The sequence below is a fragment of the Lissotriton helveticus genome, chromosome 3_1 (genome assembly GCF_964261635.1).
Source record: "Lissotriton helveticus chromosome 3_1, aLisHel1.1, whole genome shotgun sequence".
In the NCBI taxonomy this organism is placed as follows: Eukaryota; Metazoa; Chordata; class Amphibia; order Caudata; family Salamandridae; genus Lissotriton; species Lissotriton helveticus.
This window is the reverse complement of record NC_136061.1, coordinates 1,800,402,835-1,800,474,923: the sequence shown is the minus strand read 5'-3', so window position 1 is coordinate 1,800,474,923 and position 72,089 is coordinate 1,800,402,835. Positions and strand designations below refer to the sequence as shown.

Below are 72,089 nucleotides of genomic sequence, written 5' to 3'. Positions count from 1 at the left end.
CCATAGGGGATACTATTTTTGAGGCTAGTGGGATGGTTACTCTGTGCATGAAGCTCTGAAATGCCCGCTGTGGGCTTCCTGAACAGTGATGTATGTAGCGTGTCCTCTGCTACGAAGACCCTGACATCCAAGCAATTGACCTCGGTATCGCTGATTTCACCTGAGAATCTAATGTTCAAATTGTTACTGTTGAGGTATCTGATATATTCCTCGACTGACTCTCTAGTGCCTCGCCAGACCAGAAAGAGGTCATCGATATATCGCCTCCACACAATGGTCTTATCGACCCAATGGTCACAGGAGTCCGACCAGGCTGCCTGCTTCTCCCACCAGCCGACGAACAAGTTCGCATAGCTGGGGGCAAAGCAGGCTCCCATCGCTGTCCCCCGTTTTTGTCGATAAATCTGTTCCTGGAAAATAAAAATATTATTGAACAGGCAGAAACATAAAAAGTCAATCAACATCTCACTGTGTTCTCTGTATTCAGGTGGTCTTTGCTTCAAAATCTCACAAATCGCATCAATGCCTTGTTCGTGTGAGATACTTGTATATAGACTGGCTATATCTAAGGTCACCATCAGGAAGTCAGATTCCCATGGACTTCCTTCCAGATATCGCAAAAAATCTTTCGTGTCTCTGATATAGGAAGGCAATTCCTCCACAAAAGGAACGAGATAAAAGTCTATGAACCTCGACATATTCTCCAAAAGACCCCCGAAGGATAAAATTATAGGTCGACCTGGCGGTTTCTCTGGGTCTTTGTGCACCTTTGGCAGGTGATAGAAGGTGGGTATTCTTGGGTTGGGAGCTTGTAGAAATTTAAATTCCTCCATAGACAGCATACCTTTGTTGTACCAATGTAGGATCAGCGCTTCATACTGTGTAATACTCTCCAAGTACTCCTTAGTGTTGAAAGGTACATAGTTGTCCCGATTGCTCAGTTGAAAAAGGGCTTCATTGCAATAGTTGTTGCGAGTTTTTAAAACTACATTCCCACCCTTATCAGAGGGTTTTATTACTATGCTCTTGTCGGTTTCTAGGTCTCTTAAAGCTTTCCATTGGTCATGTGTAAGATTCCATGTAGGTTTGTTGTCACCTACTGTGTTCTCCCTGAGCTTCCGGAGATCCATCATTACTTTTACATGAAAGACATCGATTGTGTCTAATGTTGTTGGTGGGACAAATTTGGAAACTGGTTTGAATGGACTAGCCTCTCTTTTCTGAGAGGTACTGGAAGTTGGACTGGAGTCAATCATATTGGATTTGACTTGATTAGCTGTGGAGCCTTCCACATTGAGATCTTCAAGGATCGCTAACAGCTCCAATTGGCTGTCATCCATTAGGTTACTCCTTGATGGTTGAGGGGTGCCGTGTGAACTGGTGCCTTTTAATTTGAAAAATTTGTACAGCTTGATTTTGCGCACCAATTTGAAAATGTCTATGCATGTCTGTACAAATTCGAAGTTGCTTGTGGGGCAAAAAGTCAGCCCCAACCTTAAGACTGATTGCTCCGAGGGTGTCAATATTTTGGGGGTCAGATTGATAACTGTTAGACTCTCAGCATTGATGTTCTGCGAAGTCGGCATTATTTGTAGACAGTGGGTTTCTTCGGTTTGTTATAGGTGCCTGCCCCTCTTTTTGGGCGCTTGCCCCCCACCTCTCCTTGTGCGTCTGTGGTTGTTTTGGGCGGTCTTCCCTTCCCACCTCTTAACCACGACTGCCTGATGAAGTCAAATTCCTTGTGAAAATGGGGAGGTGTTGGTCCAGTCACTCCTGCCGCTCCTCCTGGTTACCCCTCCTGTTCTGCCCCTGAGACCTCAGATTCTGAGGTATCTTGGGAGACTGTCTACTGCTGCTGCTGTGATCTGTTAATCCACAGATCTCTCCTGGGGGCGTCGTACTTGCGAGCAAACATTAGGATTCTACCTTGCTCATAATCTCGTGCGTCTCTCTCGAATTTTTGTTGTTTGCGTTGTCTAATTTTACCCTCGTAGACCTCCAGTCTTTTTTTCATCTGTGCTCTCAACACATCATGTTCACTCTTCTCCCCTTCTTCTGCGATTTTCGTTTCAAATTTGCTAATGTTGTTCAAAGTTTCCTGTCTGTCTGTCCAGGCAAATGTAACCAGGATTACCAGCATTCCCTTGGAAGAGGCTGCAGTGTATTCAGCCCACTCATCCAAAAGTTTAGGAATCGTAGGCCGGTATAATATAAATTCTGAGCCCCAGGGGCACCCTGTTCACATCAATGTAATGTTGGAGTGAGGTGGCCTCCCACCACTTCCTGGTTTCCCGTTCGTATAGCCTTTCTAGTTGTTGATATTTTGATTTGAGACCTGGCTGGGTTTGGCTTTGAGTCACTGTGTCCCCTGTAAGACGAGATCCAGGTCTAGTCTTAAAAATATCAGAAGCTGCGTCAAGGCGATCCGCCCCGCTGTACATTGGATTCATTTGTAAGTTGGAAATACCTAGTCTGCTGCCCCCCTTGCTATGCTCATGTATGTAGAAATAAGGTTTAGCAAAGTCCCCGTTTATCTATACTATCTACTGGCGGTCACCAGTAGGTAGCTATAGTTAGGACCTATTTTCCATAGGAAATCCGCAACATTCTATTTGAAATAACTTTGGCGCCGGTTGACGAATCTTCACGAACTTTTCAAAACTGGTGGGGCGCTCTAGTCTGCTCCTAACCTGAAACTCTTGCAGTGATTCATGAGGCGGGGGCTGTGAAAAAAGGGGGGGACCCAAATCGTGCTTTCTCCATGCAATTTTCCATAGGTACCGTACATTGCGGTTACAGCCCGAACAGCTGAAGGGAACTACACCAAATTTGGCAAAGTTGTAGTCCTTGGTTTAGACTCGTGCCTTTTGCTTATATGGTGTAAATCTGTTCATGTTGGCAGATACCAGGGTCAGCACCACAAGTCCGTTCCCCAGGAGCAAAGATGATACCCCCTCCTTTCTCAGAAATACAGCCTCCCTGTGCTATAGTCAGCATATACAAATGGGAGCTAATATCTCTAAAAAATGAAGGGACCAAGAAGAACCATCAGAGAAGTCCCAATCACAGGCCAACAAGTAGAAGATCAAATTCAGTAGACTGTGAAGTGCTAAAAAACAAAAGTAATAACAACATTTATATCAGAAATGACAATGATTACCTTTTAAATAGTGATCACATACCAATAAAACGTAGTTCTACCATTTGTGCACTCCACCATACTTACTTGTCTATATCACTGGTAGGTCTTTGTAGGAATGGTCTCCTGAAATAAAAGGGTTGATGCAATCCTCTTTCTGTTTTGAAGATGAAAGTAAAAATGAGGGCATGAGATTTGTTTATAGAATGTTTTCTTCCGTAGGTACACAATGACGGTCCAGGAAAAATAGTCACCCAGAGTCGAGATAAAAAGAAAGATCTAGCCCTCCAGCGCCTGACTGGTAGAAAAAGAACTGCGAGCGGAAAGAAATAGACTCAGACCAAATTGCCCAAGCATACGCGCCGACGCACGTTTGAAGTAAACAGAGTATAATGCCTCACGCGTCCTACATAAAAATATGGCAAGGACTACTCCACACAGCGGAGTATCAACAGGGAAGGCGGGGTGTCCCCCACTGACGTAGGCTACACTCTCTTGGAGATGCGGAAGAAGAACCGCCAGCACGAGTGTCAGCCAAATCAAGAAAACAAAGAAAGACACACATGAAAATGTGCGTGAACTCGCTACTCAAATTCGGCGAGGAAAATGCAGGAAAATAGCGGTGTGACCCACAAATGCTATTAAAGTAGGGGAGGAAAATTCCCTGGATATGAGGAGGAATAGATGCAGGGTTTCACAGCGGGACCTTGCGCTGTCAGGAGAAAGGTAGTGGAAAGTTTCAGCGCAGACACACGCATCAGGAGCCGGCAGGACAAGAAACTCCCAACTGACAATAGTGTAGATTAGGCGGAATACACAATGTCACCAAATACAAAGTCTTCCGCATGTGGGAACAGGAATTTCACAGGAATCCAAAACAAGGAGAGCAGGGCAGAACCACCACAAGTGGAAAGCCATGCACTGAGTCACTGCAGCTGCTGACTTAAATCCCCCCATCATCTGACCAGTCCATAGCAGTATGGGAGAGTGCACAACCCCCTTTTCCCTCTAGGTTTTCTGGGAGATGTAGTTTTAGTATCATACATAAAGCCTGACTTCTGACAGTTCAGTAGTTCCTGAGAAAATTACAATTAAAAGTACATATATATCTATGACCTCGGTGGATCCCGCATCTTTCACGGATTATAAGCGCACCGTCCCGATCACACGCGGAATGCTGATTGGCTGTGAAGTGGTTGTCAACATTCCAAACCAGGTGTTGGCAGCCATTTTGTGCCTTGGTAGAAGCGAGGATCTAGAAATTAGTGGAACAAGTGTTCAAAACGTATAAAGGGGGCAGGTAAGAAATACTTTGACCCTCTAGACCTGCTTAGGGGGTCCCACAAGGACCCCCAGGGTCCAAAAAAGATGTGTGCTGGGTACATGGAACCGCCGTAAAAAAAAAAAATGAAGCGCGGGCTCCTGTGCTTGTTTAAAAATTAGCTACGTGGGAAGGAGAAATCCTGGGGTCTAAAATATTGCATTTGAAATGGGGGTGGAGAAAAAAGGGGGTCCCAAAACGTGTTTCCCCATCCAATTTTTCATAGGAACCATTCATCGCGGCTACAGCCCGAACGGCTGAACGGAATTACACCAAATTTGGCAAAGTGGTAGTCTTTGGTTCAGACTCATGCCTTTTGCTTAAATGGTGTAAATCCGTTCAGTAGTTCCTGAGAAAATAACAATTAAAAGTTCATATATATCTGTGGCTTCGGTAGATCCGCGTATCTTGCGCGCACTCTAAGCGCACCGTCCCGATCACGCGCTAATTGACTGTCAAGTGGTTGTCAACATTCGAAACCAGGAAGTGTTGGCAGCCATTTTGTGCCTTGGTAGAAGCAAGGATCTAGAAAATAGTGGGACAAGTGTTCAAAACGTATAAAGGGGCGTGTAAGAAATATTTTGATCATCTAGACCTACTTAGGGGGTCCCACAAGAACCACTGGGGTAAAAAAAATAATTGGGGGTGGAAAAAAATGGAGAAATGTGCGTTGGGTGCATGCATCCGCTGTAATAAAAATAAAAACAAAAACAAAAACGAAGCGGGGGCTCCGGTTCGTGTTTAAAAATGAGCTACCTGGGAGGGCCAAATCCCAGGATCGAAAATATTACATTTGATGGGGGTCCAGAGGGGCCTTGTAGCCCGGGGACCGGGGATTTTTATATTTTGAGATGGGGGCCGCATGGTCTCCATTCTGGAGCAGTCGAAAGCCTTGGGGAACACCACCCCCAGGAGCGGCTCCTACTGTGTCTTGGGGTGCCTACCCCCGGGACACTGCTGTTTTCTAGGGCAGGGCAGGAATTGCGGTTACCGCTGCGTCATAGCAAGCTTGAGAGCATATTAACAAGTGCCATTTTGCCGCATTTTTTTTAAAAAGCCAAAAATGAGGTAAAAATGATATCGCCCTATTTAGTAGGTGATGCTAAGATGCATTAATGCATGTTAGCAGCCAGTTTGCTAAGGGCTCGCCTCGTATCTCCAATGAGTTGCAATGTAGGTGTTCTCAGTGGCAAGGTAGGGGTTCCTATGAGAACATAAATAGAAAGAGGGAGGTATGACAACAGCAATGTATTTACAAGGCGGCCCTGGATTTGAGTACTGATAGCAAAACTCTAGCTAATTGCGGTTTATGTCGGATCCTAACATCTGTTCTGAAGTAGACTTAAGCATGTTTAATATGCGAGGTGGATTAATATGTTAAGTCCGCAGTCTTACATTAACAAGCTTTTCACTTGCGAACATGAATTATCGATGTATTTCTCGTGATATTGGGGGCATATTTACAAGGACAGTGTTAAAATTATCGTCGCTTTAGCGTTAGGAAAGTGCCGTTAAAGCGGCCATAATGGGCTAAATATTATGCTTTTGAGAATTCGTGAGAATTCCAATATAAGCCCAGGTTTAGAGCAGAACATTTTAACGCTGTCCTTTTAAATATGCCCATTACAGACTCCTAATTTTACTGTAAAAAAAATATCGCCTACTATTAATTTTTATTCTTCCTCGGGATTCCATCCCATGGGATACATCATTGGGGACTGTGGGTGTAGGCCTAATGTCCCTACAGTCTCAGCTCCTTGCATCCTTCGGAAGCCGCCATTACTTTTGCACATGGGCACCTGCTAATATGCAGCTTCCCTTGGGGAATAGCATTCTACTTTGCATTTTAAAAGAGAGAGTAGGTTTTCGTGTTCTCTCTTTCAAAATGCAAACCAAGGAGCATATTACCAAGGAATGGCGTTAAAATTATCACTGATTTAGCTGCAGAAAACTGCCGCTAAAGCGGCGATAATGGGCTTGATAATATGCCCTTGAGAATTCCCATAGAAGCCCATGTTCAGGTCTTAACATGGGATTCTTTTGGAATTCTCTACGGCATATTATCAAGCCTTTATTGCCGCTTTATCGGCAGGAAACTGCAGCTAAAGCGGCGATAATTTTAACGCCGTTCCTTAATTAAATGCCCCCAAGTTTGCTATTGCAGGGCGAGAGCCTCGGCTCTCACTCTTGCATAGCAAACAGCAATGTTGAAAAAATCTTTAGGTAAGATAACAAAGGATTTTGAAGTCCATTATCACTGTTTTAGTTGTAGTTTGGTGCCGTTAAAGCGGCGACAATTTTAACGCCGTTCTTGTAAGTATGCCCCAAAGTTTTGTCATGTCGACAATCACTTCTCCCATTTAAATAGGCACAAAATATTTAGTGAAGTGCATTGTGAATGTTGAAGCAACACTGTTAAATTGTGATCGAGAAAGAATTCGAAGAGTTGTGTACTTCTTTTGCTCGTAATGTACATGGGGCAGATTTACAAGTCCCTTGCGCCACTATTGCATCTGTTTTAACATGGGAAAAGTGACGCGAAAGTGGTGCAAGGGGCTTGTAAATCTGCTACTCAGTGTTCGGTCTTAGTTTGCATTGCTCTCTGTCATGTAGAGGATCCTGGGTAAATATAACATTTCCTGTACAGCCAGTACCTTTCAACCCTACCCCCAAACTGCTTACTGCCTGTTACCATAATAACAGTACTGCCTGTTACCATAATAACCATAATAACAGTACTGCCTGTTACCATAATACCATAATAGCAGTTCCGTAAAAGTCTTTGTTACCCCAGAGCTTTCTGGGATGAGTCTGATCGCCTACCATCTGGGTCACTGTCTCCTCCATTACTTTAACCTAGTGATATGGTTGTGTCTCAATCGTATGTGCCTCAGTTGTTCACCTCCAGACTATGCAGCCTGAAGCCACAGCTGACCATAGACCATGGGGGTTCAAGGTCAAGAGAGCCAAATCAGTTCCAGATTTTGAGGATCACCACTTTTGCTTTAAGGTATCCTGCAAACCTATCATGGATATACCCACCTCCCCAGACACTTCTGATGAGACCATCTCCCAGCGCCTGTCCTCAGCGCTGGGAGGACTCAGGGTAGCCATGCGCGATATAAATACAAATTTATTCATTCATTCATCTCCCTAGCATTCCTATTGAGGAAGTAGTAAAGCGACCCCTTGTGTCTGTGGCCCCTGCTCAGGGCATGCCATCTATGTGCTTCTGGACATGATCTAGCTTCTGCGGTCATTGGATGGTCAGCAGTGGTTCTCTCCTCTCACCAGGCTTCATCTTCCTTCCTCCGTAATGTCCCTCTGTGGTTCTCTAGTCTGAGTGATCCTGCCTGCACTGGACTTTAGTTGCTCTTTTTTGGCTCCTCTTTAATTGAGCTTAAATTCTTTCTAGTTTCTTTTTTGTTCTCCTGAGTGTAGATAAAGGAGGTTCACACGCTGTGCACCAGAGTAGCCCGTATCCAATAACCACTGTTTTTTCTGGCAATGCGCCCGCAACATGGTAAACTTCTCGGTCTCCTGAAAATGATTCAGACATGACTTTCAGGTGATCCTGTGGCATGATGGGGAGTTCCTGCTTATAAATCTAGAGAAGGATTTGGAGGTGGGGGCCGCCTATATTTATAGCTGGACCTTAAACCTGTCTCAATATACGTTGTGTTCTTTGTTAAAAACAGCTACATACATATAGGAATCACATTCTATTAATGACATCAACACCCTAACATTGGTTCTCGACAAATTAAAGGACGAGCGACTTTCACCTTCCTCAAACCAATCCTACTACGTCATCGAGAATTCCCACTTGTCTCCAGAGAATTCCCACTTGTTTCCAGAGAATTGGTTAACTTACCACCAGTGCAGAGGTTTCAATCCCTCGCATACCCAGAACAAGACTCTAGACTTTGTACCATCAGCTATTTGTGTGAAAACACATCACAAACGGTGCATAACAATAACCTTTTCTGTGCGGAATGGAATACATGCTCTCGATGCTGGTACCTATAAGGACCATCAGCTGTGCATCCATTCACCTACTTGTTGGAGCTAATAATTCGGGCCAAATCACAGCTATTGTGCGGCTCCCTATACTGACTACTGGATTTCCACATCTGCTCTAGCATCGTCCCCATTATCACCAAAACATTCAAATGGACCTGGCTCTGTACCAGGAAGTCCAACAATTCAGCAGTATCACTTGCATAACTCGATCAAATTACAGACAAACCCTTACCCAGACCTTTTCATGTGTAGGACCCAAGACGTAGCATGATACACTGCCGGAAACCAGGTTTCCCTTCTCTACTTGTCTTTAAGGAAAGACTAAAGCTTCTCATGCGCACGGGCCAGTGGGAGTCTGCCCTCCACAGGGGCCAGCGGAGTCCACCCTACACAGAAACATTTGTTTTATGAAAATCAGAGCCTCCCTTTTTAGGTCGATCCTAGCATTGGCTGTCTGCAAGACCTGATGTTATTTCTTCTATCAGCTTTTGGCATGTACATGAATCGCCATTTTTTCGGTGTTGTGCCATTTAGAAATATGGGTTTTTTATTGGTGCACTGGGTCTGATTCTCTCGCTTTTGCGTGCTTGGGGCACACCCAGGCAATTATACTCATTGTTTTCTTGAGTTGGCCATCCCAATACGTCCGCAATTCCTTCTGGGCATCCTGATCTGCCTTTTTATTTTCTAGGCTTTTAAAATTTTTCTAAACTTTCAGGCAGTTTCACGGAGCAATGCTTGGTTCGGCACCTGCAAAGTGGCAATTTCTATCCTGTAGCTGTTGAGCTATGCCAAGAGCTCTAACTCAAAAAAATTTGAGACCTTTTGCATTTCTAATGCTTGTTTAACTGTGGAGCGTGGGCCAAATATAGGCCAGGAGTGTGCCCCAGCTTTGTTACAGGCAAGGGCAGGGACAGGCAGGAAGTACTGATCATCGGTCTCTGACCGTGCCAGCGGTAGCCTGGAGTCACCAGCCGCACCGCCGCATACGTGCGCTATCTCGGCTCCCATGGGCAGGCCGACACTTTACGGCCGCTGCGAACTTGAGCATCCCCGGCTTCAGCAATCATGAAAGATGACTGTTGCCTGCTGCCCGCACCGCCCATACTGGGCTTCAGCTGGTTCCCCAGATGCCTCTAGTCTACGGAGTATCTTCCGACGGCTCCTGTGCCGATTCCAGTTCAGAGGTCGCTGCTTCCAGCTACTCTGCGCCATGGCAGAATAACAGCGCCCTGATGCCTGATGTTTCTGGGTGGGCGCGTGCGATCAGGTTGGTTTCCTTCCTCTCAGAAGCATAGAAGGCTTCTTGATCTCCCTACCATCTTTTACACTGTAGATGTTTTGCTTCTTGGAGAGGGTAGTCACCTTGTGGGGTATTAGGTTTGTATGGCATGGTTTGAGGACTTCAGAATGGGAGTACCCAGTACGACAAATAAGTCTTCACCTTTTCTTAATGGGGCACCACAAGGGGTCTCTGATGTCACCACTTCTTTTTTAAAATATACGTTTGTTTATCTTTTCCTGGCCATCTCCAAACATTGAGTTCATTTCATTCATGCACCTATGACACACATCTGTGTGAGGCAAATCCAATGATAGCTCTGTGTCAATGACTCCAAGACATTAATACATCCAATGAGTAAAGCCACCTTCAATTCAATCAAAGCTGAACTAATTGCATTAGGTACAATGAAGAAATGGTTGAACCTTTGCCTCCATCAGCCTTCTTTAGTCTGTATACTCCATTTAATTGGTAATGGTGTGAAATTGCTCCCTCAGATCAAACCAGTCATAAAATCAATCTTTTTTCAGCTATCCTTATTAAACCCATTAATCCTTTTATACCATCCAAAATGTTTCACTTCGTTGCTGGAGCGCCTTAATTATGCAATTTTGCACCTTGAATATGCAAATTCATTGTATGCAAGGCTTTCTCAATATCTCACTCAAAAACTCTAACTTTTCAAGAAAATAGCTTTATGGCATGTGTTTGGACTGAAAAAAGAGAATATCTGTCTGCAGAAATAAGTTAACCACACTAGTTGCTCGAAATGGTTATTGTTAAGTTCATGGTTTTATGTGCCCTTCCCAAATCCCTTATGGGTTATCTCTCAACCTACCTCACCCAGGGGAACATTTGCAGTGAAGATGAGTGGATTCAAAAATGAAGAGGAAAATGGCAACTGCTAAATTGGACTCCATCAGTGGGGCTCATCTGTTAAATTCTGGCCCTGTACTTATGTACAGCAAAATTAACCACCCAAAATCTAGGATATCCATTATAAATGTTCTGATTTGTTTATCTGATATGCGCAGCCATTAGGTAAGCATGCTTGTGAATATGGGGCAGCGTCAAAATCAGTGGGTGTTACGGTGGATGTTCCACCGCAACACCCAATGATGTAAATGTTGGCCCATATTCACAAGGGCAACGTAAATATGGGGCAGCGCCAAAATTAAGACTAGGAAAAACATGGTCTTCAGCAGGCGCAATGAGGAGAAATGTTACATTTCTCCTCGTTTTTGCTGTTTCAATGTGTGTTACCTTGTGCAGCACACATAGAAACAGCAAAAACTATTTGATTGTTTATGTGCAGGAAGGAGTACATAAACAAGCAACAAAAAAACTTTACGTTTTGTAACTACTATGTGTGCTGCATTAAGAAAGCACACAGAGAAGTTTCAAATGCTATGAATGATTGTTTATGTGCAGGAAGGTCTCCCTTATGTGCAGGAGGGCAGACCTTCCTGCACATAAACAATCATTCTCCAAACGCACGCATTCTTGTGAATAGGGAACACCCCAGCGTTTTCAGAATGGAGAAGCGTGGTGGTAGCAATGTTTGCTTAATGCCACGCTTCTCCATTCTGTTGTAAATATGCCCCTTAATCTGTAAAGAAACTAAATACTGAGGCGCAAGAGGTGTGGCCTTAATGTGCATGGTTTCCAGCACTCCACCCCTTCCCAGATGTTAAACTAGCCCCTTCCCGGGACACAATTCAGAGTGGCTGCTAATAAAAGTATGAGTACCCTGAAGCAGTGGAAGGAGCTTCGAGAGTAGGGTAAAAGACCCGGAGAGACACGGGATTTGGGTCTCTGGTTAACCGAAAGACCGGGGCTCCAGCAGGATGAGAAAACCGGGGATTTACCGAGGTCAGGGTGGCCAGGGGTCGACCCAGAGGATGATGCCTACCGTTCTGGAGGGTTTGGGCTGGGTCTTGGCTAAGAAAACTGGCTTTCAATATATGCAAAAAAAATTTTTATTAATTACACTGCGATGTGGATATTTGCAAGGGCAGACTGATACTGGCCAAGGGACACAAATGGACATGTGGGCACCATGATTGAAATTGGAACATCCAGGATATTAGCATGATTTATTGATATGGGGCACTGAAGAAAGTACATTGTAACTGACACCAATATTGTAATGATGGCACTGTGACAAAGACACTAGTTCATGGGGATCCAGGGACACGGAACTACAACGTACGCATGATTACAGATTAAGGCATAAGGGGACGCACGGGTCACTAATGCATGGTCACCAAGATGAGGCCAGGGAGACAGACTGGGAGGCCAAGGACTCTTGGACCATGGACATAGGAATCATCAAGTCTATCATCTCAAATAAACAAGAATGTTCTTTAACTGTCCTTGGCACAAGAGGGTACAATGTTGGCAAATGCTTCTCTTCAGCAACGCCTCCTAGCTTCTATTCTAAAGAAAATAAGGCAGTCTATCCAGCTCCACACAGTGAATGCCTAGCCATACCCTATAAGTGTGTTCCCAGAATGCACCTTCTCAGTCCCCAAGCCCAGCCCTGCTCTTCTTCCAATCCTTCTTTGGGGGTTCTTCATCATTAGAGTGCACTGCTTGCTACCTGCTCAATTACCTTAGAAGCACTGTGCAGGCAACCACACAGAGTGAAACAGGCAAATATAGAGTGAGGGTCTTGACTCACAATATATCATTGTCACTCATTGTCAGCGGGTCCAAGTAGTACTTGATTTATGAAAGAAAATAGGTGCAGGGGGTTAGCACTTTTTTAAAAGCCCACCTCTGGGACCTCCGAATGCTGGAGTTGCCAAATACCAAGAATGATTAGTTTTGATTCTATAATGTTGCTATTTTCTTTACCACCATATATTGCCTTCTTTTTCTTATTTTGTATGTTTTTTATGCCTGTTTTCTTGTATTTCTCTTCCTCCGACTTTCTTACTTTCTACCTTTCTTTTGGTGTGGTTCAAAGTATGTTGATGAAAAATAAGTCTTGGTAGCCAAGAATAAATATAGCTGCCCACCACCCGTACAAGTGAAGCACTGGGTCCAGGGCTCTGGAATGTTGGCTGGTTGGGTGCTTGGATAGTTCTTATTCTTGTGCCTAGTGAAAGTGGACCCATTGCCACACACACTCCCTGAGCTGTTTTCATCCTCATCCAATGTCCCTACATTGTTTAACTGTCATGTCGACTGATCAACTGATGACTCTTCTCTAGGATCGATGTACACTCAATCCAGTGCTGATAGGGTGCAACTCTTTGTGTGCAACAAATCTGTAAACTCACAGGTATGTGCGAATGTGTTTGAAACTCTCTTTAAATGAAACCCATTCAATTATTATCAATGGTTGAAAGTTAAATATGTATAGAAATGCAGCATTTGTCACAACCTTTCTCAAATTCAGTTGACTATTCAGTTGTTATCACTTTTATTGGCCTTTGGTGCATTCCTAACACCATCTGACAGAAATTTTCTGAAACTTTCCAATATTTCTTACTTTACTTCAAAAAGCACCACTCCAACTATGTATCACAGATAATTTTCAAGGTCAAATAACATAATTACTTTAAGAAACACAAAATACATTGTGTTCTTGAAAATCTCATTGTATTGTGCAATTTTTAAACATATTAGCTGGGGAGACACATCCCTGCCCATCTTTGAGAATCGTTTTATGCTGTCGCTGTTCTCTGGGGCCATAGACCTCAAACATCTACCCATAGCTTCAGGCTCTTGAATTCTACAATAAATGTAATAAATAACATAATGGCCTTATTGAAAATCTATTTTTAAATTTTTCTTAAGGTTACAGTGTTCCAAGATGGCCACCACATTGTGTTGAAACAGGGTAACAATATTAAACAAAGTGAAAAAAATATAATGCAAGATAGCCTTATGGTGTCGTACAAGCATTGGCAAAGCATATACCAACAACAACAAATCAAGACAGATTGGCTTTGCTTGTTTGTATGTTATTATACACAAGTCATTCAAATTCAAAGTTCTTGGCTACCTGAAAGTGTACATTTGCTGAATTAGAAAGGATGCTGTTTAATGTAAGTCTAATTACAGCACTCCAAACGGTCACAAGTTGTTCAGTCTGGGCTTAAGTAAAGAGCCCTCAGCACAGAACCTCTATCGATCATAGAGATTGAAATCAAGAGAACAAATAATGTTCCAATAGATAACCAGGATCGAAATAGTCCAAGATGAATTCAAGTAGAGTCCACTTTAGGTTTCTTCAATATTTTTCTTTATTGATATTCAAATTTCATAAAATAGATTTTCCCAGCATATACAGCGCCAACACGTGTTTCGTCCCACACAAGGACTTCATCAAGGCTGGAAATATTAAATAATACAAAATATAATTACAATAACGAATATGGACATATTATAATTAATATGAATTAAGAAATACATATAATCCCACGTGACAACATAAACATTAAAATCCAAATTTTGTGTGATACTAAATTGCCATTTCATATTTAAAATATTATACACCCAATGGAGATTCATCTAGAGAAATTCACAGAGACCAAAAAAACTAGCTCCCACACCAAAATATAAAAGACATTATTTACACTGAAAATTCCTATAACGATACATAATGATTATATACACAGAGGGTCTATAGAGGGTAGATCTAGGAAGATAAAATTCAAGTTTTTTCATTAGAGATCAGATATCTGTAGTTGATATTGAGGCAATATGTCAAGGAGAATACTTGAGCGGAAGGGACATTATATCAGAGTGATACCATATTCACAGAATTTGGACAAAATAAGATTGCAATTTATGTCCTGTACACCAAAAATATGAACAATAAACAGAGTCGATACCCCATGTTGTGTGAAATAAATGGCCAGTCAGTAACATGCATAATTACTAGAGCAGCAGTTTTATCGATATGCGGTTAGTGGATTACATAGTCATTAGAATGTAAAGAACTCACCAATAAGATTCATACATCAGGATTGACGGCAACCCTATTCAGGAAGTCAACCAACGTCTTGACAAAATGTTGAGATATTGGCATAGTCCTGGGGTACTGTCTGATGCAGAAACCAAATACTTGTACAACCCCAATCCTATGGCAGCTTACATATACATCCTACCCAAGGTACATAAGAGTGCTACTAGGCCCCCGGGAAGACCTATAATATCAGGCATTGGAAGTGTAATGGAACATATCTCAGAATACATTGATATTACACTTCAACCCGTTGTACAAAATCTCCCGTCTTTTATAGAAGACACAAAGGATCTTCTTAACAAACTGGAGAACCTGACATGGATGGATGATGCTTTTCTGGTAACATTAGATGTTAATGCCTTATATACGAGCATTCCAGTGAACAAAGGCATGGAGGGCTTAACTTATTTCCTGTCCAAACGTGATGCCACTCTATACCACCATACTGAAATGGTTCTTGAATGTACCCGTTTTGCCCTAAACAATAACTTTTTTATCCATAACAATGTATGGTATCATCAACACTCAGGTGTTGCAATGGGGGCTAAATTTTCACCGTCCTTCGCTAACATATATATGGTATTCTTTGAAGAATTCCATATATGGAGACATGGTCCTCCCGAATTGTCTAACCACATCATATTTTGGTGTCGGTTTATAGATGACATCTTTTTAATATGGGGAGGAAATGAGACCTCGCTTAATGAATTTGTAATGTATCTAAACAACAATACATACAATCTTGGTTTTACCTCTAACTACAGCCAGAACAGTGTAGACTTCCTAGATACTACCCTATATGTTAATAATGGAAGATTAGAGAGTAAACTATTCTGGAAGAGCACAGCCTGCAACTCTGTTTTGCATGCTAGCAGTGCCCACCCGACATCCCAGATAACAGCCATCCCATTTGGAGAAATGACAGGAATACGCCAAAACTGTAGTTCGGAAAATTATTTCCAGACGGAGATAATTAACCTAAAGGAACGTTTTTCTGTAAGAGGATATGACAAAACAATACTAGACAAAGCACATAATCGTATCAACAGAATATCTAGATCAGAAACTCTAAAACGCAAGAAAAAACAGACCAAGAATGCAGAAGGAAAAATATCCTTCATCACGCAATTTAACTCACATAGCAATCAGGTCTTCAGGACGTTAAACAAACATTAGGAGATCCTTAGAATGGATCCAGATCTTGAAACATACCTCACGAATAAACCCAAAATCACCTACAGGAGAGGAAGAACCCTTAGAAACATTATAAGTCCCTCCATAGTTAACAACAACATTAAAAGCACTTCCGCTAATCTGTGGTTTCCTAATAAACCTAAGTTTTTTTTTAAATGTACTCAATGCTGTGTGTGTCAATTTGCGGATGACTAAAAGAAGACTTTCAAGTATAATACCCAACAGACCCACCACATTAATCAATTCATAAATTGTAACACCAAATTTACAGTGTATTGCATTGTATGTCAATGTGGTCAGATTTATGTTGGAAGTTCCACTGGACCTCCTAAGGAAAGAATACAAGAACATGTTCGAGCAATCCGCAACTGTAACAAGCTATCCTTTGGCAATGCATTATAACATGGCACATAAGGAATCGGAAATACTTGTGAATAAATTTCACGGTATTGCAGAAGTCAAAGCTAACCCTGGAGGAGGTGATAGAGTGGCGGCACTGCGAAAACTGGAATCACAGTGGCTAATCAAATTGAGAGCAGTAGATAGGGGATTAAACATTGATCGAGAGCTACATGTATTCCTCAAGGACTAATATCTGTATTTACATCCAACCCCATCCTGCACTCAGATTGTGATTCTAGAACCACAACAGTACACACTCTTTTTATATCATTTTTCCTTTACCAATAGATTAGGTATTACATGATTAGCCAATGTAGTTATCTGCGATACATGGCTAATTCATATTGCCTCATTGTTTGTATATAAAGAGAAAGTGATCGTTGTGCTTCTTATTCTCATACAGTATAGTAACTCCAAGATGGCTGACATTGCTTTTTTAAGGAGATACGAAATGTTTTATTATAATTGCCTCAAGGACCCATGTGTTCTAGGGTCTAATTTTGAGTGTCCAACAACCCCCGTCTAACTTTGTTGAGCACTTAAATGTACACCGTAAGACAGTATGATTTACTTATTATCCACACTACCAGGATATCTACATTCTAAGATAGCCGCTGACTTTGCTCTGCTCATGGGTCGCATTTTCAAACAGTCCGTTCTCTACCTTTATGGCTAGAGACGGTGACTTCCGTAACACATGGCGGCCGTGGATGCAAATTGGAGAGTATATATAATGCCGTCCTCTTCAATACACTGTTTGTCGTTTCGGGCTACGGATTGTGCGAGAAGCGGGATTGTCATTGTGCTGGTAAGAGTGACAATGAAATCTTATACAATTGACGTTCAGTCGGTTAAGGTTATCGATAGTAATGTTTATGTTCTTGGTTAATTCGCCTCTTCAATATATGCCCAGTATAGACAGCAACTTATCAGGGTTGCGAAAATGAACATTTACTGAATAGCGGTTGGTCGTTGGTTCATATACCTAATCTGATTGCAACGTGGGATTGACACCTTTGAGCCCGTCTTGTACTTACTTAGTGAGTGTTTGGCCATAGGATCCATGGGTCACGCTTGCTGTTTTTCAACCGATATAAATGTTGATGTCCTCGGCTAACTTTTTTCTTATAATATATGCCCCTTATAGACAGCAACCTATCAGGGTTGCGAACATTAATATGCATTGAATAGCGATTGATTGTTGGTGTATATACTTAACCTGATTGCAACTTGGGACTGACATCTTTGATCTCGTCGGGCACTTACTTGGTAAGTGGTTGGTCACACGACCTATGGGTCACACTTGTTGTTTATCATACAGATGCCCCCACTAGTTTCTCAGGTTGATACATTGTGATAGTGTCTTCATATTTTTAATCTATATATTGCCCAATGTCTTTTGAGATGTTTTTTATATTTTATTAAAAGTCAGTTTAGACATCTGCCACATCCCTATCAAATACACATTTGATACACCCCATTTTGAGCTTCAGTTTCTTCAATATGTTGTAATGTCATCTCATGAACCCTGTGTATCATAGTTAATGGTTGCACTGCTTATCTGGCTTACATATTGTTCTTGCTACACTTCGAAATGATAGTGTATGCTGATTCATACAACATTTTTTGCCATAACTTTATTAGTTGGTTACGCTGCCGTACTTGAATTGAAGTTACCGCTATTACTACATTGAGAAGTACTCTGATTCGCATGCAGATCTTTACTCACCATGCAACTTTACGGGTGAGTTTTATACACTGGTATGACGTTATCCCTTACCAACATTTAAATTAAGGTACTTGTTATCGAGGATGCCATAACTGACATCATATAACCACTATGGTATCACAAGCAATCTAATGACACTGGAATTATTTTATCACAATGTTATGTTTCTTATAGAGGCATTGGACATCATTTTCTTTATTTACTTATCTTTTCGTATAATTCTTCTTGTCATGTCTCATTTAGTTTGGTTACGATGCCATATCTGAATTTATGTTGACGCTATTACTATAATGAAATATATTCTAATGATTTGTATGCAGAATTTTATTAATCTTTGAAACTTATTGGTGAGTTCTTTACATTCTTATGACTATGTCATTCACCAACCGCATATCGATAAAACTGCTGCTCTAGTAATTATGCATGTTACTGACTGGCCATTTATTTCACACAACATGGGGTATCGACTCTGTTTATTGTTCATATTTTTGGTGTACAGGACATAAATTGCGATCTTATTTTGTCCAAATTCTGTGAATATGGTATCACTCTGATATAATGTCCCTTCCGCTCAAGTAATTCTCCTTGACATATTGCCTCAATATAAACTACAGATATCTGATCTCTAATGAAAAAACTTGAATTTTATCTTTCTAGATCTACCCTCTATAGACTGCAGCTTATTTCTATTGACCTGGTTAACATACAAGATATCGCTCCACCATACCTATGGTGGGTGAATCCCTTTCTTTGTAAATTGTGTATATAATCATTATGTATCGTTATAGGAATTTTCAGTGTAAATAATGTCTTTTATATTTTGGTGTGGGAGCTAGTTTTTTTGGTCTTTGTGAATTTCTCTAGATGAATCTCCATTGGGTGTATAATATTTTAAATATGAAATGGGAATTTAGTATCACACAAGATTTGTTGAGTTTGGATTTTAATGTTTATGTTGTCACGTGGGATTATATGTATTTCTTAATTTGTATTAATTATAATATGTCCATATTCGTTATTGTAATCATATTTTGTATTATTTAGTATTTCCAGCCTTGATGAAGTCCTTGTGTGGGACGAAACACGTGTTGGTGCTGTATATGCAGGGAACATCTATTTTATGAAATTTGAATATCAATAAAGAAAAATATTGAAGAAACCTGAAGTGGGCTCTACTTGAATTCATCTTGGACTATTTGGATCCTGGTTATCTATTGGAACATTATTTGTTCTCTTGATTTCAATCTCTATGATAGATAGAGCTTCTGTGCTGAGGGCTCTTTACTTAAGCCCAGACTGAACAACTTGTGACCGTTTGGAGTGCTGTAATTAGAATCTCAAACCCCCAATAGTCTTTGTGGCATTCACTTCTTGTGTATGCATATAGCACCTTGAGGTAGTAGGTGCCTTGAGTTTCTTTAGCACCCTCCGTGTATTCAATCATGTTTTGTTGCTCTACATACATCGCGTATTATGTGCATTATATTGTATTAGAAAGAATTGTGCGGACGCTTCCTTCGGGAACTACCTAAACTCTGTTTGCACTGTTTAATGTAAGTGGTTATCTGATCTTGGAAAACCTTTTGGATTAATAAGTATTATAGTTTCTCATTATTTGTACTACCAGTTCTTGACTTAAGTAGTGTTCTGTTCTAGCCTGTCCATCATCGAATTGAAATAGTTTCATATGCTGTAACAGATACTTATTACTTTTTGACTTTGGGATCTATAATTAAATGTACAGTAGCATTAACACAATAAAAAAACATGACGGTGTATTTGAAATGAAGAAATTATGTCCAGAGAAGTGTGCTTATGTTAACATTAGTCACTAAAGGACTCAAATACAAAATGGCAACTCTGCTGGCAGTTAAATTTCAGCAAAAAGTTATATTTTCATTCTGGTTGTACCCTACACACAGACGATTCATACACCAGTGACCTTATTGTAAGTAATTGGGTGAGAACCCACTTCAAAGAATAATTACAATTCTTATTAAGGACTACCAATAATGTCAATAACTAAACCCTGTATTTACCCCCTGGTTGTTTGGCAGAAAGCAGTCAGGCTTAATTTAGAGGCAATGTTTGAAATATCTATGCAGCACTCATTCATTTCAAAACTATATTCGGTTATTAAGACAAAATAACCATAAAAGTACAATCATGATTAAGAAGATTCTTACAATTCAGTCAATTACAGTACACAAAGAGTATTTCCACATAATTCAGATTACAATAGATCTTCATGATTTAAAAACATTTTTAGGGAATGAGGAAATAAATACGACACTTAAAATACTATCAAGCTTCTGTATGGTTAAAAACGCAGGGCGACAGCGATTAATTCCCATAGTCTTCAGGAGTGGAATAACCCACGTTCGTCTAGGTACAGAATAAAATTTACAAAAGAATAATATATGTATATCTGTTTGTACTGACAATTCATCGCAGGGACATTTTATCAAATTTTCGACCAATCATTCATTACTGGGAAACTAAGTAACCGAAACAACAAGTTCAATCTAAAACGAATTAATAAAAACCTTTCATGGTCACTCATTGGTAAGCTCAAATAAGGTTGTACGTTTCCAGAAAACACAATTTGTTCGTGAGCTACTACAGTTATTTTCTTCATTTCAATCGTAGTTCTATTCTCGTGCAGATAAGTCATACACTTTTATTTTAAGGATTTTCTAGAAATGTTACATAAAGAAGATGGTTCTGTGAAATAATACCCCATACCCAACGCAGTGAGGAATTTCCTCACATAACACAGCCATCTAAGTTTATCACTCTTCTCTAGCCCAACCACATTGTTCATTATTGTGCGGTTTAAATTACATTCGTCAACTGTCCATATTCTGTGCCATAGTAGAATTGGTGCCGTTTTTATAGTGTCTTCCAGGTAAGGCTCCCCTAATTCTACATGACAAACATATGTTGAAACACTCTGTGAAACTGCTAGTAGGTATTTCATAAAGAGATTTTCAACGACCTGCAGTGAGCTCACGTTGGCATGTCCCCATAAACCTGCGCCATGTGTTACAATCGCTACACAAGTAGCTTTGTATATGGTTAGCATTTCCTTGATTGGTCTCTTCCTAATTTTACGGCTAAAATTCTTTAAGGCCATAATTGATTTGCAGAACAGCAATCTCCTAGTACTTATAGTTGTATTCCATAGGCCCTTGCAATCAATTAAAACTCCTAGGTAACAAAATGTTGGGGTAACATCAACAGCAATAGAGCCAATATACAGTGCCCTTCTCCTATTTTTTGGTCCTGATCCACAAGACATGGTGAAGGTCTTAGAACAATTAATACGCAAATCTAACCTTGTCATGAAATCGCAGAATGAGGTAACCAACCTCTGCATAGCCTGTGGTGTTCTGGCCATGAGGACGGCATCATCGGCATATAGCAGGGTTGGTATTGGCCTTTCCCCTACCATTGGAAGGTCCCTACACTCAGTCAGTAGAGTCCTCTCCACATCGTTAATATAGAGTGTGAAGAGAAATGGAGCTAGGACACAGCCTTGGCGTACCCCTCTTTAAATTCCAAAAGATTCAGTGCATTCCCCATTTTTCCCAAATCTAACTTTTGCAGATGCTCCAGCATAAAGTTCCTGAAGAAGGTTTATGATAGAGCGATCTACACCCATGTTACCCATAACCAGCCAAAGTTTACTATGCGAGCCAAAGTCGAATGCAGAGGTAAGATCTACAAATGTTAAAAATATTCGACCCTCCTTGGCTTTGGTATACTTTTCAGTTAAAATATGCAAGTTCAGGCATTGCTAAATTGTCCCTAGCCCTTTCCTGAAGCCATAGTGTAAGTCGCTTATAATTTTATTCTCGTCGGCCCATGTTTGAAGTCTATTTAAAATTACTCTTCCTAGGATCTTGACAGTGGAGTCCAATAGTGATATTGGGCGATAGCACTTACAACTGTCTCGATCACCCTTTTTAAAAATTGGTACTATCAGAGATTGGCACCACGAAGAAAGTAAGCCCTCATGTAGAGTTGCGTTAAAAAGGCGTGCAAGAATCGGGGCCCATAATTTCCTATTGTTTTTGTACAGATCGACCGGAACCCCATCGGGGCCCGGTGCTTTTCCTCCCAGGGATGCATTAATACATTCATGAACCTCTGCTACAGTAATTTCAGGGGATAAAATGCTACGGGGGTAAATGGAAGCTTCTATCTGGGTATTCTCAATCGCACCATCCTTGTTATCATATTCATCAGAGTATGTTCCTTAAAAGTATTCAAACCACCTTCTTTCTGTTATTGCCACCTCTAGCGAGTCTGTTTTATTATACTTTAAAAGCGGTGCATTTACAACTTTCCAAAAGAATGCGGGGTCTTTGCTCAGTGAAGGCTTCCCATGCCTCTTTTTTTAGAGCGTTTTTCCTATCTTTAAGAGTTTGCTTATAGATGTTCCTGCATTCTCTAATTAGACCACTATCCTTTACGGTAGCATGTAATGCTAGCTTTAAATTTGAATATGCCTTTGTGCATACGGAATCAAACCAGCCCTTTTCCACCCAACATCTACCTTTAGTATCAACCCATAGCAACTTCCTAATCTGTTCAACAATCACCAGGAAGTTCTTAATTACATCAGAGTCTGAGGTATTTTCATCTGTACATGCATAAAATTGCGGCAGCATTCCCTCTAGCAGTTTTTGCAGGAAATCTTCTGGGGCAATTTTAGTCCATTTTAAGGAATAACCATTTTTTCTACCCATAGAAATGTTATCAATTATTGTTTTGGGCTTAACTTTACCACCGATTTCATTAATTTTCACTCTCAGGGTTAAACTTAAGGGAAAGTGATCACTAAGTGAGATATCAAGGATAGCAAAGTCCTGTATCATGCCCCCATGTCTAGCAGTCATGATAATATAATTAATTACTGTATTTGCCCCTCTTCCATTGAAGGTAGGGAGAAAGGGGGCCTCAGGACTGCTCTAGTCATTCACAAAACCCAAGTCATTTCCAAATATTATTTCGTTTAGATGGTCCCCACATTTAGTATGATCAAAGTGACTGAACATAATATCTTTATCAAGATTTACTCCACATGTCCCTTTCTCTCCTTTAGTACATAAGGAACAATTAAAATCTCCAGCCCATATACCACATGCGTCCTTGAATCTCCCATCCATCACAGTTTTAACATCATTTCCTAGTTTTCTAAAAACATTGTCAACGTCTGCTCCTTCAACGTTGTTATAAAAATGTATCAAGACTAAAACCTTCACTTTATCAACTGCAATCCGAATAATGTGATAATGCATATTGTTAAGGACTACTTCAATTTTTGTGCATTCTAACATGTTGGAAACATAGGTGCACAAGCCTCCTTTAGCCCTACCGTGGCGTGAACCAATTGCTGGCGAAAAATAAGTTCTATAACCATTGATATGAACTTGTTCTACTGCCCATGTCTCCTGTAGACTAACAACATCGTAGGTATTCAGCAGTTTGACCCAATTTTCGTTTTCCAGTTTGGATCTTAGCCCTGCATTGTTCCAACCCATAAATTACCAAGTACCCTCATTTATTTGGCTAGCCGCTGTATCTATTTCGCTATTGTGCTCAAGGATAATCCCTGAGGGAATTTCATTGTATTGTCCATTACGACACACAAGTTCCCGCTCCTTGCTCATGGGTTCCACTATGTCTATCTCATCATTTACAATAGTGGTTCCCATCCCACAGTCCTCATACTCTAGCCTGTCGCAGGAGATACAATTAGTAGTTCTAGAGTCAGTGAGCAGTCAGTCAATATCCTCTAGCCCTTGCAGAGTATGATACTGATTTGATAATGGTATATCAACATTAAAGTTGTCTCTATGTCTGGTCCTATACTCCCCTTGCTGCCATGAGTTAAAATTGATCATTCTTGGCTTCATTGCTGGGTACAAATGGGTCAAATCCACAGTTTTAATCCCACCAACATCATAGTCAGGGTTCCAATTGCATATAAATCTTACCACGTGTCTATCTCTAAAATTAATAATTATGCAGTCTCCAGGAAGATCTTTATACCTGTGGCAAATCCAACTTACTCTACGGACATGCATAATCTCCGCTTGGATATATCCTGGTAGGGGTCTATTGCTGTCTAACCAGTGTATCACCTTATTTTTTAGTTCTGCATGGGTTTCCCCTCTTTCATTTCTTAACTCTGGCACTCCCATCATGACAACAGTATAGGGGTTGACTGCGGGGGTAGATCTACACGTGGGTGTTTGGTCTTTTCTGTTATACTAACAGTCTTCTCCGCTTTTTTATCATTCTTGTCCTTATCGTCTTCCCTCCTTGTTGGTCCCTTACCATCCTCCCTCTCTGACCCTTCTTGTCCAATATTCTTACGGGCTTGTACTTGAGAACCTAAAGCTGGGGTGTGTTGGACAGGGCGATTATCGCCCTTTACTGCCAATGGCGTTGATTTGCCAGCTGTCTTGACAGCGCCATTAGCAATATTTGTAGATGTTATAGGGTTAGATATGACCACTGGCTTGGCATAGGTGTTCATTTGTTTCAATGTTTCTGTATTAGCCAAGCCCATCTTTTCCAAGTTCCCCACTTTATCTACTAGTACCCTTAATCTTTCCACTATTGGCAGAATAGGTGACTTCATTAACTGTTCGAATTGTTTCATAAGGTCCATCGGACTTATGGGTAATGTGTCTTGTTGGGCCCTACACCTCTCCTCCTTATTCTGCTGTTCAGCACTATTGGACTGTATATTATTTTTTACCCCCCTTCTGTTTTGCTGGGATAAGTATCAATTTCTTCTGTCTCCCTCTCATTTTGTTCCCAGACAGCAGTTTTCTACTAGGCGCCAAATTGCTTTTATAGGCTTTCCCTCTTGATTTTGGTGAGGGTATCACACTTGGTATCTTATCTGCTAAGTCAATGTTATCAATATTTTTTTTATTTTTTTTTTCGGAGTTTTATATAGCGCGAACTAGAACCGAACCGAATCAGTTATCAGAGCGCTTTACATAGCACCAGTTACGTTACATGAGGACACACTTTCATTTTTTTTTTTTAGGCACGTGGAGATTAAGTGATTTGCCCAGAATCACAGGGGGTTTTTGGCGTCGTTACCGAGACTCGAACCCACGTCCCCAGGTCCGAGGTCGAGCGCCTTAGCCGTTAGGCCAACCCCGCTCCCCATTACATATATATATATATATTACAAGTATCTATCCCTTCTGCGTCATCCGACACATTAATCGTAGTAGGTGATTCCTCAATTGGCCTCATATTAGGTGTTAATGACAATCTACTTTGCCGACATGCAAAGTCGATAGGAGGACTTTGATTTGCGGAAATAACACAGTTTACATCTTTTTCAGGAAGATCTACATATGAATCCATTAACATGGAGTCCTGGAAAGACGCCGTTATAATCGGGGTGTTTACATGTGTATTATTTCCTTGTGTAGATTGTGTAAGGAGACACATACTTGGGGGCAATGAGAGTCGCCTCTCGGTGCTCTCTATTGCATTAGCAACAACCACAATAGTTTTTTGCAACATCTTATCTATTGCAGTTAAAGTTGGTAATGGGGTTGTTCCTAGTGCTTTTTTCCTCGATGTAGAGCGAGTTGACATTGGTGTATTTTTGCCCATGGTTTTCCTTATAAAGTGCGACTATGCAAGGCAATACTTGTTCACACTATATTTGCCACCAGATGGTAGACCGCAATGTACCTTAAGCAAATGTTTAAAAATAAATCCAAGGGGAATGGCCCAGCCCAGCCTCGTCTGGCCCCGGACGGCCACAGACAGCCCGCCCTTTGCCCGGGCTTAGCCCGGCGTCGCCCGCACGCGTCCCGCGACGCGGAAGGAGCTCTGTTCTTTTCTGCACCTTCAGGGTGCGTCAGTAGGCGGAGTCAGGCCGCAAAGGGTTGTGGGGGCTGTAGTCCCCCCACTCGGCGGCCGCGTGGTGTTCCTGTCGCGGCGGCAAGGGGGACCAACAGCCGGTGGTGAAACAAGCACTGGTAGTGCTGTGGCCGGTAATGCTTCTAAACACAGGGATTCTGCTGCCCACGGTGAGTTTTTGCTCGAAAGAGAAGTCGCCCGCTCCCCAGATGGAACTCTGTTCTTTTCTGTGCCTTCCGGGCGCATCAGTAGGCGGAAGAGGGCGGAGTCAGGCCGCAAAGGCTTGTGGGAGCCGATAGTTCCCCTCGCGCGGCGGCCACGTGGTGTTCCTGTTGCGGCGGCAGGGAGACCAACAGCCAGTGGTGAAACAAGCGCTGGTAGTGCTGTGGCCGGTGATGCCTCCAAACCCAGGGATTCTGCTGCCCACGGTGAGTTTTTGCTCGAAAGAGAAGTCGTCTAAAATGCTATGTAAAAATAGCGCCAAAAGAGCAAAGTGGCAGCTGCAGGTATCTGGTTGCACTGGACTGGGATAAAGTTCAGGCTGACCGCAATGGAGCATGGGCCAGATTCAGGAACAGGTTCCTCCCACCTTCTGACTTTGTTGGGAAGAAGGTATGAGCGTGGGGAGGGGCTGCTTCCACCGATCTGGTGGCCCAAGTGCATAACTTAGCCCTGACATACCTGGCACTTATTGGCCTTGATAGTCAAGCCAACCCATTGCATGGCCTGGAGAACTTCCCAGAGGTGGTGCAGGTAGTCATCTCAGCTGAAGCTGAAAAAAAGCCAGGCCATTTAAGTAGGTTGCACTGATGTTTTCTAGCCCAGCCAGGACCCGGTTGTCCAACTTCTGAAAGGTTGCAGGGGCATTCTTTAGTCAAAGTTCAAAAGTTTATTATGATTTGGCTCTCACTGAGGGCCACATAAAAGGACATACATATTAGCATAACAATAAACATAAAAGCGTCAGACGATAACAGGACTAGATACAAATTATCTGCAAGTAGTGCAACCATCAATATCTCCCGTAAATTCATTAATAAATATCTAAAAACTCTTTAAAATATTTAAAAATTCTGAAACAGAACATTTCGTTAGGGGGACAATAAAGAGCATGGAAAAACATTTTTACATTCACAATTCCCAATTGTAAACAAATTGGTTTTATCCATTTTTGCCACATAGCGCGTAATACCGGACATATAAACAAAACATGATTGAGATCTTGAATAGCATTATTACATAAATTGCATAGAGGAGAAACTCCATACCATTTTGCTAAGAGTGGATTAAGAGGAAGTAAATTATGACGTAAAAGGTACCATAATCTACGAACTCCGTGAGGTATATTCCAATTCAGATATTGTTGGCCTAATTTTGGTGTATAGGTTTTAACCAGGGCTTCCTTTTCTTTGTACTTCTGTTGGGCAAGTATATCCGATTTATAACAAAGTTCCCAGGACATACTTTTTAACTGTAACTTTAACTCTAATGGAGAAAGTAGGAATAACGTGCTTTCATCCAGTTCAAGCAACAAAACCGCTTTTCGAAAATTCTTTACAAGCTGCGAGAACTCATTAAAGTTGCCCAGTAATTCCTTTTTTAAAATTGCTCGTAAGGTGCCCGGTTTACCTCTGGCCAAACAGGCTACCCATCTTACTAGGGCAGCCAACCCCTGAGCCCAACAGCTTCGGAGTCCGAATTCCAGCCTGCATGAAGCTGTAGAGCAGGCAGAATTGAATGAGGAGATTTTCCTTAGTACCTTTCCTTCCATTTTCTGCATGAAACCCCATTGTTTCATGTCCACCAATTCCATTCCATAAAGGAGGGTTGCAGGAATTTTTGCTCTAAATACCTCCAAGCATAAAGAGAAGTGCCTCTTCCCTGTAGCTCTATACAAAGAACATAGTCCCCTTCCATGTGCCATTGCTTTTCGTGAGCTATGTTCAATGTGTAGTTTCTCACTGAGATTAGCAGAGATTAGTTTACCTAAAAACATGTAGGATTTAACAACCTCAAGTTTTTCTCCGCTAATTGACCAGTTATAGCTACTAGATCTGCACTTCTTCTTTCCAAAGATGCACATGATTTTACTTTTAGAGCTATTAATCTTCATAAAATGTGCATCGGCGAATTGATTCAATGCATGAAGACGGTTAGAGAGACCTTTCGGGGTCAGATCTAAAACCAGTATGTCGTCCGCATACATTAGAATCGATATAGCTGTCCCTCCAATTTTCGGAGCTATTCCCTCACAAACTGCAACAGTAGTTGGTAAATCAGCCATATACAAGGAGAACAATGTGGGTGCCAAAATACAGCCTTGTTTTAGTCCGTTCCGGGAAGGGATCGATTGGGAAAGACCCCTTTCACCGCCTTGTAACACCTTACACCATGTATTCACATGTAATGACTTAATTAAATTCAATAAATGTCCCGGCATACCCAATGCCGTCAACTTTCTCCACAACGTTGGGCGATCCACCTTGTCAAACGCTGTGGAGAAATCTATAAAAGCTACGTATACGCCACCACCCCGCACACGAGCATATTTATCCGTAATTACCTGTAACGATGTTAAATTATCTAACGTTCCATGCTCTTTTCGAAATCCTGTCTGTTCCATAGGTATAATATTATTTAGATTTGCCCAATCTGTTATTAACCCTAATAAAAGTTTAGCAAAAATTTTCCCTATTGAGTCTAATAAAGCTATTAGACGATAATTAGAGGGATTATCCCGATCACCTTTTTTAAAAATTGGGATTAGGATACTTCCCCGCCAAGATTCGGGGACTGTTTGTGTCCTAAAACACGCCAGAAATATTGGAAGGAGAATCCTACTCCAGGAAATTACATCTTGCTTGATTAAAGACATGGGTAATTCATCAGGTCCCATAGCCCCGGAAGAGCGCATGCTCTTTATTACGGAAGCTATGGAATCCGCGGTGGGGAGTTCCATATTAAAATCACTATTAAACCCTGGATCCCATGCGTCCTCTCCTGCCCCATTTGGCGCATATAAGGTGAATACAAATTGGGACCAGGCATCTTCCGTAATAACTATAGGGGTGGACGTTATTATAGATCCACATCCTTGCCTTATTATGGACCAAAACTCTCTAGAATCTTTACGAGTTGATGCCTCTCTTAACTTGATCCATAAAATGTCTTCTTTTCCTCTTTTTAACTTGGATTTCAATCTTACCCTCCTTCTTTTTAGTAGAGCTAACTGAGCCTCATTTTCCCTTGATCTATTCAAGTATTGCTCCCTGACAAGTTTATTAATCTCATTGTTTAACCTCAATAATGGACTAGGAGAAAAATATTTCTTTTTATGATTTCCAGTGATTCTAGCCATAGCAGTGACTTTTTTAATGAGACAATCAAGAAACAAGAATTCCCTACCTTGCCAGTATTCGAGCTCCATTAGTAATTGGGTAAGAATGTTTTGTACATTCTTAATGTTAATAACTCCCCAATAACATCTATCTTTATTACAGTTAATAGAAAAACCTCTATGCTTTAGGGACCAGAGGCTAGTTTCAGGGGGAGTTAATGAGACAGTTAAGTTGATGAATTTATGATCGCTCAGGGGGGTATGCAAGATTACTAAATCTTTAACAAAAGGGAACGTATCGAAGTCTGTTATTACATAATCCAATATAGATTCTCCCCTAGTAGAACCATGTGTATAATTAGCCGGGGAATCAGAAGGCATTCTGCCATTTATGATAATTCCCTCCACGGAACTAAGTTCCCCGAGTAAAGTCCTGCCTCTTTTATTAGTTTTTATTTTAATAGGCAGGAGAGCTTGAGGTATATTATAAGCTTCTTCCTTTACTTTGTTTCTAAACATGTCTAATGAAGTATTAGACACTTTACAGTTTAAGTCCCCCACCAAGAATAAGTATGGGGGGTGATCCACCTCTATTAGTTGCTTTACATGGGAAAACATACGTTTTAAAACTATCGTAAATTTATCTTCTGGGGGAATATAGGCATTTAATATTATAAGCGAGGACCGTTGAGCGATGTGGTCCAAGTTGGATATGGTTATGGATTGGAATAGATTACTCTCATCTTTGTGATGTGAGAATTGCCATTGAAGTGCATTTGATAGCAAACAGGCTATTCCACCTTTAGCATGGCCTTTTTTAGATGGAGTCGCAGGGGCCTCTAGGACGAAGTAATCATTCCCACCATATGGGAGAGTTTTACACCATGTTTCCTGTATACATACCACATCTGCATTCAAGGAAAGAAGAAAATCAAATTTCTCAGGGCAATTAGACAAACCAGCGACATTCCAAGAGACAATTTTTAAACCAGTGTTAAAGATGCGAAACTGTTTGTTGGTTTACCAAGGAGGAGTTTGAAAGAACTCCGGGTAACCAGTTCCACATCAGATTGTCTTCCTTTAGAGGATTATCAGTGTTATCAGGTAATGGGAGTACCTGGGAAACCATTCGTTTACCTCTGGAAAGCCAAATCTTTAGATCGTTTTTACCCATAGAAAAATCATCCTGTCCAGATGGCAACTTTGTGTTTCTTTCAATAGAGGATAAACACAAACTGTTATTAAGAATGGGTAACACGTCAATTCCTCTACATTGAAAGGCTTCGGCTTGCTGAAGGACTAAGTTAGCAATTATTTTTGACTAAGTTAGCAATTATTTTTGTCCAAAGCATTCTTTAGTCCAAAGGGCATTACTATAAACTGAAAGTGGTACTCCAGGGTGGAGAATGCTGACATGTCTTTGGCTCACTCAGTTTTGGTGTCCTGTTAATACTCTGATGTCAATAAAAAGGTGCTGAGGTATTTGGGGGCCCCCAGCTGATCAATTAGCTCATCCGCTCTGGGTATAGGGTGAGTATCAGTCTTGTTTGAGGCCCCTGTAATTCACGCAAAACCTAATTTCTGGGGCAGTGCTTATTCTTCCAGCCTTGGATGCCAGTACCACTAGACTGGACCAGAGACTACAGGGGGGCTCAATCACCCCCGAATCCAACATCTTGACATCTCATTTTTGATGCTGGCCCTCGCATTGTGAGACAGCCTGCAGATTTTATTCTTGACAGGCATGCGGCCCCTGTGATCATGTCAATGGCACACCAATCAATGAGTCTTGGGATGAGTGAGAAGAGAGAGGCGAGCTGCCCTAACAAATAGCAACCATCTGGCTGTTGTTCTGGGGTCAGGAAAGGGGAGAAGACAGCTCCTTCAACTGACCCATCTTGCTCCTTGGAAGTTAGGAGGTCTGGGAAGGTGGGCTCACTCTCCTCCCTCCTGACCATTGTCTGTCACCAAGAGCAATGACACTATGAACCTCCGAAATGGCACTTGCGGTGTTTCACAAGCAGGACCCTTGAGGGGTTCCTGGATGTCTTGAGATACACCAGGTAGGTGATCTCCCTTTTACACTTATTGACCCCATCTGGGAAATTGTGCTTACAAATGTTTTTTTTTAAAAATCACCCAGGGCTTGCCTACCATACCACAAAATGATTGGGATAGTTCATTCAGAATCTAGATAGACTGTAATTTGATTCTAACTAAGTTGAAATTGTGCTGTAAAATTTACTATTTGGTGTTGTATTTTTGTATAACAATTCCGAAATAAGAATCCCCACTAATGGGAGTCTTATTTGAGAAAGGTATTTACAACCCTTCTTTTTCAAATGTAGCTATCTGACACTGCATTCGATTTTCCTGCCGCACATCTTCCTCCAGATGAGTCTGCTCCCCATGCCACAATCTGGACCATTATGATGATGGAGAAAAAAGGCATGAGGTATTAGAGATGTATGAGTAGTTCATGTCCTGAAGCACGTAACTTTCCTGTCCTAGTCTGCTCAGTGACTCTGCGTGAAGATTTGACATTCCAGGAATCTGGAGGAATGAGAGAATAGAAAAACGAATGCCACTATTATGGGAAAGCTTTACATTTCAGTACACTTCTCCATCTCATTTCTCAAGCAGCCTTCTAAAGTTCTAAGCTCTCTTCAGATGTTAAAGGAAACATGCCCACGCACGGCCAGATATGCCCTGCTTACAATTACAATATAACATTTTGTGGGAATTTATTGCGCAGATCTACATTGTAGAATCGATCCCTGATCCATAGCATAGCTCAGCAGGTGCGGCCTTTAGTACCAGTGTCATCCCAAATCCTTGGCTACATATCACATTCTCACTCCACGTGGCTCCTTGTTAGTTTTGATTGGGCCTTATAAAATATAAGTGCATGGCTGGGCAGCTTAGTAAAGTATTCTGAATGTGCATATTGGTAAAAACATGGCATTTTCCCACATTGGAATATGCTGTACATTAATATCTTAAAACAAGAAGAATATGACCTGGAAAACGCAGACTTGGATATTTATTTAATCCTATACACACTATGAGATATTTCCCAAGAAAGTAAAAGCATCATAAGTAAGGAGTATAAAATCACAGAAAAATAAATTGTAATGAATAAAAAAAAAATCTATCTAAATTACCACATTTTCCTCATGGAACCCAATCTGGGGTCTAGCAGCTTTTTGTCTCCTCTTCACAGGTAAATCTCCATTTCCTCTCTGTTGTTTTCCTCCCTGCCCCCCCTTGGTTACTTCACTGATGCAGGTAAAACTCAGATTGTGATTCTCGAAAAAAATTAGCTTTTCCAGTCAGTACAGAATACCTCTGACCTCGGAGATCCAGAAAACTTGTATACGTAGAAGTTTCCTGGACACGCTTTGATGAGGATGGACCCAAAATGGGTGCAGTCACCAGATACTTTGTTTAGCTGAACAGGAACGGTGCGTATACCTGCTCCCAAGGCTGGGTGAGCGCCCGCCAAAGTGAAGGGCTCTGCAGAACCACATCGTAAGCCCCCAATGCACCCTTCCTTCATTCTCACACCTGCGCTACCCATGTACCGGTACCAGCCGTACAAAGAGCGGTCAGAGAGGAACCTTCCAGATGAGCTCACATTCGACATTCGGTTTTCCCCATTCAGCTCTTGGTAATGAGAACAGGGGTCCGTGCACTTCAGGTTTCCATCAACGTTGAGGCAGTCCATGAAATCATCACATGGGTAAACATTACATGGTGCCTTCCGGTCTTCTGAGCACACATAAGTGCCTCCCACATTTACACAAATTGAGGGAGGGGAGCACTTGTTCAGTGAAGGGTCCGTGCATTCATTCAGATCTACACAGCTCTCCTTGCCTTGCTCGTCATCCCAGGTGTACCCTGAGGGGCAGCACCCAGTATCCGCACAAGCAGATATCTCATTGCATTCGAATCCATTACCAGCGAAACCTGTCATGCACACACAGGTCACAAAATTCCAATTCGGTTGACAAATGGCGTCTAAGGCGCAGTCGCTGCAGGCTCGTGCATCTGTGGGAAACAACAGAGAAGGGACACAAAAATAATTCTAAATTTCATTGGCCCCCAAAAGACCTGTCTTTAGATTACTTTTTATAGCTCTTTATGATTGTATATCACATTCACAACACCCCACAAAATCTCAACGTGCAGCCAAAAGAACAGCAAAAGAAATGGCCACTGAAGTGCAAGGGTTAGCAGAAAATGTATCACACAGAGAAGTGAGATAATTCCGAAAAGAGTCCGGCTACACAAACTGCACTGCAGCTCCACTTATGCCACCACTCAACACCAATTAGTGGGTTTAGGTTCTCGTGGATTGAAGTTTATCCACAACGAGGGGATGGACCACAAGAGTTGACACATGTTTTTTGTGACCCTGTTATGTAGGGATCTGTGAAAGAGTATAAGCTTGAAGCATGGGTTTATTTATGTAAGTAAAAACTGTTACAAAGATAAAAAAGTATGCCATCCGCCAAACTCTGACTAAGCTCTATATCCAGACCGATAGCTCCAGTGTGTAGTACAAATTAAAAGACTGCCTTAGTCACAGACCCAGCTACAGTTTGCATTAACCAGACGCTAACCAGTTGATTGAACAATTGACAGTGTTATATGTTCTTGTAAGTAACCGTAAGAGAAAAATTGCATTTACGTACTTGGATCAGCACCAGTATAATACTTCTCCAGTACACTTTCTCATCTTGAGTAGAGAAACATACTGACAATAAATGTAACAACTCCCCTACACGCCTGGCTCTTGGGGGTTTCAAACATGCGTCAATTGGATCTTGAATTGAGTAGAAAGTAAAATATCAAAGATCTTAACCAAAATTACCATTGTGTTCCTAAGTGGAGCACAAACTAAAAATAATGGCAAATAAAATATGTAATATTACAAACACGCTATAATAATGTAAAATACTTCGTAAAATATGGTAGATTCTATGTTAAATAACTGTGCCCTAAGGCTGTTGCGTCATCTAAATGAAATACAATTTTTTAATTGTTATTAAAACATATAATAATCTTGCTCAAATGAATAAATGACGATCAATATGTTTTTTTCAAATTCTATTATTCATCATTTAAAAAAACATTTCACAAATGTTATTGTTTCACATTCGTGTTGTCCAATCATGGAAATTCGATTTTGTTTTCCATCCTCCTTGAAAACAAACAAAAGCATTTCGAGTCGGTAAAAAGACCCTTTGTCAGGGGTCACTATAATCAAAGAAATGAAAATACTTGACTCTAATGATCAGTACATTGTGTTAAGTTCATCATATGAATCACACTATGAAAGGGACTTAGTGAAGGATAAGACGTGAAGATAGAAAGAGAAGTGAAGTTGATGACGGTGCGATAGATAACTGTATCATCTGTGAGATAAGTAATCATAACATGCGTGTATTAGGGTACTTCAATTCCCAGCATGCAGCTCGAAGACGATTAGTGAAACCATGCATATGGACACCAATAAGCACAACCAATTCAAAGCAGTGTTTTGTTTAGCAGAGGTGCACATTGAGGGCTAGATGTAGGTAATTCTATTTTACCACTTCTTAAATACCGAATTTTACCGATTCGGTATTTAAGAAGTGGTAAAATAGAGGGGGGGTATGTAGGTGTTTCAGAAACGGTAAAAATCGTTAAGATTCGGTATTTAACGATTCTGTAAATACCGATTCGGTAATGCCCATTGATTCCTATGGGCTTTGAAGCCCATAGGAATCAATGGGCATTACCGAATCGGTATTTACCGATTCGGTAAATACCGATTTCAGCAAGGGTGCAGGGGGTGTCACTTTGACACCCTCTAGCACCCCAAAGACGGGCATGTGTGCCATGTGGCACACAGACATGCCCTAAGGGCATGTCTGTCTGTCACATGGCTAGGTGTGCATGCACACATGTGCATGCACACCTGGATTTGGTATTTTACCACCTAATTGGATTGGGTGGTAAAATACCGATTCTGTAAGGCTTTAGGGACACTGAAGAGTCCCACCTACATCTGGCCGTTACCGAATCGGTAAAAATACCGATTCAGTATTTTACAGAATCGGTAAATTTACAGATTCAGTAAATTTACAGAATCTGTAAAAATGGCCCCCTACATACCAAATACCCATTTACCGGTCGGTAAATGGCCTCCTACATCTGGCCCTTAGTGTTTAAATTACTGTGACAGGTTCTAACCTCTAAACAGACTTCATCAGTCTGTGGTCCAAATGATGGTTCTGGATATTTCAACTGCAGTAAAAGAACAAACATTTGCGATGCAATAGGTCTCGCATTTACGCGAGTTTAAGCTATTGACATTGTAAATGACAATACAATTTATTTATGTTTCAAAAACGAAAACAAATAAAAGGCATTGTCATTTACAATTCCAATAGCACAAACTTGCGTAAATGCGAGACCTGTTGCATTGCAAATTTAAAAATACAAAACTACTTCAGACACAAGAAGCAGCACCCACTGCCAAAGGTGAAGCAGAGACTTCCACAGAGAAGGCCACCTGGACCTCGTCCCCACCCCGTGAGCTGGTCAACCTCTCCCAACACGAAAGCCAATGAAATGGATCCACACCCTATGGCAACCCCAAGCGTCAGACACCACTTCCAGGGTTCACAGCAAGGAGCCCCCCACCACAGTGCCAGCTGCTAAGTACTGAGCTCCACCACATGCAACATCTCCATGCCCTTGTTGTGCACGAGTGACACTCCAACGCATAAATGTCGCTAGAGACACCCAAACGCGAGCAGACGAAAGCAGCCATGTGCATGCAATGAGACAAACACAAGCCCCCTTTGTGACCCGCAGTGGACACCCAGCCCTGCCCTTCTTGATTCTAGGCATGGGGTTCCCAGCGCGAACACACAAGTGGCACTGACACAAAATGCAGAACTGCCTGTCTTGAGTCCCACACACAGACTCAAGAAGCAACACAATGAAAAGGGGGGGCCCTCGGCCCCCCCGCACGCATGGCGGCGCGGCGACCTGTTCCCCCCTTTCCCCTTTGGTGTCTCTCGGTGGTGGGGGCGGGCCCTTGTGGGCGCGACCCACCACCGATTGGCCGGCGGCCTCCCTGACCCGGATACCAGGTAGAAGGTCCGGGTCAGGGGGGGCGGGCTACAGGAGGGGCGGGCCGGGAGGGCGTTGCCCCCCCGCCTGGCCCCTTGGGAATAAAGAGGTGGGGAGCGCCCAGGAGACCCCCTTGTACCTGGACGCTCCCTCACAGCACGGTGTGCCCCGCGCTCGGGGCTTCTTTGTTTTTAAACATCTTGTTTTTGTATTTCAGGAAAACAGACGGAAGAAATACAAGCGGGAGAGAGCGGGTTGCTGGGATCCTGGTTGTTGGAGGATCGACGCTGAGGATCGCTGGAACTTGTAAATTTGTGCTTTCTTTCGCAGGCTTTGGACGTACGGGGGTTCTGGAGCCGCGCTGATCGCTGACCCAGCCGCGTGGGGCTTGCCGCATTGGGAAAGCGGAGAGACGTCGAGGATCATCGCTTCACTGGTTGCCGTTCATCAAGTGCACAGAGCGGCTTGGAGAGCGTTGTAAGGGGCGGCTTGAGGCTCCGTAAGGTATTGTGCGGGGCGGGGGGCTTCAGAAACGAGTGCATCGGTGCCGACCTAATTTAGAACAGCCGGGTGCAAATACGCTGCTGTTATATACCTGAGCGGCTGGGCAATAGCTTACTTAAACTTCCCGACGGACTTACGGGTGATTTTAAGGTGGATTAGTATTGTAAGCATTGGATATTGACGCTCAGTTAAAAAAGCAGTTTTTGGCACGCACTCGAATAAACGGCAAATCAGGCCGGGGAGGGCTAATTTAAATAAGCGGAATAAGATTTGAAGCTAATCTAGCACGTTCTGCTGAGGGAAGCGAAGCAGGGTCAACCAGGGCAGCACCTGGATGGGAGACCCCGTGTGAAAGTGTACAATTGTAGGAAAAACGAGGTAACATTTCTGAAACGGATTTCACGACTGTATTACATTAATTATTAGGTAATTGGTGTTCATGACATTGCACAAAGTGTACAATTGTAGAAAAAACGAGGTGACATTCCTTAAAATGTTTTTACGACTGTGTTGCATTAATTATTAAGTAATTTGTTGTTCATGACGTTGCACAAAGTGTACAGTGGAGGGGAATAAGTGCAGTTACTTGTTCAGAATTGTCCTGGCCTTTGAAGGAGTGTTATTTTGAACGTGGCTGATACAATGTGTTTTTAGTGGCACACAGCAACAGTGAGGTTAACAGGGGGGGTTCAATCGTCCTCTGTATTCAAACTGGGTTTTCCTAAATCTGCTCCTGCTTTTATTACACGGTGTTAATACATTTCTCAATTTCAGGCAATTTTAACGACACTATTGGTGCAATTTACTCGCAGACAGGACATAAGGGCATTCAGCGCGCAACGTGGTGTGGGGCGTGACCGCAGACCATTATCGCCGGCGAGGACGCAGGACTGGTCGGTAAGAGGGGTACGGGGGGCTGGCATTCATCGCTCCTGGTGGCCGCCGGGTGGGTCTACATTAGGTTTACTCACCCCTTACATAAGCGGACAAGCCGCTAGTGTTGCGGTCGCCGTTGCATGGTGCTGAAAGCCCCCTGGTGACCCTCCATCTGTAAGGTACACAAAGTTGGCCTGTCGTGTTATTAGGAGAGTAGGCAGCTGGTTGTTGGGGTTTTGTCATGCCAGGTCCGCGGGGTGGTAAAGGTGGGTCCAAGATGGAGGCTATGATGCGGGCCATGATGCGTGAGATGGGTGAAATTAAACAGCGGCTAGGGAAGGTAGATGAGCTGGAAGCACGGTTTAATGAGAGGCATGATGATGCCCCTGGCCCATCGGGTAGGCCTATCCGCCAGAGGGCGGCATCATTGCCAAGGGGGGATTTTGTTACCCCACCTAGGAAGTCTAAGCCCAAGAAACCCAGGTATGCTGCACCCGCCCCAGGGCCAGTAGAGCCGGTACCTGCCGTGCCGCTGGCGGTCATCCCACCCCCTATTATACCTATGCCTATACCTCCAGCCCCCGTGGTGCCGGTGCCTGTCGTACCGCCAGGAGACGCAGGGTCTGCTCCCCCACCGGTGGCCACAATCCCGGCTACAGGTTTGCCACAACCGGCACCCGCCTTGCCTACTGCGCCAGTACCATTGGGCATAACCCCAGTGGTACCTATTGTCCCAGGTGGGAATTTAGATTCAATGCCCCCTGATGTGTTGTCTCAGATAACGGCCTTGATGCCGTGGCTCCAAAAAGGGGGAGCTTTCCCAACTTCAGCAGATCATGCAGCAGAGGCGGCGAGGTTTGTAGAAAAGATTAAATCAGCAGCGGTCGCCGACAGTGTTGCAGTGCCAGTATCTTCTCCCCTTGCAGGTCCCAGTCTTCCCCAGCCGGATGGAGCTAATGGGCAGCCGGTCCCGGTGCCCGCACATGGTAAGGAAGTGGCATTGCCGCTCTTGGGGGACGGTGCTCTACCTTCCAGGAGTGAGAATTTGGCTCAACATGTGTCGCTAGCTGTGAAGGAGATGATTTGGGCAGATAAATATGTGTATATTTATTCTTTGTTATTGGATAATAGGGAAATGGAGCATGCGAAAACACTGAAGGAGTGGATGCACCCAAGTGAATGGAGGGTGCAGTGTGCTAGATTTAGGGTTGAGGAAACACTGCTCAACTGGATTAAGGCTTGGGCTGTATTCACGGCTATTAAGGCTGAACGACCTCCAGATTTACAGGCGCCATTGGCATGCTACCAGAGCAGGATTGTGGGGTGGAGTGAACAGTATTCTGGGGATGCGTGGAAAGGGTATGATTTGAACTTCAGGAAAGCATTAGAATTTAATAGATCACTAGCATGGGACACAGTGGACTCCATGTCATGGCATAAGCAGTTCTCGGATAATGCACCCCCCCCTCAGTTTTCCGGTTCGGTCAAGGTGTTCTCCGCGAGACCCCAACAGCCCTTTCGGCACCCCCAAACGAGTGAGGTACCTGGGAGGTTTAGGGCCGGTGGGGCAGAGAAAAAGGGGGTGTGCTGGGACTTTAATAGGCGCACCTGCACAAGGGGTGCTTGTAAGTTTAGACACGCATGTTCCTCCTGTGGTCACCCCTCACATCCAGAAACAGCCTGCAGGTCCAAGCATGGGAACACGGGTCAGAGGGGAAGGGGAAAGCCACTGTAAGACAAACAAGTTAGGCACCCCCACGCCAGTGGATGTGTTAGCAATGATACCATGGTTGAACAGATACCCGGACCACACATCGGCCACCCTACTCAAAGAAGGTTTCTCTAAGGGTTTTAGGATCCCTGCGGCAGGATACACAGGCAGCGCACACTGTAAGAACCAATTGTCAGTAAAACACAATCCGGCTGTTGTGGCCGCCAAGATTGAGAAGGAGTAATCTTTAGGCAGGATAGCTGGCCCTTTCACTGAGGTGCCGGTACCCAATTTTGTGTGTTCACCATTAGGAGTTGTCCCCAAAAAAGAGAAGGGGCAATTCAGATTGATCCACAACCTGTCAGCACCTAAGGGCACGTCACTGAATGATGCCATTGACGAGGGTATTTGTAGTGTTAAGTACGCCTCTTTTGATCAGGCTGTTAACCTATTACAGGCCACGGGGCCCGGGGCGTTGATGGCGAAATCAGACATAGAATCAGCCTTCCGTCTCCTCCCGGTACACCCAGCGGATCAACATCTCCTAGGCTTCACGTTCGGGGATGTGTTCTACATGGATAAATGCATGCCCATGGGTTGTTCCATATCATGTGCTTACTTTGAGATGTTTAGCTCTTTTCTTGAATGGGTCATGAGACAAGCGACGGGCCACCAACAGGTCATGCATTATTTGGATGATTTCCTCTTCCTGGGTACGGCGGGATCTCAGGAGTGTGCATGGGCATTGCAGGAATTTTGCGTGCTTATGCGGGCTTTTGGTGTACCGCTAGCGCCCGGGAAGACTGTTGGCCCGACCACCTGCTTGGAATTCCTCGGTATTGAGATTGATTCAGTTGAGGGATGTTTTAGATTGCCCAGGGACAAAGTGGACAAATTCAAAACAGCACTACATTTATGCCTACACAAAGATAAGGTCACCCTGCAGCAATTACAGGAGGTGGTAGGGCAATTGAATTTTGCGCTGAGGATCATCCCCATGGCTCGCCCTTTCTCTCGCTCCATCGCCCAAGCAATGAAGGGTCTAAGAGAGAAACATCACCGCACTAGGCTGCCGTCTGAGATTCGCCAGGATATGCTTATATGGATGGCATTCCTGGAGGACTTTAACGGCAGGGTGGTATGGCCCGGCCCTCCCACAACATCAGCAGAGTTGGGCCTGTGGACGGATGCCGCCGGTAGTGTGGGCTTTGGCGCCATACTAGGGAACAAGTGGGTCGCTCAACGGTGGCCGGAGGTATGGAGAACATGGGGTCTGACCACCAATATTGGCTTCCTGGAACTCTTCCCAATATGGGTGGCATTGATGGTCTGGCCTGAACATCTATGTAATCAATCAGTGGTGTTTTGGTCAGACAACATGACAGTAGTGGAATGTATAAACCAGCAGGGAGCACGATGTCCTTTCATACTTCGTCTGATAAAAGAAATTGTGTTACAGTGCCTAAGATGGAATGTCGTTTTTAAGGCCAAACATGTCCCTGGTGTTCTGAACAATGCAGCTGACTCCCTCTCTCGCTTCAAAATGCAGGTTTTCAGGGAACATCTTCCTACAGCAGACCCCTCGCCAGCGCACTTCCCAGCAGTACTTTGGCAGATTGGTGCCCCAGATTACAGGACCTCGTGGTCGCTAGCCTAGCCCCCAGGACCAAGACGGCTTATGAAGGGGCGTTTTTGTCTTACTGTACTTTCTTGGGGCAGCAATGGGAGGTGCTATGGGCGCAGGAGGATGGCTTTGCGGCCTATTTAGAATGGATGCATAGGGAGGGACGCTCAGTGGCAGCTGCAAACAGGCATAGGGCAGCGGTATCATTCTTTGCTCAAGCTAGGGGCTTGCGTGATCCCACTAATACCTTTATGGTGCGTAAGGCTTTGAGGGGTTGGCGCCGTATACAGGGGCATCATAAAGATAAGAGAAAGCCCATAGAGTTGGCACGGCTGACAGCTTTACTGGGCGCGCTGGACACTGTTTGTAGCTCGGAGTGGGAGGTACTTCTTTTTAAAGCAGCATTCTCCTTGGCATTCTATGGGGCACTGAGAATTAGCGAACTTGTGGCAGGTTCCAAGTCAGACCTACAGGGCGGCTTGCAAAGGGCTGGTGTAAGGATAAAGGAGGACACCATGTGGGTGACCATTCAGAAGTCAAAGACCGACCAGGAGTCAAGGGGTCACACCATAGTCCTCCAACGGGCCCCCGCCAACCCTTGCTGCCCGGTGAAGCACGTGGAATTATTGCACGGGCTGCTGGTAGGCACAGCGGGCAGGGCACTGCTCTGTCACGCCGACGGTAACCCCTTGACCAGGTATCAGTTCAGGAGGGTATTGGAGATGGTGGTCAGAAAAACAGGTCTTGACTAACCCTGGGCGAAGAACTACGCTCCGTTCGCGGAGCTTGCGGAGTTTCGGCAGCTCCGCGTTCCGCGGAGAACGCGTAGCTGTCGATTACTCCGCGATCCGGTGCGTAGCGTAGTTCTCGCGCGCTGAATAACATTATCGCGTGCGCGGCAATGGCTTACCTTCGTTCTGCGTTCGTTTTTTCCTGGTCGCGTGTGCCACCATGTTTGGAAACACTCTCGCACAGTCCCGTAACTTAGCGCGCTAGCTATCTCGAGCATGCAGGCAGCGCCCCGAACACGCGCACCGCGCTCCCGAAGACGAAAAACGGCGCGCGAACGGGTCTGGAAAGCTACTACGCATGTCCGCGGAGCTACGTGTAGCTCGCGGAGTGCAAGTGCGTCTTCGCGTAGCGTCGCGGAGTGCGGCTACGCGAACTACGCCCAGGGTTAGTCTTGACCCTAAAGAGTTTGGTTCTCATTCCTTTAGGATTGGTGCAGCAACTGAGGCGGTAGCAGGGGGCCTCCCCGTGGAGAGAGTGAAGAAAATTGGGAGATGGTCCTCAGAATGCTACAAACGTTATGTACGGATTGACATGTTGTGATTACATGGTGCTCACGCTTGGTTTGTTTCCGCTTTCTTACAGTTTCTCAGACCTGTTACGCAGGGGAGGAATTTGTCGTCGGGCACCAACAACATACATCAGCGCGGAGCTACAGCCAGGAAACAATGAGGAAAAGTGTTTGGATTGTGGGTCACACCTATGTGAGACGAGCCGAATGTGTTTTTCTTTCAGGTGACCGGGGGAAAAGGGCTGCACAACTGGGGTTTGACATCATGTTCTTCGGGAGAGGGGGGTTATGTCTCAACCAGTTTAGGGGCTTCTTCCAAGGGCTTTTAGCGCGCCGGCAATCTCCCCCGTCAGTGGTGATACTTCACCTGGGGGAGAATGATTTGGCCACACTGGGGAGGCGCATTCTGATTGAGGAGATTATCTCAACTGCGGGGTGGATGGCCAGGACCTGCCCGGGTTGCACGGTAGTATGGTCGCAACTCATACCCCGATTACAGTGGCGGGGGGGGGATTCGGTCAGGGCGTTGAATCACTCGGTAAAGAGGATCAACACACGGTTGGACAAGTTGTTTCGAGCCCCCCTGTTGCAGTCAATACCTCATGGGTGTATCTGGGGCGACAGGTATTACTTGGGGGATGGAGTTCACTTGAATGAAGCAGGGAATGTCTTGTGGTCTGACAATATCTGGGCCTGGTTGGAGGGATTTGCAAATAGGAGCGTTCCTTAGGTAGGGTCTAGAGGGGGGAGGCCAGGGGGGAGGCCAGATCGTCGGTTAACAATGCTGGCCTGTGGCGGTAAGGTCATTATCGGTGAGCACATATTTGAGGTCTGAGGGGGCGGGCATCGTCCTATGGAGGTTCCCGCCCAGGGGGAGGGGCCTGCGGGCCACTCCTAGAACTCCAGGGGCAAGGTAATTGATGCTGCAAAGGAGCGCGGGTAGGAGTAGTTCACGCTTTCCTTAGGCTGGTAGCCACCCCGCGCGCTTATACTCATGACGTCACCGGATGGCGCAGAGTAAGGGCCCTCCTTTAGTGGGTAAATGGAGTTCAGGGCGTAGACCGGGCAATTCCCGGGGTACCACTGCGCATGCGCACGTCTCTAGGGGAGGCGCAGCTTGTAGGACCTGACACCGGTAGTGACCTTGCCATATGGCCAGAAATGTACAAAAATCAAGATGAGGATGTTAGACTCGGTTAGGAAACAACATGTATTAGAGTTTTGTTAAGGTCAGCCTCTCAAACTTGTTGACAAAAATTTTTATCTAATGTCCTGCTGATTTTTGTATAATTGTTGACCATGCAATTAAAACCTTTTTTAATTTCATATCTTAATAAATACGGCCGGGCGACTAGCGCCCGCCTTCCAAAAAGTAAAGAAGTCTCGTGTCCACGTTTCTGGGTGTTGGGTGCCGGTTTGGGGGGGGGCGGCAGCTAGTCGCTGACCATGTGAAAAGGGGGGGCCCTCGGCCCCCCCGCACGCATGGCAGCGCGGCGACCGTTTCCCCCCTTTCCCCTTTGGTGTCTCTCGGTGGTGGGGGCAGGCCCTTGTGGGCACGACCCACCACCGATTGGCCGGCGGCCTCCCTGACCCGGATACCAGGTAGAAGGTCCGGGTCAGGGGGGGCGGGCTACAGGAGGGGCAGGCCGGGGGGGCGTTGCCCCCCCGCCTGGCCCCTTGGGAATAAAGAGGTGGGGAGCGCCCAGGAGACCCCCTTGTACCTGGACACTCCCTCACAGCACGGTGTGCCCCGCGCTCGGGGCTTCTTTGTTTTCCCACCCACCATCCCTTGGAACAAAAAGTCTTGTGGCATTTATTATGTCTGGTTTCATTGTAATTTTGCGAGGGTACTGTCCACATGTCTTACATGGTAGTAGAACTGGATCTGTTCGGTATATTTTGATGATGCGTTTTTTGTTTAGGAATTTTTTCCCTTTTAGCAAACTGTGTGTGAAGTACTTTTGCTTTGATGCCAAGTGTCTTTAGGCCTTTTTTCCCTTTGTAGATGTACGGTGATGCTGTTATTTATTAGCCAGTGTAGCTGTCCTTTAGAATTTTTTCCCATAGGTCGTCGTATTTATTAGGTATGGGGCATGCGGTAAGGTCATTATCGGTGAGCACATATTTGAGGTCTGAGGGGGCGGGCATCATCCTATGGAGGTTCCCGCCCAGGGGGAGGGGCCTGCGGGCCACTCCTAGAACTCCAGGGGCAAGGTAATTGATGCTGCAAAGGAGCGCGGGTAGGAGTAGTTCACGCTTTCCTTAGGCTGGTAGCCACCCCGCGCGCGCATACTCATGACGTCACCGGATGGCGCAGAGTAAGGGCCCTCCTTTAGTGGGTAAATGGAGTTCAGGGCGTAGACCGGGCAATTCCCGGGGTACCACTGCGCATGCGCACGTCTCTAGGGGAGGCGCAGCTTGTAGGACCTGACACCGGTAGTGACCTTGCCATATGGCCAGAAATGTACAAAAATCAAGATGAGGATGTTAGACTCGGTTAGGAAACAACATGTATTAGAGTTTTGTTAAGGTCAGCCTCTCAAACTTGTTGACAAAAATTTGTATCTAATGTCCTGCTGATTTTTGTATAATTGTTGACCATGCAATTAAAACCTTTTTTAATTTCATATCTTAATAAATACGGCCGGGCGACTAGCGCCGGCCTTCCAAAAAGTAAAGAAGTCTCGTGTCCACGTTTCTGGGTGTTGGGTGCCGGTTTGGGGGGGGGCGGCAGCTAGTCGCTGACCATTTGCTCTTGCCCTTTCAGCACAAAAAAAAATACATTTGTCCTGCATAACCAACTTCCACCGCAGCCCCCTTGCAGGGTTAACATAATTGTCCTGGTCGCAGACACATGCATGCAATAAAAACAAGCAGCAGGCAAGCAGCAGGCGGGATTACTCTCGCTATACAGTTTACTTTAGGTCTTGAGACAGCGCATGCACTGTCTAGGCTCGACCTAGTGAAGCAAATAGTCGCGTCCGAAATGCAGCAATGCCAGCATCACCATTTGTGAAAAATGTACATAGGCAACAAACACACCAATACAGTTTTGCAGGCCTCAGGCACGTAAAACATCCAATGCCTCTTCTAATAATGTATACAAAAAACATCCTCCTCCGGATCCCGCGCCACCCATGGACATCCGATATGGAGGCATGCTTAACCACGAGGAAGTGCATCCCACTGCACTCATCAAAGTGCACTGTGAGGAACAAGCGAAGACTACCCCATTCCACACTGGACAACACATCCTACGTGGTGAACTGTCCCACATGCATAACACCAGCAAACAAAGCGAGACATGAAGGACAACCCAGCATCAGCCAAAGAGCAGCACATTCAGGTCACTTATTCCACCATGAAGCAGCCACGTCTCTACCCTGCAGCACCCATGAGGAAAGAAGATGATAGAAATAAAAGAACTAGGCCAGTACAGACCAGTACTCACCATCACCAGGACAGCGCCAACCCCTGGACATACACCCGGGGCAGGGTTGGATTGGGTTCAAAAATCGGCCTGGGCACGCAAAAAAAAAAATGTGGCCCACATTTGCATATTGCCTTACTGCAAAACACTGCTTTGGTGAAATTTACCAAAAAGAGTGGGAGGGTGGGCTGGCGGGGGAGAAATGCACAGATTAGTTTACACTGATGAAATACACCTGAAAACAAGTGAGGCCACTTCTGCTCAGGCCCCCTGCCCCACTCTATCAGCATACATTAATGGGCTGGCCCAGAGAGAGAAAGGGAGTGACCCCTCCGTCCACCTGCCTCCAGAAAGGCCGCTCAGGCACCCACTGGCCACTGGTGGTATCCGTACAATGCAGAAACCGCCCAAATCGGCCCCAAGGCTGCTCAAAAAAGCAGCCCACAGCTGGAGCTCTGACCCCGGCCCCTCGGGCATTGCCCGAGTGCCCGCGTTACCAATCCGATGATGACCTGGGGGGAGGAGGGTGCGATAATGCACGGAGAACTAAATGCGGGTAGGGGAAGAGGGGTGCGAAAACCCATGGACAACAGAGTGCAGGCAGGGGGAGGTGGGTGCAAAATGACATCTGCTTTATGGAAAGTAAAAAATATCATCGCGCTTTGCGGCCGAATGAAAAAAGTAAGAAATATCATTGCGCTTCGCGGCCGAATGAAACAAGTGAAAAAAGTTAAAGGGCACCCCAAATACAACAAGTAGTTCCTAAACATGACATACCTACAGTTGCAGCGCAATGAAACTATAGTTAGTCGGTGCTGCTTCCGATAAAAATGGAAGTGATGAATCGGAGCAGCAACCAATCGGGAGGCCAGAAATCAGAGTGACACATAAATAACCCAATTTGAAGCAGCAGGCAAGCAGCAGGTGGTATTACTCTCGCTATACTGTTTACTTTATGTCTTGCGACAGGGCATGCGCTGTCTAGACCAAACCTAAAAAGTGGTTGCTAATCGTTAGAGTGAATCTCTAAAGGTGGAGTTTTCTGATGTCGAAATCTACGTTCACAATCAGCAGCTACTTTTTGTGTGCCTAGGTTTCAGCTAGCAAGAATGGGTGGGAGATCCTTTTCCCACCTAGGACCCACCCTCTGGAATGCACTCCCTCCCCACATCCGTAAGGAGGAGAACTACGCAATGTTCAGGAGAAGCATTAAGACCTGGTTGTTTGAGAAATAAATCCTGCTTACTTCATTTCATTACACCTATCTTGTTTTGTGTCCTCGGCGCCGGGAAACCCTTTTGGGGTAGCTGCGCGCCTTATAAATGTATAAAATAAAATAAAATAAAATAAATGTTAATCTTAGTGTTGTGATGCATACCAATCAGCAATTAGCTGTAGAGTTCACCAGCATCCTTGTTGTTTAAAAGTTAATAATCTGTTTTGCTACTGAAGGGCAAAATTTGCGTTTATTACTTGTTTGTATGATTCCTGAACTTAAAAAATGTATATGAAAGGTATCACTTAACAGTCTGTGAGAACAAATGGTTGACGCAGCAGCCTTAGGGCATAGTCGTGGACACAGTCCTAGGACAACAGTTGTAGTTTCTTCCTAAATTACTTATGGTTAGGCTAGCGTGTAGCCTTTTCCACAATGTGCACAGGTAGCACATACCATCCAGGTTTCTCACTGAGTGCATTACTACCCATTCTCATTAACAGATTCTATTCTAAAGCCACACTATTAGCAAAATCTGTTGGTATATTTTGATCCCTTGGAACATTTAAGAGCTCTTACATAGTTTTAAAAAAAACGTGATTAATAGCTGTAATAAGAATAAACAACATAATGTTTGCACATTAGTTAGTTTGATGTTTCCATCTCCTTCCACAACATTTAGGGGCCGATTACGATAGCGGATTTCCCGCATCCACCGGGCCGGCGGAAGCCACCGCCGGCCCGGAGGATGCGGGAAATCCGCCGGGAAGCCTTGCAAGACCCACCGCCATATTAGGATGGCTAGTGGGTCTTACTATCTGTCCGCCGCTTTTCCGCCGTGGGCGGCGGTGGAAAAGCATTAACATGGCTGGCGGTGTCTATCAGACACCGCCAGCCATATTAGGATGACTGCGGAAAGATGCCTTTACACGGCGGCATTTCCGCCGTGTAAAGGCATACGGATTTGTGTTTGGGGGCCGTTGCGGGCCCCCAGGGGTGAAGGGGGGGTGGGGGGTGCACATGGGGGGTACCTATGGTACCCCCCTGCATTTGCCTGCACAAAGCGGCAGGCACCACGAGGTGCCTGCCGCTTTGTGCATGCAAATGCACAACTTACTTTTTTATCATTGCGGCGGGTGCTGCTTCAAGCAGCACCCGCCGCAATGATAAAAATACAGGATGTGACCGCCAGGGTGGCGGTCACATCCTAATTTGCACGGAGGGACCGCCGCTGCCCCTGCGGACGGTCCCTCCTTCTCCATGGTGGCGGACGGACTCAGGTCCGTCCGCCATCATAATCGGCCCCTTAATGCATGCCTGCTCTTTCACTCCAATTTTAAACTGAGGCGCTGATCATTCCTCATCATACCACGGCTCCTGAGTTCCCCAACCCACGAGAAACCCCTCCTGATAAATCAATGAAGGGTTCGATAAAACATTGTTATCCTTGTTTAACTTTTTACAATTATACCTCTTAGGCCTCTTCCTCCAGACCCTTTTTAGTCTGCGCTCTCTGTACAAACTTGTGAGTTTACTGGTGCACGGAATCACTGGTTCAGTGGCGTATAGAAACTTGAGGGGGCCTCCCTGCAAAGTAATGGCTGGCCCCCCTCCAGACTCAGTCAAGACCTAACAGGCCAGGGTACTGTACTGATGCGCAGTAGCGTCCGGCACAATCATGCAATATTGGTGGGGCGGGACAGGGTGGGTGTCGGGTACGTCGACATATGATGCAAGAAGTAAAATGAAATTAAAAAATAAATAAAACCGTTTACCTTGGGCTCCCAGCACTGCCGAGTTGGTGATGCGGCAAGGCCAAGGTAAGTGAATTCATTTATGTTTTAATTTGACTTCTACCTTCCTATGTTGACTTACCCGACACCCACCCTGCCCGGCCCACTGCCTCATCGATCTTACTTGTGCTGACCGCCACTGGCTGAGGGGGCATCATTGAGTCCCTGCACCACAGGGCTGCACGCGGGGCTATGTTCCGCTACTGCACCAGCTGTGGTATAATCTGCCCCCCGTAGTCAACCCTGTTGAACTTTAGTGGGTAGTAAATTATTGTTAAATATAAGAATGTGCAGATTTTGATGCCTAAAGCACCCAAACCTGCATGGTATTGCTCATTGTTAGGGCGATCCCTTAATAGATCTTTTTTAGGTCTCGCCTACACAGCGCCCATGTGCTGCTTAGGAGGATACCTTTAGTAATCGATTCAGTTTTTGGCCCAAAAACGTGCACGCTTTGCATTGCTTTCAATGGCAACGCGTGCACATTTGGCGATTCCCTTGCGGGAACAAGCTTTGAAACCATCTGTTTGTAATTAACAGATGGTTCCTGCTCGCTCCCGCAAGGGAAACAGGTGCAGGTCTCCTCCTCTCTCCCCTCCCCCTGCTGCCTCCTTCACTTTCAGCGCAAGGCGCACACATGTTTTTCAAGTCACAGCTCAGTTCTGACCCTTGGAACTGATGCAGAAATTGTTCAAGGCACTACTAGTCATGCTATTTCGTCCGTCTGCTGCTAGCGCACACTAGAAACACGACAGAAAAATGAGATGACATACAAATGAGGTTGCAACGCACAGCGCCAGTCATTGTTGTCATGATTTGTAGCCTGCCAGAGCCATGAGTCTGCTCTGCACTATCACACCGCATTGTTCCTTCTTCTATAAATCAAACACTGATGTGTGGTGTTCGATGACCTGGCTGGTGATGTTTTGCTGTGTACATATTGTGTAGTTTGGCTTATTTTAGAACATTACACACCGCTTTTAACGGAGGATAACACCAGAACCTGAGCTTCTATGGGAATTCACAAAGGCATATTATCAAATCCATTATCGCTGCTTTAGCAGCAGTTTCCTGCCGATAAAAAGCGGCGATAATGTATCGCTCTTTCTTGATAATATGGCCCGTGGTCAAAGCCCAGCTCTCAGGTTCTTGAGCCGGGTGGAGAATTACCTCCTGCTCAGGTGCATTGATGCCCGGGTAGGTCAAACCGCAATGCTTTGACACCACAGACATCATTGTTAAGGATCAGCTTCCCCCAGTTATTCACCAGCCCCTCACTCACTCCTAACTCGGGTCGTGGCTGTCAGAGCCACGTGCGATGAGGTGGGATACACACTGAGTGAGGTTGCTTAGCAACAGATTTGGCCATCCTGGAAATCTTCTCATCATGATACAGCTGTTTTTATGAGTTTGTGTGGCATGTGTTGCATCCAAAGATGTGGTGGAAGTACTGTGTCCCAGCTCGTAGGCAACGCAGCTTGATCTCCTGAGTGGAATGAGTGGGATCACATATTTCTGGTCAATTTATGATGCGAGAACGCATTTCATCCTAACAAAAAAAATGTATGAAATGCACAACTGTTCTGAACAACAGCCTCTCATGTCTTGGTGTTACTCCTGCACTACATTTTTACTGCGAAAAGTGGCATAATCCCACATACCGAGATAAATTAGGCTGGCGTTAGTTGACTTTTGCATAGGCATACTTTTTTACTGGATTTTCATGATGTAGATTTATGAACCTGGAGGCCACCAGGATCACTGTGAGGAGACAGGACTACTCTGAGTAGGTTGAGGCGAGGAACTTTACATTGCCTCATAAAAAAATGTTTTTTCTAGCATTGTGTACACTGGAAATTACACTGAGGGCCAAGCATATAAAATGATTTGCAGAATATCACACAGTTCAATTTGTTGGCAACCCTGCAAATGAACACAGGGGTACACCATGCGAACAAATGAGTCACTAATGCAAACCCACAATAATCAGACACAAGCATTGGCATAGCCAATAGGTCTCGCCTTTGGGACCTTACAAGTGTTTAGTTATCAAGCACAATATCCTTGGTGCAGCAACATCAACTGTTGCATGGCTAAACAGTTATAAGGCCCCAAAGGCGAGACCTATTGGCTATGCCAATGCTTGTTATTACTACCCTGAAACAAAACAGGCAATATAGGCCTTCAAGTGAAAGTTAGAGGACTTAGGATGCACCTACTTCTCTTCGGAGGAAATACATGAAGGGTATCATAACCTTGATTAACAGTTAGGAAGGTGCCAGTAGGCTGCTTTCTCCTTCTGCTAGTAACCTAAGCAGTACAAAATACTCTAGGCATACGCTAGATTTGTCTAGCAGGCGGTGGCTGGGACCACAGAGATAGAGATTCTCCTTTTTTCCAAGTTTTTAGCATGTCTGTCAGCTGGTTTGTCTCATCTGGAGCTCCTAAGAAATGTCAAAGGAACTCAACGCAGGGAGTTGTGAGTTAGAATTCAGCCTGTATCCCTGTGCATCATAGAAAAGCAAATGGACTGCTTCCCTTACGTGTCATCGCCCATTATTCCAGACGAGTTACACCAACTGCAGCACCATTTCTCAGCGTGCCACAACTGAAGACATGAAAGGCAGCCATATAGGAATTGTGTGTCACATGGCCATGAATCAGTACTGCTTAGATCTTCTCAACCAGCTGTGAGAAAATCCAGCACTCTTCTGTGCAGCCACCACCAACCATAGCAGCATCACTCAGAGGTGATCACTGAGGAGGCTGAGAGGAACTGTAGGCTCATGCTCAGCCCTTAAAAGGCTGACAGAGCAAGCATCAGAGGAGTCGAGTGGCAGCCCTCTGACTGAAAGAAACTACGAGTTATAACCAGTGAACTGAATTAAAAAGACCATGCCCTATTGCAAGACTACAGGAGTAATCTGCAACGGAGTCTAATCATGCGAGAACCAGACCTGGGAAGGGAACCTCATGGACCATAAGGGGGGGCAGAGTTAATAGCGGGAGGAAGTGTGCCGACCCAAGCTAGTGCGAGGACACTAAATAATTGTGTACATTTTTCAATGCACAGTGTTTAGTTTTAGTGTGCATTAAAGTAGTTTTCTTCTTGAAAGCCAAGCACTAAGTTATTCAATCAACTATTATACTAATTTATCTTTGCTGAGTGCTGAGCTCGCTACCACTGAGAGTCAATTGTTAAGGGGTTGAGCCTGGCCCAGTTTGCAGAACAATCTAGGAAAGACCCCAGGTATCCGGAAACAAATAAAACAAACCCAATGGTGGAGGCTGGGTATCTCCTGCTTGCTCTGTGACCTCTCGACCAAGGTCTGATCAATCTCATTACTGATTGTTAGTAAAAAGCCTCCATAAAAAATGTCATTGTGACCAACACATTCTCCTTTTATTTTACTTTTTCTCCTCATTTTGTTTGCTAAATTGTACCATTTCTATTCTTTCTAACTGATTTTAGTTTTCCTAAGCAGACATAGACATCTATCACCTTTTACCTGATTCACTGAACACAAACAGCTTGAGTATGTTAAATGAACACATAGACATTTGTAATTCTTACTGACTGAGTGGGAAATCAATGTAAGATTTGTAATTATGAATCACATTTTCTGAGAACATCCATATGCCTACATGCACCCAAATGAAAATGCAAAATTAATAACAGAAAAAAACAGTCATGACAGTAATCAAACCACAATTCTAAGCGAGGATACACAGTAAAAGATGCAGGAAAATAAGATAGGGCAGAAAGAGAGAACAATCATTGGCAAAGAAAATAGGTCTCGCCTTTGGGATGTATGCACATACCTACCAAATAACCATGGTGATTTATTTCCTTTTTATTTACCAAACAGAGTTGGATCCTCTTTCTTTTCAAGCAGGTGGGGGGGGGGGGGGAGAAAGGGTGACGGAAGTAACATGGAGGGTGGAACGGAAGAAGCTACACAGGGCCAAGAGTATGGAAAGCAACCCAGAGGATGTACACGGGCACTGAGAAAAGCAAAGATATGCGGGGAGAAAAGCAAATGGGCAAGAGAGCAATATGAAGCAGGTGGGAGAAGCACACAGACAAGAAAGCAATGCTCAAGGAAGATGCACACATGGCTGAGAGTATCACGAGGGGGTTTAAGGAGTAGCCAACGGGTGAGAGCGAGCACCGAAGAGGGGGCAAGATAAGCATATTGGGGAGCCTACTGAAAAACATGCAGTTTTGTGGACTGTTCATGACAAAAAGGAAACAATGGGTGCCTAAAAGTGAGCAGTGGAAAGACACAAATAAATTGACAATACTCCACGTGAGGGACAGACACAAGATGGACAAGGCAAGCCATCAAATAAGAATCAAGTAAATGAGTGTGACAGTAAAGCCAACCAATTGTAAGCAATGGGATGGCTGAAAGCACCTCTTTCCCAAACAGACAGCTGTGTTGTTTGGTTGGCACAACCTAAAAATTAACTGAACCCACAGTAAAGGATAGAGTTACTGGTGAAAGAAGAGGCTTTTGATCACTAATGAATGCTCCCATTAAACTAGCTATAATCACATACTGCTGACAAACTACTGTTAGAGGAAAGACGAACCTAAAGGAAAATAGGAAGATGCTTTCAATCCTTCTACGAAAACAGAAAGAAAATAGACTTAACCCCAGTACGTTGCCAAAAGACAGGACAATCTTAATGCATATAGACAGTAGACAGTCTGGACCAGGGTTTTATACTGCCTTCTTTCCAAGCTAGTGATACATACTTGAGGAGATTTCTGAAAAATAAAAAAAATGAACATTTAACAATACATATCACAGGGGTAGACATGCTTTGAATTCTAAACAGTATTAACATTGTAGCAACAGGAAGGAATTAGTTACTTACCTGTACACTATAGTTCTCCAGTATTATCTTTCATAGATTCACATGCTTGTATCTTCCCCGTCGTCATGGTGGGAGTCTCACGGTAACAGAATGACCAAGCAGTATCATAGAGAAGAAAAACTGCATAGAAAATCCCCATAGGGACTGTATTATTTGGTAACCAGACCATATCTTTGTTTGGACCAAAAGCCAGCCAATCAGCATTGCTGCCCTGCCCTCACACTCCCCAGCAGAAGCTTCCTGCCTCAGATTTCCGTCCCCGAGTGAGAGACATGGATAAATACCGAGAAACAGGATCTGCCTGAGAAACGGGGAGGCGGGCGGGCGCATGTGAATCTATGAAAGATAATACTGGAGAACTATAGTGTACAGGTAAGTAACTAATTCCTTCTCCAGTATTACATCTTTCATAGATTCACATGCTTGTATCAGAGTAGTAAGCAGTGCTCACCAAAATTAGTAGCGTTTCCAGGACAGAACTAAAAAAGGAAGCTCTGCCGTAAGACAAAGGTATAACAATACACATCATAATATAAGAAATACGATAAATGCATGTTGACACATAAATCAAAGCATTGCATAGACAACAGAATATACCATTATGTCATACCTTACTGAAAAAGACGTTTCAGAACAGCTTGTCCCACTGCCGTGTCCTCCTTCCACGCAGTGTCCAGACAGTAGTGTCTCGTAAATGAGTGCACGCTCTTCCACGTTGCCGCTCTGCAGATGTCAGGCAGCGCCACTCCTGCAAACAAGGCCATCGAAGTTGCCATCTTCCTTGTGGAATGTGCATGTACCTTAGAATCTAGCGGCTTCCCCGCTTTTGCATGACATTTCAGGATAGCTGCGGATATCCATCTGGCAATACTCAGTCTTGACAAAGGAAGACCCTTCCTTTGCCCTTCAAAAGCAATGAACAATTGCTTGGACTTGCGGAACGTTTTTGTCCTTTCAATGTAGAACTTTAGGCATCTGGAAATGTCTAAAGAATGTAAGGCTCTTTCTGCCTCCGATGAAGGATTGCTGAAAAAAGTAGGCAAAATAATGGGTTCATTGAGGTGAAAAGATGTTGCCACCTTGGGAATAAAGGTAGGATTTGTCCTTAGGATAACCCTGTCTTGGCGAAATTGTAAGAAGGGTTCCTCCACTGAAAAGGCCTGGATTTCACTAACCCTCCTTGCTGATGTTAAGGCGAGAAGGAGGGCCGTTTTCCATGACAGGAACTGCAAATCTGACTTGTGAATAGGCTCGAAAGGAGGCCTCATAAGCTGTGATAGTACTGTGTTGAGGTGCCACGGCACAGGAGGGCGTTGGATGGGTGGATAAACCCGAAAAAGTCCCTTGATAAACTCCTTTATTATCCTGGAGGACCAGAGAGATGGCTCATTTGGCTTCCGCCTGAAGCGCGATATTGCTGCCAAGTGTACCTTGACCGAGGCATGCGACAGACCTGCCTTAGATAGTGACAGCAGGTAAGGGAGGATACCTTCAGGTGGTACTTCAAACGGATGCAAGTTTTGTCTGCTGCACCAATGGCAGAAACGTGTCCATTTCGCTGCATATGTTTTGTTTGTTGATACAGCTCTAGCCTGTGAGAGAACATGTCTGCATTCCTGTGAAATGTCTAGATTTTGAAACTCCCGCTCGTGAGGTTCCATGCTGACAATTTTAGAGATTGTAGATTCGGATGCAGAATTTGCCCTTCTTGCATGGAGATGAGGTCTTGAAATGTCGGGAGCTGGATTTTCTCGCCCCTCGACAAAAGAAGTAGGTCTGGAAACCACGCCTGTCTCGGCCAGGCTGGTGCTATCAGTATGATCCGGCACGGTTCCAATCTCATTTTGCGCAGTATTCGCGGTATCAACGGGAAGGGAGGGAACGTGTATGCAAACCTTCCTGTCCAATCCATGAGGAATGCATTTCCCTTGGAGCCCTGTTGATGGTATCTGGACGCGAATTGAACGCACTTTGAGTTGTTTTGCGTTGCGAACAAATCTAATGTGGGAGTGCCCCACCTTTGAAACAAGAGGCGAACCTGAGTGTGGTGTAGTTCCCACTCGTGCATCGCCTTGGTAGTACGGCTCAGGGCGTCCGCCCGTGTGTTGAGGACTCCCTGAATATGCTGAACCTGAATTGCAATTCCATTGGTTATGAGCCATTTCCAGATTCTTTGCGCCAATGTCGACAGTTGTTTGGATCTCGTACCGCCCTGCTTTAGTAGGTAAAACATGGTAGTGGTGCTGTCCGTTTGGATCAGTACTGACGATTGGCGTATTCTGGGAAGAAATGCTTGAAGACCTAGGAACACCGCTTTGAGCTCCAACATGTTTATGTGAAGCTGAGCTTCCCAGTCTGACCAAAGGCCCTGAATTTCCAGCTCCTGAAGATGCGCACCCCATCCTTTCAGCGAAGCGTCCGTTGTCATCACGAAGTCGTGATCTAGAGGAATGAAGCTCAAGCCTTGATCCAAGTTCTTTCGAATCTTCCACCATGACATTGCCACCTTCATATGGCTCGTGATGGTAATGCGATCCTCGAAGGTACCTTTGGCCTGGGCCCACTGTTCGTCCAGTTGTTCCTGCAACGGCCTCATTCGAAGCCGACAGTTTGGCACCAGAGGGATGCAGGATGACATCATCCCCAACATGGATTTGTATATCCTCACGGAAGTGGACCTTTTTGCTTGAAGAGCTGCCGTTAGCCTCATGATCTTTCCCATTCGTTCTTCGGAAGGGTAGGCTTTCCCTGCACTGGTGCATATCCATGCCCCCAGGAACTGGATGCCCTTGGCCGGAGTCAGCGAGGATTTCTCTAAGTTGGTCTTCAGGCCCAATCGCTGAAACAGCCGGATGCAGCTCTGAAGAGATGTTGCTGCCTCCCTGAAGGATGGACCTGTCACCAGCCAGTCGTCCAGATATGGGTAAATGTAATGCCCTTGCAGTCTTAAATGGGCTGCCACCGGGGCCATGCATTTGGTGAATACCCTCGGGGCTGACTTGAGTCCGAATGGCAGGACCTTGAACTGGAAGTGGCGACTCTCCACAACAAATCTGAGATACTTCCTGTGCTTCCGAAGAATTGGAATATGGAAGTACGCATCCATGAGATCTAAGGAGGCCATGAAGTCGTTTTGTTTTATCAGTAGAAGAATTTCTTGTAACGATAACATTCTGAAGGGTATCTTTTTTATGTATCGATTTAGATCCCTTAAGTCCAATACCTGCCTCCATTTCCGGGTTTGTTTCTTTTTGATGAGGAAGAAATGCGAGTAAAAGCCTTTCCCTCTGAGATGTTGCGGCACTTCCTCTATGGCTCCCTTTTGCAGAAGCGAGAGAACTTCCTTCTGCATTTCCTGGCGATGTTTGCTGAGCCTGAGTACTGGGGGTTGATCCGGAGGTATCTCCACAAATTCCAGAATGTGGCCCCTGCTTATGACATCTAAAACCCATTTGTCCGATGTAATGGACATCCAGTTGTTGTAAAATTGAGACAGATAGTGGTCTTTGTCGTGGATCCGTTGTGTGGGGAGCGCCGGCCTGAAATCATTGACGTCTATTAGACTGCTGAGGTTTCCCCCTGGCGTTAGATTTGCCTCTGGACTGTTGTTGGTAAGAGGAGTTGGAGGACCTGAATTGGTTGTTAGTGTTATACTGTCGATATCCCTGCTGATTGTACGGCTGATATCGGTTGGATTGAAAAGAGGATCTTTGATTAAATTGACCTCTTGAACCTCTCCTCCGAAAGGACTGAAACCTTCCTTGCTGAAGCGATCCCAGCGCTCGAGCTGTATCCGTGTCCGATTTTATGCCTTGCAACGCCTCATCGATATGCTTTCCAAATAAGTTTTCACCGTCAAAAGGCATATCAACTATTTTTGCCTGTACCTCAGGACGAAAAGACGTCGCCTTGAGCCAGCCCTGTCTGCGAAGCGAAACTGCTCCAGCCATCTGCCTGAAGGCCATGGACGAAATATCCATGGCGATGTCGATAGATTCGGCAGCAGATTTAGAGCCTTCCTTAAGTATGGCTGCCGCTTCCTCCTTTTTGTCCTCTGGAAGAGCAGAAAGTATGGGTGCAATATCAGACCACATTTGCCTGTTGTATCGTCCAAGCAGTGCCATAGCATTTGCCGCTTTAATGGTAGAGGCAGCCATGACTGCAAACCTCTTACCTGCTCCATCCATTCTCCTTCCCTCCTTGTCAGGTGGCACTAGGGAAGTAGCCACCGGGTTCTTAAAATTTCTTTGTGCCGCCTGCGTCACAACTGATTCAGGCCTGGGGTGCCCAATGAGGCAGGCTTTTGTGGACTCTGGGGCTCTGTATTTCTTGTCAATGCGGGGAACTGAGACCGCAATAGACGCAGGTGTTTTCAAGATCTTCAGACCCTCCTCCCAGATGTGAGGGATAATTGGAATAGAGCGAAGCGACCTCTTGTTTTCATCTTTGAAGTCATACAAGAAACAATCCGTTTGTTGTACCTCAACATCCAGATTGAATCTTTTGGCCGCCCTTTCCATGAGATCATGAAAACCTCCGATATCTTGAGGAGGGGAGGTAGATTTGAGTGGTTCAGGCGATGCAGTCGATGGTAAAATGTATTCGTCCCATTCCTGTCCTGAAGCATCCTGAACGAGTTCTCCTTCTTCAGGCTGCTCCTCCTCGTCGGATTCCGTAAGGTCGTCCCTTATAGTAACAACCTGCGGCGATCTCACCCCCTGTTCTTGTTGAGCAGGTGCTGCAGGTGTCTGAGAGAAAGGCGTCTGCCTAGCTGGTTGCGAGGAATTCGCCTCTGGGAAGCGACGGTAGTAGTCATTCAACATCAACCTAAGATCAGAGACAAGGTTGAGGGGTATAGACATCGTCTCCTGATGATCTTCCTCCCTCGAGTCCTCATGCTGCTCCTCCTCTTCTTCATCATAATCACCAGATTCCTGAAATGACTCATATCTGGAAGATTGTGGTCTGTCCTTGAAGGAATAAACCTCCTCTTCATCCGTGTCTTGGCTCTTTATCTGCAGCTGAGAAGGACTGTAGGCGGCACCTGAGGACTCCTCGCCATCTGAGTCCTGCTCTAGCAATGAGGACGGCGGCAAAGGTGAAATCTTTGTCCACGAGGTGAACTCTGCAGCTTCACTGATGGTCGATGAACCCCTTGTAGACTGAAAAGACCGGATCGAGATCATGGTCTTCGACTGCGGTGATTTGAATGCTTTTGCGGAAGAAAGCACGATTTTCGTCGACGGAACCGTCGTCGACGGGCCTTTCGTCGACGGAACCATCGTCGGTGGGACTTTCGTCGACGGAACCACCGTCGTCGGAACCATCGTCGACGAGACCTTCGTCGACGGGACCATCGTCGACGGGACCATCGTCGACGGGACCATCGTCGACGGGACCTTCGTCGACGGGACCTTCGTCGACGGGACCTTCGTCGACGGGACCTTCGTCGACGGGGCCCCCGTAGACATCTTCGACGTCGAACCTGTCGTCAACGGAGTCGTCGTGGTCGTCGTCGACGGCCTGTTCGTCGACATTGAGATTTTACTCGTCGATGTTGTAATCGTAGACGTCGCAGTCGTCGACGTAGCTTTAGACCTTATCGTCGACGAAGCCACAGTCGTCGACGAAGTCGTCGTTGACGGAGCCGAAGTCTTCTCCACAGATCTTGGAGCAGAAGCCAGCGAGCTGGTAGAGGGTGCAGACCCAGGTTCCTTAAGACTGGACTGTCTCACCACAGGAGTAATAGGAAGAGATGAGGTTGATTTCTCCTTAGTTTTACTCTTTTTAGACTCCACTCTCTCCACAGAAACAGAAGCCTTTCTTTTCTTGGGAGTTGAATGAGAAGATCCCTCCTCAGAATCTGAGCCTGATGTGGCCTTCTTCTTCTGAAGCCATAACAGTAGTCTAGCCTCTCTGTCTCTTTTAGTTTTGTCAGAAAATTTTCTACAAAACTTACAGTCTTTCACCAGGTGTTTAGGGTGGAGACAGTAAAGGCAGTCCTCATGTGGGTCCTCAGAGAACAGTCTGGCCTTCCCACAGGACCTGCATGGCCTGAACAGCCTCTTTTTAGAGCCGTCAGCCATTATAAGAGAAATAAGTACACACAGTACCTTAATGTAGAAGACAGGAAACAAGATTCCAAAAGGTCAAAAGTTCACTCAGGAACAGAAGAAAACTGAGCAGAGCTCAGGGAGACTCCTTATCACACGAAGGCGGTTGGAAATCTGAGGCAGGAAGCTTCTGCTGGGGAGTGTGAGGGCAGGGCAGCAATGCTGATTGGCTGCCTTTTGGTCCAAACAAAGATATGGTCTGGTTACCAAATAATACAGTCCCTATGGGGATTTTCTATGCAGTTTTTCTTCTCTATGATACTGCTTGGTCATTCTGTTACCGTGAGACTCCCACCATGACGACGGGGAAGATACAAGCATGTGAATCTATGAAAGATGTAATACTGGAGAATCACATTGGTGAATCTTAACATAGGGCCTTAATATGACTTTGTCGGCCTCAGACTGGGGCCCCCACGCCACCACCCCACTCTGAGACTGCCAAAGCCATTAAAAACTGACCACCAGAGTATGACTTTTTAAGTCTCTGGCAGGCTGTTCTTTGGCGGTCCCACGGCAGTGCCTTTGAAGCCTCAAAGGCTGTACCTGCAGGGCATGGACTGTTAAGTCCATGCCTTGCAGGAACTGGGGGTGCATGAAGTCAGGTAGGCACAGTATGAGCCCCCTGCATGCACTGACTGGTGCAGAGGCAAAATGGGGGCTTGTAGGCCCTCCTTTGTTTCCGTACAGCCACACTTTTCATGGCGGTCACACCACCACGAAAAGTGTGGCAGTGGGCAAACTCATTATATGTATGGCAGGGCTGCAGCAGCCCTGCCAAGCATATTGCAGCCCCAAGAGTGCTGTGCAACCCCCAGAGATCTCCGACAGTCCGTGGACCAACAGACTCGTAATGAGGCCCTTTGTCTCAAATGTACAGCCTGCTAATAATTAATAAAAAATGATCTGAAGTTCTTCTACATAGGGGGCCTGATACATTGTAATCATAGCTTCATTCACTGACATAGTTGAATATAAAGAGTAGTATTCTGTAAAGCTTTTATAGATGAAGATGAACAGAGTTTACCACTGAGCTGATTACGAGTCTGGCGGCACACGGGCTGCCAAACTCAAAGGGGGCCGGGCGCTAGCTTTATTACAACAAGGGCACTCGTGCCACCCTATGACCACTACAACTGCCAGTGATCAAAGATCCCTGGTGGTAGTGCCACAGTCTTGAGGCTGCAATATTCTTGGGGGGCGTCTAGCCTGTCAAAGATTATTACGAGTTTCCTCACTGCCACACTTTTCATGGTGTTGCGACCGCCATGAAAAGTGTGGTGGTGAGGAAGCAAAGGAGGCCCTACAGGGCACCATGGGGTGTATGCAGGTGGACACATGTTGTGCCCCCCTCTGTGCATGCACCCCAGTACCTGCATAGCACGGACTTCAGTATTCCATGCCATGTGCTGATTTTGATGTTCCCAATGTGGTGCCTATTTCATAGGCACTGCTGTGGGAACGCCAAAGAACCTCTCGCCAGACAGGAGAAAACTCTGAATCTGGCTAGCGGTTCAAACACGGATTTGGTGGAGCGGGAGTGGGCCCGTCCCGCTCCCTTACTGCCGCTCATAATAACTAATTATTTAACGTTGATTTGTTATTTACTATTATTATCTATCTCAAAGGATTTAATATTAACAATCATGGTGGTTATTATTTGCATCATGGTCGTCATATTTTACATGACAAAGGTTAATCATCTTTGAGATAAGGAGGTAGGGAGCCAGAATACAGTAGAAATTGCTATAAGAGGCGGGCCGGCCAAACCCATCAGCCTGTTTTTTTTGTTCGGCGTGCAGCTTCTCAAAGAGCAGGCTGTTGTATCAGGTAAGTGGGGGCGAGGTCCTGCTCTAGCAGGTCCCTGGGCCCTGGGGAGGAGGCCCTGCAGGAGCGGGCTCATGCATTGGGTGTTTCCCCCACCTTGTGGCTAGTTCTCTAATTTTTTTTGTGGCCCGGCTCTAGCGGGCTCTGGCGGTAGAGGGCTCCTCGGTGTGTGTTCGGCCCTGCCCTAGCGGGCTCACCTGTTGTTTGGCCATTTCAATTCCCCGACACGTCTCCGGGTCTTGGCTAGCACGTCAGTGGGGCGGCCGGAGGTTTTTCCGGCCTCCGGTCTTCTTGTCTCCTGCTCGCACGGTGGGTTGCCTGGCATGATGTGCTTGCTGCCCTCCCTCCTCCCTTCCAGCACTCTGAGATGTCCCCTTAATTACTCTTTCTGTGTTGGGGCCCCTAAGCCTCTCTATCCCTTATTGTGCCTCATGGGAATGGGCTCTGGGTGGGGCTCGCCGGCGGCTTCGGGCCTCTGAGCCCACGCTGCGGGCGGTTTGCGGGATCTGCCTCTGCCTCTCTCTGATGCACATTCTGTGGCGCCCTGGGTCCTCTGGCCTCCTGTGGGCTGGGTGCTCTGCGACTGTGGGTGCATGGCGCCATGGCGTTTCAAGCGGCAGCGTGTGGTATAGATGGGGTCTTGCAGCCCTGGGCCCCACTATGGAATTTCCTAGATCCCGGCTATTTTGCTGTTTGCTGGAGTTTGTGTGCCGGTTGGACTCCCTGTGTGGAGCCCATTTTCTGGCATTGCTGCTTGACTCGGGTCCGCGCTGTAGTTTTTTCCTCTTCCCATTTGAGTCGGGTCTCTTCCAGGATTCGGCTTACGCCTCCAGCCCCGCCCTTCCTCCTCCCACTTCTCTACGGGGGGTTGGCAGCCTGCCTACTCGGGCTTCCCTCCTTCCACTGAAGTGGCCGCTGTCTGTCCCCAGGGCGAGTGCTTTGCCCCTTGGGTGTGGAGCATCTGGTTACTGTGTTGTGCAACTGTGGACACCAGCGCGCTGTCAGTTGCGGCGGTATGTCTCTGTTTGCCTAGCGACTTTCATTGGTTGTTGTTTGGGTTCTTTCTCACTGTGGGTGCAGTTTCCCCCATTTTGTTCTAGTGTTTATAGACCTACATTGAAATTATGGTTTTCAGCTGGCAGTGAATGTTCCCCTTCTTAACCTAGTGTTGTTGGTCCTGCTTCCAGACGCTGTGCATGTTGGGAGGTCTATGCTATATCTCAGAGGTTGGTCTTGTCACTCTGTTCTAGGTTCGTGTACTGCCTCTGCTGTGAGTGTACTATTGCCTCATGTAATGTAACTTTTGCTTTTGTGATGTGCTCACTTCTAGTTTTCCGCTCATGTATCACTACTGTTCCTGTTGTGGAGAGCTCTGACAACTTCGGGTGAAGTCCGCGCTGTATAAAAACGTATTAAATATATAAATAAATATAAAGTCACTCTGGCCTGGTGGTTAGGGTCTCTGACTCTTGCGCCATTGCTTATGTGTTCAGATCCAAGTGTTACACTGCTTGTGTGTTCTGTGTCGAGAATGACGGCTATTTTGATTTCTTGTTCACCTCATTCTGGAAGTGTTTGTGCGTGGGTCTTCTTCATGCTCTTTTGGTTGCATGTTGGCTTGTGGTTCTTGCCTGCTGGTCATATTTATTCATTTTGTAACTGCCTCACGTGCCCTGTATGGTGCGCTGCTGGATTCACCATTGGGGTCTTCCAGGGGTTGTTCTCAGTTGTTCTTTCTGGGATTGCCATGTTGGTTCCTTCGGGTGCTCCTGCACACGTTCTGGTGGCGCTGTATGTATTGGATGTTCTTGTCCATGCTGTTGGAGTCACATTCATCATGGCTTTGGGACTGCAGTCCGTCCTGCCGGCTCTCCTTTCTGGTGAGGGGCTTCTCCTGGTCGTTCCCTGGTTGGTCGTCCTCCTGGGGAGTCCGGGGGATGTGAACTGCTGCATGTCTGTTGGGGGCGGGCTGAGTTTGGCACCTGTTCGTTCCCCCGCAGCCCCCTTGGCACTGCACTCTGGCCAGAGAGCTCCTAATTGAGCCTGGAGGGGGCCCCTTTTTGCACCGTGCAGGGAGGCCCCCTCAATTTTCATTACGCCAGTGGGTCGCCATGTAGGCGTTGCTTCTTTTCCTGCTCCTGGTGGGCTTGTTCTTTCTTGTCCAGGGACACGACAGTGGTACCCCCTCCTTCTCCTGCTCCCTGGCTCACCAGGTAGCTCTTGTACCCCCATTCTGTTCGCGCCTCCACTCGCTGCCTGGCTCCATGTGTCCTGCCCACGTCCGGGCCGCTCCGGTTGTGAGATGTTGGGCTCCCCTGCTCCTGTCCGAGGTTCTGTGCCTCCTTTTTTTTTGTTGGCTATCTCTCTGGTCCTTCTCTGTCGGGTTCCTATTTTTCCGGTTCCGGTTTGGTGGTAGGGTGTTTTCCCGTTCCGGTTTCTGTTTTTTTTGGTTGCCTTCCTTGTGCCTGTCCCCCTTCAGCGGGTTTTTTGTGGCCCTGATTGAGGCCTTCCTCGGGGAGTGTTTTGGGTGTCTGGGTGCCTTGTTGGCAGCCAGGGCTTGCCCGGTCTGTCCGTTGGGGGTCCTCCCCATCCAGTTGGTCTCATTGCCTCTGAGCCTTCCTTGGTTCCGGTTATTTCCCAGCTTTGCCTGTTCCCGTGGGTGTCTCTTCTCTTGCCCTGTTGGTTCCCTTCCCGCCACGGCGGTCTTTCTGTATCCCCTCCCCAGGTGGTGTTGTCCTTTGCCGTCCTGTGGGGCATGCTTGGGCCTACTACGTTACCACCCCTGATCCTCTTGGTCTTGTCTAATCCTGGATGTGCAGCGGGGTTGGTCCTGGTTAGTACCTGGTTAGGAGACTGCTTGGGAATACAGTTGCTGTGTGGCTTTTAAGTTACCCGTCTGTGCTGGGTCTGTTGGTTCTTTTGGTGGCGGGTTTTTCTCGTCTGACATCTGTTGGCCACTCCTTGGCTTGCCTGGGGTTTGCCCCTGCCCTTGTTGCTATTCTGGGCGTTTTTTTCCCCTGCCTTGTTCTCTGGGGTGTTGCGGGGTTTGCTCCTTTGGCTTTTTGGCACAGTTGTGCTGTCCTTGACTGGGTTGTTCTTCTTCCGGTTTCGGTTTGAGTACCCGGTTTGGCTCTGTCTGCCTTCTCGTCCGGGCCCCAGCTTTGCGCTTCCCTCTGGTCCCTTTGCTTGCGTGGGTTCTTGGCTTGTTTGGCCTGGTTGGGGCGTTTGTCCCGTTGGGGGTGCTTGCCTGAGTGCTTCTCCCTTGGTTTCTGCTACTGCGGGTGTTGGACCTGGGAGCTCTTGCTCTTTGGTCCTTTTTGTGCTTCTGGGAGCACTGGCTCGCGCATGGGTTTGTCTCCTGTCCCTGTGTTCACTGTATCCCGCATTGGTGTCCGTTCTGTCGGTGCCCTTCCTGGTCCGGGGTTGCTGGGTTTTCCCGGTTCTCCTTCCTCGGACGGGGCCTTGCGCGTCCTGGGTGGATTTTGTGCCCTCTTCTTCTTTGTCCCTGGTTTTGGGGTACTGGGGCCTGCTAGCTCGGGTTGGTCCCTGATGTTGTTGACGTTGCTTGGGCTCCTTTCATCTGGCTCTTCAGTCCATCTCGCCTTGGGTGTGTGTTCTCTTCTGTGACCTTGCCTCCTTGTACGCTCCTGTTCATGTCAGCTCTTCGTTGTTCGGCTGGGTCAAGCCGGGTTGTTGGCTGGCTGTGTGGCCTCCTGGGTGCTTGCTTCGGCGGCTCGCTTGCTTCTTGTGGATCATTCTGGGGTGGATTCCTGGCCCCTGGGCGAGCCGGTCTTGCTCCTCTGGGCTGCGTTCTCCTCCCTGCCTGGTTTGGTTTGCTTTCGTGTGCATGGTAGCGCCTGGTTAGAATTTGCTTCCTTTCTGGTGGCTGGGCCCTGGGCCTGGTTCCTTCCGCTCTTCGGACTCTGTGGACGTCCTCTTTGGGTTTTCAGTTTTTTTCTTTCGCAGTTGCTTGGTTGGGTTCCCTTGGGGGACGGGCCGTTCCTGCGGATTATTGGGTCTGTTTTGCTTTGTGCCTGCCTGGGTTCTCTTATTTTGTGCCGCACTCCCTTCCGGGGGGTCCTTTGTGCGCCTTGGGTCCGTGTCCCGGCTGTTTTCCCCCTTGATGGTGGGATTTTGGTGACCTTCGTTTTTTTATTGTTCGGATGGCGTGCTGGGTTCCCTTCTGCACCTCCTTCCGTTCTTACGGCTCCTGCCTGTCTGTTTTATTTTGGCTGGTTCCACTGCTTTGGTCAGATTCAACTATCTCTTTTTTGGTGGTCCTTCGTGCGGTGTTGCTGTTTCTGTCGGGATACGGCTCTTCCTGCTGTGTCTTTTTGTTGGGCCACTGTAGTGAGTTGTCCTCTGTTCTGTTCTGGGCGTGTTTGTTGTTGTTGGCCCAGTTCGGTCTGGTTCCGTGCATTCTCTGTCCTCCTTCGGTTGTTGGTTTGGGCGGATTTTCTGGCAGGTACCGGGGGTCTGGGTTCTCGGCCCTCCCAGTGTCTTTCTGTCCTGGGCTGGTTTTTCCTGCTCATGGTTGCCTCTATCTTGGGTGGTCCTTCCGCTCGTCTGGTCTTTTGGGTTTGCCTGCTTCGTTGGCATCCCCTTCTGGCACTCTGGTTTCTTGTGAGTTTTCCATGAAGCCGCTTGGCTTTGGTATGTGCTCACTGTGTTAATCATGTGGCGAGGAAGACTTACGAGGAGGTAATACCCCGATTACTTACCGGTAATCTTCATTACTCCAAGTATATAGTCTTCCTCGCCACATGAGTTCACATCCCTCCCTCCCTGTCTGGCTACCGGCTTCATGTTTATGCTTGGTAGTTTCAGGCTGATGGGTTGGGCCGTCCCGCCTCTTATAGAGGTCAGGGTTGTAATAGATCGGCCATATTGGGAAGGGATGAGAGGCTAATTTTTTTGCTTCGAAGTGTTCTGGTGTGGAGCTGAAGCTCACTGTGTTAATCATGTGGCGAGGAAGACTATACTTGGAGTAATGAAGATTACCGGTAAGCAATCGGGGCATTCCTCGAGTAGACCCACCCTGGATTCTATCAGGGAGAACAAAATGCCTGGGTCATAAGCAATGGAAATAAGACTTCAACCCCTGTGCTTAAAGTCTGAGTAGCAGTTTTCTATCCATGACGAAAAACACCAAAGTTTACAAACAGATTCTCACCTTGTTGAGAGACCTGCGTGCTGGAGAAATACATTGTTGCAGCTCTCAAGACATCCAAACTACGCATATCTTCCTCTGGTGGGTTGATAGGCGCTGGAAAAAAGGAAGGTAATATCATTTCCTGGGTATGATGTAATGAATACATTATTTAGAAACCTGTCCCCAACTTCACCACTAATCTGTCTGCAAAAATATTCATATAAGGAGTTTCAATAGACAAAGAAGTTATCTCCCCAGTCTATGGGCAAATGTTATAAACACTACAAAATATACTTTTATAGAAAGGTGTTTTACATCGTACTCATTTGAGTGTTCAAAAGGAGGGGTTTGTGAAACCCTTGTAACTAAAAGCTGATCCCAAGAAGGGAAAGTAGACCTAATGGTTGGTTTCATTAGAGAAAAAACACTCAAGCCTGATTACGAGTTTGGTGGGGTTCGAGTGGGCCACCAGGCGAGCGCCCACTCCAAGACCACCAAACCCATACTTGAGACAGCCCGCCGTATTCCGATTGGAATACAGGCTGGGCAGTCCTTTGGCAGGTGGCCCATGGCAGTGCCTTCCAAAGGCTTGTTTGTGAGCCTTAGAAAGGCATCGTAATGGGAGCGGCAAATGTTCTTGTACAGCATGGACTGTGTAGTCCATGCCATGCAGGACCTGGGGATGCATGCATTCAGGGGGGAACAACATGTGCCCCCCTGCATGCATACCCCTGGCCCAGAGGCAACAAGGGGCCCTGCAGGGCCCTCTTAATTTCTTTACCGCCACAGTTTTCATGGTGGGATCACCGCCATGCAAACTGTAGCGGTGAGGAAACTCGTAATATGCTTGGCAGTGATGCAGTGGCATCACCAGCATATTGCCCCAGACCACTTGAAGACCACCACGGATCGTGGTTCCCTGGCAGTAGCAGAGGTCCTATGGCGGTCTGACAGCCAAACACGTAATAGGGCGTTGGACCGCCAGTACGGCGGTTTCCGCATCAGCCGCCAAAGTTGTAATGAGGTCTTAAATAATCTAGACCACAAAAAATCCAGGAATCACCCAAGGTTCCTTAACTGCCCTTATTGCTGCCCACTGAACCTTCAAAGTGAGCACAGACAGATCCTTGTCAAATCCTTCTTGTAAAAACAAGAACCCATCTTGATTCAGTTCAGTTCATAAATTTTATTTCGGTTTATAAAAAAATCACAAAAGTTGAAGACATGGTAAAAATAGAGGCCAAATTGAACAATTCATCGTGTTTCTACAACAAGAAACTTATTAATTACATAATTAAAAAGTACAGTTATTAAAACAATAAATAAATTAAAAGGACTTTAAGACACACCCATCATAGGTGGCCTAGGCTAACATTCTGCGTTCAATCTAGAAAAGAGCATCAAAGCTACAGTAAAGCTACAGTAAAGTGCATAGTGCTATTTTGGGGATGCAAAGATATCATACCAAGCAAAGACATTTACCTATGCCTCCTTTCAGTGCAGCGGAACACCCACGCCCACCCCAGAAACTTTGCTGCAGATCTTGATTCACAAACGATAGGATGTAGGTTATTTTCCATACGCCAATTAGAAAACAATGCCCAATAACAACAATAAGCCTTCCTTGTAGAACATTTCCCTGATTGTTGAATGGAAGTAGCTACCTGTGAAGAGAGACCTAGCTTCCTCAAACCTCTCCTTTCAACAACAATGCTGACAGCCGTATTCTCTTGCAAGTGTCTAGAGGAAGAAGGGAAGATCTAAGGGGACAATGATCTATCAGAAAGGTCCATTTACGGAGTACTGGACATTAACCTTGGAAGAGGGGAGGAGCTTCGCGGGCATCCAAGATGGTCGCGTGAGCGCAGAGCTCCCCGGACCCGCGCCGCCCTTCACGAATATCCTGACAACATCCTGATTTCGAGGATGGGCTTTTGTTCGCACATCCTTGCTGATTTTCGTACACTTTGAAAAATCAAATTTGGATGCTGGGGTCCACTTTTGCATCGTCTCTACTTTTTGAGGCCCACCCCGAGGCAGACCGGGGGCTCGGTTGCTGTGCGTGCCGCGGAGTAGTTGATCAACAACGGCTGCGGGGGTCCCCTCTGGTGGACCCCTCCTGACTTTCGGTTTCGGTTTCTGCTCCGACTCTGATTTGCAGAGGTGAAGCCTGGCACCACCCTCGGCTGGCCTGTTGTCTCCTTGCTATTTGGTACTGGCCCGGCTAACTGCCTACAACCTGGCCCTTTTGTGTCTACAATCATTGACACTAGTCTTATTGACTGTCTGGACACTCCGCGCCCGGCCATTTTCACCAGGTCGCAAGGTACCCTTCGGGGTCCCTTTTCCAAAATGGCCACCGGACAGCCTCTTGAGAAGCGCAAGACTAAGGCACCTCTCCGTGGTGGCCAAAATCAGACTAACATCATGGATCACTTGCAAGTCAAGGGGTCGCCCGGCGCTGCGGGCCGTGCCTCGGATAATCCTAAGACCCTCTTTTCAGCGTCTTCGGACCCATCCTTGCAGGACGTCATGGGAGCCATAGCCAACATGCTGGCCTCTATGGGACAACAGTACGAGGCCATAGCCTCCAAGATCGACACTGTGGCCATTGACATTACGCTGATTAGAGCAGACCTGTCGAAGACCAATGAAAGGGTTGAGTCATTGGGCTTGAAGACTTCTAGTCTTACTGCGGATGTCACGGAGGCCCAGACTGAGATCGGCAATCTGCGTTCCTCGCATGACCTACTGGCTCGTCGTCTCGAGGACTACGAAAACAGGGCCCGTCGTAACAATGTGTGCCTTATTGGTGTCCCGGAGAATCCCGAGATTATGGGGGTTAACCTTTTGGTGGAGGACTTGATTGACAACTATCTCTCTCCCGCTGGACTTAGCAAGTTCTTTGCGGTTGAGCGCGCTCATCGTGTCCCCGGCGGGAAGGCTAAGCTGGGTGCCCCCCCGAGGCCCATTATTGCCAAGTTGTTTCACTTTCGGGACCGGGACGCTGTCCTTCAGACCTCACGGGACAAGGGCCCAGTGAACTTTGAAAATGCCTCCGTTTCTTTTTATCCTGACTTTTCGCCGCTTGTCCAAAAGCAAAGACTTGGATTTCAGGGAGTTAAGAAGCGACTGCGTGACATGGGTCTCAAGTACTCCTTGTTGTTCCCTACCAGGCTTCGGATTGAATATCGGGAGCGTGTATTCTTTTTTGATCACCCTGAAGATGTCAGTGACTGGCTTGACTCTCTGCCTGCAAGAAAAGAACATACTGGGCACCCCGGAGTCGCCGACGGGGGTGTGGCGGAATGAGGACTTCACCTGTGGATCCCGGCGTCTGAAGTTTTCTGCTGTTTCAGCTGAGTGTGGACTTGGGTCTTTTGTTAGGCCTAGATCAGCCTGGGGGTGGCGGGGGGTGAATGGGGACTCTTCCTCCTCCTGGGTTCTTTGCGTAGCTTAGTTTAGTAATGGGGCAACAGGCACACTGCAAGTTGGGGTGGCTTATTAGTCTTACGCAGGGGTGCAGGGTGGGGGGAGTAACACGTTCAAGTTGGGGGGTGGTGGGGGTGTGTGTGTGTGTTTTTGTGCACTCACGAGGCATCATATTGTTTTTCTCATTCGTACTGATCGTGGGGTTCTATGTAGGTCCTGCTCTTTCTCCTTTTCGGGGATGGGGGGTGGCGAGTTGAAACTGATATCCTGGAATGTCAATGGATCAGGGGACCGAATTAAGCGAAGTATTGTTTTGCGATTCCTTAGGCGTCACTCCCCTGATATTGTTCTCCTACAGGAGACGCATTTAATAGGCAATGCCGGTCAGGCAATGAATAGGCGCGGTTATCGGTTGGTGGCCCATGCGGGGTTTACTTCTGGGTCCAGGGGGGCTGGTATTGTCATTCGGTCCTCTCTCCCTTTTGCTGTTGACGAGGTGATACTTGACGACAGGGGGCGCTATGCGGTGCTCACTGGCAGGTGGGAGGGGAGGACACTGTCCATACTTTCAGTCTATGTCCCCCCGGGTCTTCAGGCTTTAACCTATGCCGATCTGTGTAGAGCTCTTTTGGACCTTCCTGAGGGGCTCCTGATTCTGGGTGGGGATTTGAATTCGGTGGTTTCTGGCACCTTTGACCGTCATCCTCCCAGGGATCTACCCAGGGCGCAAAGGTGGTTGAGTGATTTGTTAGAGACCTTCGGGCTTGTAGACGCCTGGAGGCTACTACACCCTACACAGTTGCAGTACACTTTCCACTCGGGGGCACACGGTAGCCTTTCTAGATTAGACTATTTCTTAATGCCAGTGGTTCAATCCTCCTCCATCAGAGAAATTTGTCAGCTTCCTAGGGGTATTTCCGATCACTCCCCCTTGTGGCTCCGGTATGAGGTGGGGGCAGGCGATGAGTGTAGAGTTGCTCCTATTAACCTGTGGTACTTTCGTAACCCCAAGACCCGATCGGACCTTGTCAAAGCTATTGAACATTATTTTGATGACAATGTGGGGTCTGTTTCTTCTGCTGTTTCGTTATGGGAAGCATTTAAAACTGTTATACGTGGTCAGTCCTTATCCTTGATTGTCGCTGCTAAGAAGGCTGCTAATGTGGAGGTTGTGCGCTTGGAATCTGAGATAGCCGCTTTGGAGGATGATCTTCGGATGGGCATCTCTAGTGCCAAGTTGCACTCCCTTGCTTTGAAACAAGCTGACTACAAGGCTCTTGTAACGGATGCTGCGATAGTGATGTATTGGGAGCAGCAGGGACGACTGTATGATGTGGGTGATAAAGTGGGTAAATTGTTGCGTGGTTGGACAAGAGAGAGAGTGTGAATCGTGTGGTCCCCGTGATTGAGCGGCCTGATGGTGAGTGTGTCACTGACCCAGCTGGGATCGTTCAGTGTTTTGCGGACCACTTCAAGACAGTGTACACCTCCGTTTGTGATAGGGATGAGGAAGACTCCCGATTGCTGTTGCGGGACATTGCTTTGCCTCGCCTCTCTGACTCTGACAGAGTCCTTATGGATGCTCCGCTCTCTGTAGACGAAATTGCGGTGGCTATTCGTTCCCTCCATTCGGGTAAGGCGATGGGCCCCAATGGCTTGCCCATTGAATTGTACAAGCTGCGACCCGACAAACTGGCTCCTTATTTACGGGACATGTTTCTTGAGGCCCTTGAGTCTGGCTCCCTCCCCTTGGACCAGCGACTCGCTACTATCGTCGTCATTC

General features: G+C 45.7%; 1 protein-coding gene across 1 annotated transcript; it reads right to left on the bottom strand.

Annotated features, from left to right (window-relative positions):
• Positions 1 to 32,387: 32,387 nt before the first annotated feature.
• LOC144824321 (uncharacterized) lies at positions 32,388 to 58,968 on the bottom strand. Its single transcript, XM_078683439.1, has 4 exons — positions 58,727 to 58,968; positions 58,264 to 58,609; positions 53,558 to 53,672; positions 32,388 to 33,366 (listed from the first exon to the last, which is right to left on the bottom strand). The coding sequence occupies exons 1-4, from the start codon at positions 58,966 to 58,968 to the stop codon at positions 32,636 to 32,638; spliced, it is 1,434 nt and encodes a 477-aa protein (XP_078539565.1). The 3' UTR covers positions 32,388 to 32,635.
• Positions 58,969 to 72,089: the final 13,121 nt, after the last annotated feature.

Coding starts and splice junctions, on each gene's coding strand:
- LOC144824321 (XM_078683439.1), bottom strand. CDS start 58,968: ATGATCTCGATCCGGTCTTTTCAGTCTACAAGGGGTTCATCGACCATC. Junction 58,610..58,726: donor CCACAATCTTCCAGATATGA/GTCATTTCAGGA, acceptor CTCTGATCTTAG/GTTGATGTTGAATGACTACT. Junction 33,367..53,557: donor TCTTTTGGCAACGTACTGGG/GTTAAGTCTATT, acceptor TGTTTCCCACAG/ATGCACGAGCCTGCAGCGAC.